Below are 71,097 nucleotides of genomic sequence, written 5' to 3' on the forward strand. Positions count from 1 at the left end.
ATGATCAGATTAGTTTACTTGTCTAGAAACCATGTATAAATTCAACTGTACCGTTTTACGGGTAAATAGTTTGGCGCCCACCGTGGGGCCTAGACAGCAATGCAATTAAATTGATCCTTGCCTTTTTTACTAACGCGATTTGATTATTTTGTCATAGAAAAAATCATAAAAATGGCATATAACACTGTTAACAACACGCACAAACCTGAAATTCGAAAGGATCAGCCTCATTTCGAGGATTCAATCAGTGACACCTACAATGAAGATAACGACGCCGGGCCGGTGCATGAGAGGCAGTACCCTCAATAGGTTCGGGATGCAACTCTCGATGATGCTGGTGAGGAGAATGTCGTGGATGCGATGAGGGTCCTGCGAGAGCAATAGGCAATCATTCTAGGCCATCTCACGCGGCATGATCAGGTTATGATATAACTGAAGCAGGCACTATCGGGGGCTTCAAATAATACAAACAGACGAGATCCAATTCCTCCCGGTGTTCCCACAAACCTAACAACGCACAAAGTCGACAACAACACTCCCAGGGGTGAAGTTGGCTCTAACGGGACCGGGGAGAGTAGATCCGGTCTCAACAACGAGAACGACCCATTAAAAATGAACTTTTATAGTTTATGAGGGAAGTAAACGCCTGCATGGACCAAATTCCGGGCGCGCCGCCAATTTTGAAATGCACAGACTCGAAGAAGTATACTCAATTGTTGTACAAGCCGAGCGCGGCACCAGAACTAATCCCGAAGCGGTTCAAAATGCCTGAAATGCCAAAGTATGATGGGACTTCAGACCCACAAGAGCATATTACCACCTACACAACGACGGTAAAAGGAAATGATCTAGCTCCCCACGAAATTAAATCTGTGATGCTAAAGAAATTTGGAGAAACTCTCACGAGGGGAGCCCTAACGTGGTATTCATTGTTACCCGAGCATTCCATAGATTCCTTTAAGATGCTCGCCGATTCAATCATCAAGGCTCATGCCGATGCCAGAAAAGTACAATCCCGGAAGGCCGGCATATTTAGGATCGTACATAGAGAATCTGAATTACTACGGGAGTTCGTTACCCGATTCCAGAAAGAAAGAATGTTGCTCTCGGCTTTCCCGGGTGAGTGGGCAGCTGAAGCATTCACCAAAGGATTGAATTCGAGAAGCTCAAACGCTTCCCGAAAGCTGAAGAAGAGCTTACTTGAGTTCTAAGTAACAACTTGGGTAGATGTCCAAAACCGGTACGAGTCAAAGATAAGGATCGAATACAACGAGGTCTGTTCAGCATCATCGGCCAAAGTACGGGAGAAGAGCAGAGAAAAATCAAAGGATTACTACGACGCGGACAGAAGGACTTCAAGGGGGCGATTTTGGCCCTACGAGTGGACTGAAGGCCGTGGCAGAAACTTTCGGGCAGCAAACAAGTTCATTGTTAACAAAGGGACCGATCGTGGTCGAAACAATAGATCACTCCATGATAAAAAGACGTCGAAGTTTTGGGATCCTTCTTACCCCAAGTTATCGGAATATAACTTCAACGTTAGTATAGTAGAGTTGGTGTCAACCATGAGACATATTAAAAAAGGCACGATTCCCGAGACCTATGAGATCTGATTCCAACTAGAGGGATCCCAACTTATGGTGTGAATACCATGGGACGAACGACCACCGAACAAAGGACTGCCGACACCTCCGGGAGGAGGTGGCAACACTATTAAAGAATGGTCACCTTAGAAAATTCTTGAGTGACCGAGCTAAGAACAATTATGGTCGTAACAGAGACAACGCGAAACCTTCAAAAACCGGAGAAGAACCCCCACGCCAAACGATCAATATGATCTCCGGAGGGAATGTCGGAGGGAATGATATTAACGGGGTCACCTTTTCGGCAGCGAAGAAGATGAAAGTATCACTAACTCATAGTAAAAGACTCCGGGAAGACGATATTACTTTCACGGAGTAGGACATAGACGGATTGTTGTTACCACACAATGACGTTATGGTAATTTCTTTAAATGTGTTATATTTTAAGATTAAACGTGTTCTAGTGGATCCAGGAAGTCCGGCTAATATCATACAATAGAGAGTATTTGATCAAGCTAAACTCACCGGAAGCATTATTCCGGAAAAACGCTCCTCGTTGGATTCAACCTTACGAGCGTGACGACCCGGGGAGAGATTTTGCTGCTCACGAATCCTGAAGGAGTAATGAAAACAATTGTCCTCGAAGTAGTAGATGGTGACATGGGATACAACATCATCCTGGGAATGCCATGGTTACACAAGATGAAAGTTGTACCCTAAACATACCACCAATTGCTGAAGTTTCCAACGCCTGAAGGAATCAAGCAGAGGTGATCAACCGGCAACAAGGAAGATGAATGCAATCTCAGTTTCCAGTAGCAAAGGGAAGGAACGCACATCATAGCAATTACAGGAACCGGCACCTACTCCCGATCTAGAAGGAGTTAGCCCGGAAGCAAAGTCGTCAGAACAATATTAGGTGCCAAGATATTTCCAAGTTCTAGAAGAGACGGACACAATGAAGTCCACAACGAAGGAACTGGAGCAAGTTTCATTGTTCGAGGAATTCCTGGAAAGAAATTCCACTTGGGGACATGACTGCACCCGGATCCCAAGTCTGAGTTTGGATCCCAACGTACCTCCGGTAAGGCAGAAGAAATGCCTTATTGCCGAGGCCATGAATAAATTCGTCAAAGAATAGGTAACTCGCTTGCTTAAAATCGGTTCGGTCCGAGAGGTAAGATATCCGGACTGACCAGCCAATGTAGTAGTTCCTAAGGAGAACAATAAATTTTGCATGTGTGGAGACTATAAAGACCTTAATAAGGCGTGCCCGAAAGACTCGTTCCCACTGCCAAATATCGATCAAATGATTGATGCCACATCGAGGCACGAGTTGATGAATTTCCTCGATGCTTATTCCGGGTACAACCAAATCAAGATGAACCCGGAAGATCAGGAAAAAACTTCGTTTATAACGAATTTTGGTACATATTGTTATAATGTAATGCATTTCGGGTTGAAAAATGCCGGAATCACTTATCAACGGCTCGTAAATAAGATGTTTGAAAAGCAAATAGGAAAGATTATGGAAGTTTATATATATGATATGCTCATTAAATCTTTGAATGAAGGTGATCATCTTAAGCATTTGCAAGAAACATTCGATATCGTGAGGAAGCATAACATGAAACTTAATCCTGAGAAGTGCGTGTTTGGGGTCAATTCTGGTAAGTTTCTGGGATTTCTGGTCTCACAAAGGGGAATTGAGGTAAACCCCGACAAAATCAAGGCCATATAGGATATACCGGATCAATTGTCGAACATAAAGGAAGTCCAAAGTCTTACAGGAAGATTAGCATATATGAGCAGGTTCATTTCTAGGTCATCGAAAAATGTCATCGCTTCTTCACACTGCTCAAAAAGAAAAATAATTTCGAATGGACACCGGAGTACCAGCAGGCTCTGAGGGATCTGAAGAAGTACTTATCGAGCCATCCATTGCTCTCAAAACCAAAAGAAGGTAAAATATTGTTAGTCTACCTCACGGTTTCATAAGTTGTGGTAAGTGCGGTTTTAGTCTAGGAGGACGAAGGTACGCAATTTTTCATTTATTATGTTAGCAAAATTTTAACGGGAGCACAAACTCACTACCCACATTTGAAAAAACTGGCCTTAGATCTCGTAGTCACCGCTTGGAAGCTGAGGCCCTACTTCCAATGCCACCCGATAGCTGTGGTGACTACTTTCTCTTTGCGGAATATCCTCTGTATACTCGAGCCCTTGAGAAGATTGGCCAAAAGAGCCGTCGAAATAAGTGAGTTCGACATAGAATATAAATCAAGGACTGCAATTAAGTCACAAGTCTTGGCTGACTTCGTGGTCGATTTCAATCCGGGACTACTGCCTCTGGCAACCAAGGAGGAAGTAATGGTATCAGAATTGATATCGGGGGTTTGGACCTTATTTATGGACGGATCTTCCAACATAAAGGGGTCTGGACTCGGAATAGTCTTAATCACGCCTTCGAGGAAAACCTTAAGGCAAGCCATTAGAACGATCCATTTAACTAACAATGAAGCAGAGTATGAAGCTTTGATTGCAAGGCTCAAATTGGCCTGGTGACTTGATTCCGAGGTTATTAAAATCAAATGTGACTCACAGCTGGTGGTAAATCAGGTCTACGGGATCTTTGATACCAAAGAAGAACGTATGCAACAATACATTGTAAAGGTCCAGGCTCTTTTGCCATGATTCCGGGAGTGGTCAATTACTCATATCCCGAGGGAGGATAACGCAGAAGCGGGTGCATTAGCAAACTTAGGATCATCGAAGAAAATAAAGGAATCAAAATCTGGGATGGTAGTGCAACTAATGAACTCAGTCCTGGATACGGATGGTTATTATGAGGTAAATTCGATTAATCTAGTTTGGGACTGGAGAAATGAAATAATCAACTATTTCGAGCATGGGAAATTGCCCAATTGTATAGAAAATCCTTCCAAGCCCCGATGTCCCGGTGCTTAGGAGCGTCGAAAGCTAACTATGTCATGAGAGAAGTCCACGAAGGGATATGCGCCAATCACTCGGGCACAGATTCTTTGGTGTTGAAGTTGGTATGGGCAGGATATTATTGGCCTCGCATGGAACAAGATGCCAAAGACTTCGTATGAAAATGTGATAAGTGTCAAGGCTACGCACCACTAGTACACCAACCGACATAACCCTTACATTCGGTTCTGTCCCCATGGCCATTCATGAAATGGGGGATGGACACCGTTAGATCACTGCCATCGGCTCCCGGAAAGGTAAGATTTCTTTTAATTTTGACTGACTATTTTTCTAAATGGGTGGAGGCAGGTCCTTATTAGAAGATCAGAGAACGCGAAGTAGTCGATATCCTGTGGGAAAATATAATTTGCAAGTTCGGAATACCAAAAGAGATAACATGCAACAATAGGCCGTAGTTTGTCGGTGCAAAGGTTACAAAATTCCTCGAATATTTGAAGATAAAGAGGATCACATCTTCTTCTTATCATCCAAGCGCAAATGGTCAGGCGGAGTCAACAAACAAAGTGATTATTCAAAACCTCAAGAAAAGGTTGGAAGCTGCAAAAGGCAAATGGTCCGAAGAATTGCTCGGAGTTCTATGGGCCTACCGAACAACCGCTAAATAAAGTACATGAGAGACTCCTTTTTCCCTTTGTGTACGATGTTGAAGCCCTAATCCCGGTGGAAGTAGGTGAACCCACTTTGAAATATTTTCTGGCAGATAAAGAATCGAACAACAAAGCGATGTTAATCAACTTAGAATTGCTCGAGGAACGCAGGGACTTGGCGCATGTAAGAATGGTAGCTCAAAAGAAGATAATTGAGCGATATTATAATCGAAGAGACAACTTCCGTTATTTCAAAGTATGAGACTTAGTTCTTAGAAAAGTAACACAAAATACCCGGGAGCTCAACGCGGACAAGCTAGGTCCAACATGGGAAGGTCCCTATTGGATTTCATCTATCACTGGGAAAGGTTCATACGAGTTGGAAAACCAGAATGGAGATAAGTTGCATAGCAACTGGAACGTGGCACACCTCAAAAGATATTATTGCTGATGAACATTATTCAAACGGAAAGTATGTGCTGCACTCTTTTTCCCTTCATTCAATTTTTGTCCCAATTGGGTTTTTTCTGGCAAGGTTTTTAATGAGCCAGCAACAGAAAGCATACTACGAAGACATCAGCAATAAGACCTTTGATAGCAAGGCAAACAAGCAAGCTTACACTCGGGGACGGTTAGATAATCTTTGGTTCGATAGCAAATTCTCACTGGAAAGTTAAGTTTGCTACCGAACAAAGGTTACCCAACCATTCACGAGCACAAACCACTAGAGGGTTGTTAGATATTCCTTCGCTCGATAGCATAAATTCATGAGGGGAAGTAAAGTTGTGTTACCAAGTTGAGGATTATCTAACAATTCATTAGTGGAATCTTCGAAGATACAAAACTTCCAGTGTTCCAATTCGCACTTTTCGCATTCGAATACTGGGGGGAATGATATAAGGATACGACAACAATGACTGCCACGTCAACCAAGAAATGAAAATCTGGAAACAAAATGCATCATCAGGACCAGGGACTGCGCAGCCAGCCCCGTAGAAATAAGTTGTACAAGATAGCCACAAGTAATGGCATTTTCTTTTCAGTATTGCAAATGCTTATGTATTTTTTGAAAATAGAAGAAATAAAATGAAATACTTTTGTTTTTATCTTGTTTCTTGTCTGAACGATGAATAAACTTTGTCATTTGAAAGTTAAACAAGTACTTCAAATGTTAGTGTCGTAATGAACATGAGACGTCCTCTTTATGAGCACCGTAAACATAAGAGGGCTCTCGCTTATAAAAACCCTCATGCTAAAGGGTTAGTTCCGGGAGAATCTATGCCCGGAATCAAAAATGCCTTCGGGGAAAAATACACCCGAAGCCACATATGAAAAGGACGCAAAACGTAAACTTGCGCAAATACTTATAAAAACACTCACGTATAAGGGATAATGCTCGGAACCAAAGTGCTTCGAGGAAAACACATTCGAGACTACACATAGTAAAGCACAAATAAGAAAACATATGCAAAATTCTTGAGCAAATGCAAAGATTAAAGACTTGCATGGATATTCAAATAAAAGTAAAACTCAAACGATACTTGAGCAAATATATGTCTTTATTTACAAGAACGTGCCAAAACAGTAAAAGTTCAAAATGGGAAAAAGAAAAGAAAAGCTAATTTGCAGTGCCTCCAGAACCAGGAAGAAGAGAAGTGTTCGCATTTATGGAAGAAGTAGGTGGGTCCACCGATGGCTCGACGTTTTTCCTAGTTTGGTCTTCAGTATCGTCACCTTTCGATCCCTCTTCAATTCCCGAAAACACAAAACTAGAACCGGAAGAACCAGGAGCATCAGACTGCGCCGGGAGTCGATTTTTAGCAGCTAACTCAAGCTCTCGGACCTTAGCAATTTCGGCATCAAAGTCGATGATACCAGCTTTGGACTCCTCCAAGGTTTTTCTCCTCATGTTGTACGTGGCATAAGTTTTTTCAACAACGAGGAAAGTCGCTCGACGCTTAAGTTCTTCTTTGAGTTGGGTAACCTCGACAGAAAGGTTTTTCCGGGCGGACCTAGCAGATTTGAGGCTGATGTCAATGTCGTGGACAGTTGAACTAAAGAGCATATTATGCTCGATAGTTTCTTGTACTTCTCTTCTAGATGTGCGTGTTTTCCCCCACAACAGCAAGCTCTTCGATTTTGGAGTTCAAGGCTGCTTCTAAGTTAGTTACTTTTTCGGTAGTAGTAGCCTCGCGCTCGGTTGCAGCAAGAACGACGTCCTAGACTTCAGCCCATTTGGCCTTAGCTTCATCGAATCTAACCCTCAGCGGGCCAATTTCTTGGCTAAGGGTTACCACTTCTTGATCGCTTTGTTGCAAATGAGCCTCCAAAATAACGGACCCAGTAGCTTTGGTTTCCAGTCCTGATAGGCGGAGAACAGTTTGGTCTCGTTCCACCAAAAGCTGATTTCGTCCAGAAGTAAGTTCTTCCTTCTCACGAACCAACCTCTAAGGGACCTCAGAAGCAAGAAAGTTGGCCTACAAAGTAAGAAGAATTGTCACTTAGAATACATTCATACAAAAGTAGAAGAGGTAATGAAGGAAGAAAAGAACATACCGTTGCGTCGTTATGCATGGCATTGTTTAATAAGCACTCTCACGAGAGTGCCTGAATCTTTTTTCCAGCCTTTTTCTGAAGCCAAAGGCTTCGGATAATTAGCAAGCTCCACCGGCTGGGGCAGCATAATTTTGCCACAAATTCCCATGAACTGGGGATTGTGGAAGAGGAACACCTTCTTTATGGTCAAATGCGGCTGATGGAGGTGATGTAGCAATTGTTGGTGGAAGAGTGGATGAAGATGGAAGTGATGTAGCAGTTGCTGGTGAAGGTGGAGATGAAGCTGATGGAGTTGAAGAGTGAGAAGCATCTGCATCAAATGTAGTGCTGGTTGTTGGATGCTCGCCAACCAAAGACGGCAAGGACCCGGTACTCAATCCCGCACCACCGGTTACATCAATTGGGGCCCAAAAATGGGAGTTGGCATTTTCTACCAAATCAGAGTCTCCCCAAAGTGTCGAGACTTCGTCTTCAGTTAGTGTAACTATCTCAACAGGTCGAGCATCCTGTTGAGATGATGAGGATTGTCGCCTTCTATGTACATAAGCTCCCTTATCACTAGCTTTTTCATCATCATCAATCATCACGGTGTTTATGACCTGCCCGGAAGGAGGATCGGTCGTCATCGCCACCGGAGATGACTTGGAGGTGTCAGTCTTTTCCCTCTTATTCTTTTCCCCGGCCGCGGAGGAACGTCTTTTCTTTGTTTGCTTATCCTCCGGGCGAGGACTCTGTAAAGAAGTGTTTGCGCCCGAAACAGGCCCGGAGATACATGTTCGAGTAAGTGCCTCCTAAAGCAGCCTCGCTGCATCAGCGGTATCAGCCAAAACGTTCTCCTCGGGGACAACAACAGAGCCCGCAGGTAGATCTAGTTTCGTGAACAAGTCAGATGGGTTCAACCAAGTTCTCCATATATAAAAAAAAAATGGAAGCAAGGTAAATTAAAATTACCATAATTTTTGGCCTTCCACCCGTATTTAAGGGCCAGTTCTTTACACAAACGAGTTTTGGGCGTCGTGACGTCCAAGATCTTCTGAACCCACCGGTTCAAACCTTCCACCACCGGTAGGATCCATCGAGTTGCTGAAACATGCGAAGGGTAAAGAGTTGATATAGCCATAAAAGAATCTAGTAAAAAGAAATACTAAACAAAGAGCTTACGAGTGCAGTTCCAAGCAACCGGAAAGGATGAAGCAGTTGTCCGAATGATGTCGCTGGTGGCGACTGCAATGAACCGTTCCATCCACCCACGGTCGATGTCATCATCCATGCTAGACAGCAAAGCATGGTGGCCATGCTTGCAGAGGTTTATCATTCCCCTGTGGAAGATTTTGAGAGAATATAGATTCATCATATGAGCTAAGGTTAGCTCCTCTCCAGTTTCCTGGCACAAGTGCCGAAGACATGCGACCGTCTTCTACACTGAAGGACTTACCTGTGCCAAACACACTTGGTAACGAAGGCAAAACTCCGCAATCATGGAATCAAGCTCTCCACTCAAAGAAAACTCACCCAAAGTAAAGGGATACGTGTAAAAGTATGTAAAGCCTTCCTTGGGAAGGGTCACTCGCTCCGATAGATCAGGAGCAATGATATCCAACTCATGGCAGCGACAGTCTTCCTTCACAGCAGGATTACTGGAAGGACGAATAGAAGAAAGGTACTTACTAACAACCCATGTACGAGGGTTAGCAGTAGGGGATTTCTCTTCAAGGTCCTTTGTGGTACTGAGTTTTCTTGGGATGATGGAACTTATCGTTGGAGGAGCAGAGTCCTCGGCTTTGTTCTTGTTCTTTGAAGAACCAACACGCTTGGAGGAAGAAGCCATTGAATAAGAAGAAGTAAAAGGTTTTGTGTTTGAAGAGAATTAGAGAAATGATGGAAAACAAAGATGCAAATCGGAAGCTCGAGAAATTATGAAGCGCAAAGAAAAAGAATGATGCATATAATTAAAATTTTGACGGCTAGACTCATGGCCATGATTACCTTGATTATCGGCAAAAGTTGTGCTGAATCATGGGATGACGCGTGTTCAGGGCATTAAATGCGAAAAGACGTGCGTCTAATCAACTGCCAGAAGCCTTCTGAGGAAATTATAGTAATTCCCGCCAAAGAGTGTTTCTACCAACTTTTCGGTAATACAAAATTATGTCACCGGAAAGCAGGGGAGCTATCCCTATATGGTGAAATATGATATGACACGTGGTCGTCTAAAGAAAAGATACGTGGAGCCCAAGACGGGATGGCCGAAAACCGAACGCAGTCATTCCACTTGTCACCGGAAGGGATAATGTTCATAAGGGTGTATTAAATGCTCTGCGCCCGGTAGCATTTAATAGGGAATATTCTGCAGCATTAAGAGCTACAGTCCGTTACGGAGAATTTGGCATTTATGTTCACCGTTACATCTTCATCAATGACCCTCGTAATTGGCATTAAAGGATGGCACGATCCTAGGTCCTCCTTCCCTAGACATAACTATAAATAGTGTGCTTAGTTATTATTGTAAGGGAGACGAATTTTCTGGCTAAACTTATACTACTTTCTATACAAAGTTTAATACAATCTCACTTTTTTATTTTTTGATCTTATCATTGTTGTGCCCGAAAACCCTGTTCCCGGAAATGTCATCTAATTCTAAAATGAGATGCTATAACTATACCAAGACACATTGATCAAGCATACTGTATTATGCAAATATAATTCTAAAATGATCGAGTCAAGCATGCTTTTCAAAGATAAATCAAGTACGTACTCATATCCATAGACCTTCCATTTACTCAACAGTTAGTTTTTTCTCAGTTCATCTTCTCCTCTATTAATTTAAGTTTTCTTGATGAATAATATTATATTAAGTTTTAAGTTTATATACATCACAATTGATGATCTCCCGAATATTTCGATAGAACATATTAATGAGGAATTTTTTTTGTTGAGAAAAAATATCAGATATTCATTAAATAAGTCTCTATCGTGAACGATAATGTATAATAATTTATTTGGGATAAAATGCTTTTAACTCCATTTTGCAGTTGTTCAGGTAAAAAAAAGTTAGGCGAAAAAAAAAGAGTAAAAGACACAACTCTTTGCTTATTGAATAATACTATTATATAATTTTTATGATTGATGTTATGAACTAATAAATTTGTATTGATTTATGAAGGGATCATTTATTTATCACCAATAATACTGAATATTAAGAAAAAAATTATAATATAGGGATAATGAATATTTAAACGTCTATGTTTTTTATTTTGGATTACGTAGAATAAGTGAGTGACAAGAAATGAATGAAATGGTTAATAAGCACTATCTGAGTCTTGTTTAATTATTTGTAAAAGACAGAGATACTTAAACTCAAATTCAGAAAATACTTATTCAAACTCTTAATTAGAAAATTGTGTCAATGGTAGTTTTTTCTGCTCCTTAGTATTTATATGAAAATATATCAATATATCAAAAGTGTCTTGATTGTTCTTTAATCAGTACTTAGCACGTAAGTGTGAAAGTGATGTCATTTTCAATAAATTTATTGGTGAATCCTAGACCGAGAGTACTTGTTGAAACAAGATAAAGCACAAACCCCATATTTAAGGCGACTTCATTTCATAAATTTTATATTCATATTAATTCTAAAGTAGGGCGGCTCAATAAATATGGAGGCCTAAAGCAAAATTTCAATGAGAGGCCTTTTTTATATAAAAGAAAAAATTTATATATAATTTCATTTAAATTCTGTATTTCTAGTTTTTCATATGCAAAGTTATTAATAATTTTATCTAATCCATTTAATTTCTCTTGAGATATACACGGTGTGAGACTGTATTAAGGTTTTAACCTTTATTGAGTTACGAATTAATAATCGAATCCTTTCTCAATTTATGGTCTAGAGAGTAATCCTACTTTTTTACTATGAAAATTAGTAATTTCTCATTTAAAACACTAAATATTATTCTAAAAATAAATTAATATATAAACTGTTAGAAAAATTTGGGGCCCCAAAAATTATGAGGCCCAAAGCAGGTGCTTTAGCAGCCTTACCCTTGGACCGGCACTGTTCTAAAGGTTCAAGCATAATTAGCTACCTTTAGTTTAGTTACATATTGTACATCCAATAATGTTCATTGTTGATTTTTGAGTCAATAATGTCTGATTTTTGAGTCAATATATTATTATTATTATTATTATTATTGTTATTATTATTATTATTATTATTATTATTATTATTATTATTATAAGAATGGGAAGGTTGTTATATGTAAAATAATATATAAGTATTATCTAGTAATATTAGATAACTTTTAATGAGAAAGTAAAATAAAAGAAGTTGGTTTGAAAGGTTGTGTTCCTTCAAATTTATTCAATTGTTGGAAGGGTTAAAAAAGAATCACTGATGATCCTAAATTTTCAAAATGCACGACGTGTTTCTTAGCCAGAAGCACTAGGAAAATTATGAGTTCAATCAAAGTGAAATATAAATTTGAGTCATTAACCTTTAACTATTGTCGGGCAAACAATCATGTACTATAATTATCTATGTTAAATAATTAAATTTATAGGATTTGTTTATACAATTAATATTTATATTCTGCGTATATCAACACATAGTATTGCTTGAAGAAGCAAAATCGACAAACTGTTATGACATTGAACAATATTATGCGAACTATGCTCACAGATTATGGCCAAGAAAGTAAAGTAAATATAACAACAACAACAACAAACTCGGTAGTATTCCACAAGTGGGGTCTGGGGAGGGTAAGATATACGCAGTCTTATCCCTACCCCTAGAAGGGCAGAGAGACTGTTTCCGATAGACCCTCGGCTAGAGAACGACTGAAAAAGAAAATATAATTTCAACAAATAGGAATAACAGTAAGATGAAATAAGATTAAATCCAAGAATGCAGTCAAACTCTAGGTAGTTATAGCCATCTATGGATAAAAGATATCATACTTAACACTAATGCTAGCGAATTGAGTAAGACAAAGAGAAACGCCCGACTACCCACGAACCTTCTACCCTAAACTTTGACCTCCACACCCTCCTGTCTAGGGCCATGTCCTCGGCCAGCTCCAGCTGCGCCATGTCCCACCTAATAACCTCTTCCCAAGATTTCTTAGGCCTACCTCTACCCCTCTTGCTACCCACCGAGGCTAACCGCTCGCACCTTCTAACTGGGGCTTCTATACTTCTCTTAACATGCCCGAACCATCTCAACCTCGCCTTCCTCGTCTTATCCTCCAAAGGGGCCACTCCTATCACGACCCAGAATCCGCTAAAGGTCGTGATGACGCCTAACACCGCCGTCAGGCAAGCCAACAGTGATTTATCAATTTAATTACTCATTTTAGTAATTTGAAATCATGATTTTCCTTAGTTGACGAGATAAAATAGGATTTACAGAGTAAATAAAAATATTTACACAATTACAACAACGAACAACCCGTAGAAAGACCCAAAAATCCGGTATCATATATGCATGAACATTTTCTAAGGAATATAGTAATAATACAACATTTGTCCCGAATTTAGTAAGACAAAATAAAATAAATAGTACAATGGGGACTCGATGGACTGCGATGCGTAGCCTGAAATGCAGCTCACCTAAAGTCTCCTCAACAGGTGTGCCTACGCGCCAAAGTGATCATCCATGAACCTGTCAGATCTTGCACATTTAGTGCAGAAGTGTAGCATGAGTACGTAAATCAAACGTGTACCCAGTAAGTATCTAGCCTAACCCCGGAGAAGTAGTGACGGGGGGTCGACATCGATACTTACTAAAGGTCCGATAAAATAATATAGTAAAACATGAGCAGATATGAAGCATACGATAATGATGGGGTAAATTTGTAAGATACATAACCTTCCGATTACTCTTTTAAAGCATGAATTTCTAAACCTCATATTCTACCTTAACAACTGAGAAAAATGTCAAGTGTCATTATCATAAAATAAGAAATACAATAAAATGCCAGGCATTAGTGGAAAGATTAGCTCGTAAATATTCGTGCTACTAGCGATATAACGCACGATACTGTTGAGGTCGTTCGGCCCGATCCAGAATAATGTGTACACTGCCGAGGGACGTGCAGCACGATCCATAAATGCATCTATATACTGCTGAGACATTCGGCCCGCTCCACAAGAAAATGAAGGAAGTTACCGAATTACGAAGCACGTATTTACAATACAGCACATGAGCACAAAATGAATTTAATCTTTACCATTTCTTAAATAATTCCCTCACAACTCAAAGTGTTAAGGCTAAGCCTCGTGTACATATATTTACTTCAAAATCAATTTCAATTATAACTTCAATTAATTAAGCGAGTAGAATGGGTTCAAATAATTCAAATATAAAATGATAAGATCCTAAGTCTACCCGGACATAACATGTTGTAGCTAGGTACAGACTCATAAATGATAAGATCCTAAGTCGATCCAAAACTATTCAACAAAAGTGCAAACTCATCAAAATATACTCTAATATCCATGATTAATCATTTTATACAAATTTCCAACTCCGCTCGAAAAGTCGATAGAATAAAACCCTCGGGTCCACGCGCCCGGATTTCGATTTTTTTTTTGAAGATAAACCTCACCCACACACCACGAACTCAACTATATAATTTATTCCTAATTCCATGTCCAATTTCGTGGTCAAATTTTAGAAATACCAAATTTATAGGTTTTCTACCAAAATCCCAAATTTTTATTAATTTCTATATTTAAATCCATATATACACCTTGTATTTAACTCACAATATGCGTGAATTACTTATCTTGACATATGTGATGAAAATCTTCCCTTGAAGCCCTCCAAAATCGCCCCAACCAAGTGAAAATGAGAGAAAATGGGCCAAATCCCGCTTTTTAAAAGAACCTTCTGCCTAGACGACCTCTCGTATCTGCGGAAAAACAGTCGTTCCTGCGGAAACTTCCTCGCTTCTGCGGAAGACCACTATCAGCAAACCATCGCACCTGTGGAAATTCTTCCGCTTCTGCGCAACCACAGGTGCGACACACCCTAATGCATCTGCGCAAATTCCCGCACCTGCGGCCCTGACCTCGCTTTTGCGCACACGCAGGTGCGCTACCCGCCTCCGCTTCTGTGACTTCATGCCCAGGCTTCCCAAAACGCTTCTGCGGACCTCACCTCATATCTGCGACCAAACATCCGTAGAAGCAGTCATGCCATATGCTGCCCAGCTTCAGCATCTACTAAGTCTAAAATAAATCCGTTAACCATCTGGAATCCACCCTAGGCCCTCGGGACCTTAACCAAATATACCAATACGTCCTAAAATACATTACAAACTTAGTCGAGCTTTCAAATCACACCAAACAACGCTAAAATTATGAATCGCACCCCAATTCAAGCTTAATGAACTTTAGAACTTCAAACTTCTACATTCGACACCGAAACCTATAAAATCAAGCCCGATTGACCCCATATTTTGCACACAAGTCATAATTAACATTACGGACCTATTCCAACTTCCGAAATCATAATCCGACCCCGATATCAAAAGGTCCACTCCCGGTCAAACTTCTCAACAATCGTCCAAATTTTCAACTTTCGCTAATTGACGTTGAAATGCTCTCGGGTGATCCGATATTCAACCCGAACATACGCCCAAGTCCGAAATCATCATACGAACCTATTAGAACCTTCAAATCCCGATTCCGAAGTTGTTTACTCAAAAGTCAAACCTTAGCCAATTTTCTCAACTTAAAGCTTCCGAAATTAAAATTTTATTTCCAAAGCAACTCCGAACTTCCTGAAATTCAATTCCGACCACACGTACAAGTCATAATACCTGAAGTGAAGCTACTAAAAGCCTCAAACCGCTGAACGACGCGCTAGAGCTCAAAACGATCGGTTAGATCATTACAACTCACACTTTTTCCCGAATAACTTCATTCCTAATCTTATCCAACCGGTATGCCCATACATCCTCCTCAACACACCCATCTCAACTAATTTAAGTTTTTGGGTATGAGAGTTCTTGACCGACCAACATTCTACTCCATACAACATAGTCAGTCTAACTACAGCCTTGCAGAACTTACCTTTAAGTCTCAACGGCACATTCTTATCATACAAGACACCGTAAGCAAGCCTCCACTTCATCCATCCTACTCCGATACGAAGCGTGGCATCTTCATCAATCTCCCTGTTACCTTGTATTATAGATCCAAGATACTTGAAACTACCTCTCTTGGGATGACTTGTGTATCAAGCCTCACCTCTATATCCCTTTCCTGGGTACTGTTGCTGAATTTGCACTCCAAGTATTCCGTCCTGGTCCTCCTCAACTTGAAACCCTTAGACTCTAGGGTCTGCCTCCAAACCTCCAGCCTCTCATTAACACTACCTCGCGTCTTGTTAATTAAAACTATGTCATCATCAAATAACATACACCATGGCACCTCACCTTGAATGTGTCTCGTCAATGCGTTAATCGCTAAGAAAAATAGGAATGGACTAAGAGTTGATCCCTGGTGCAACCCCATCATAACTGAAAAATGTTCCGAGTCTCCTCCCGCTGCCCTTACCCGAGTCTTAGCTTCATCATACATGTCCTTAATCACCATAATGTAGGCTACTGGGACCCCTTTAGCCTCCAAGCATCGCTATAGCACCTCTCTCGGGACTTTGTCATGTGCTTTCTCTAGGTCAATGAACACCATGTGGAAGTCCTTTTTCATCTCCCTATACCGTTCCACCAATCCCCTCACAATGTGAAATTTGTGAATGGCTTCCATAGTCGAATGCCCTGGCATGAAACCGAAATGGTTCCATGATTAAATCTAGGAGATAGCTACCGAAACAAGCTAAGCAAAAAATACAGGAGAATTTCTAAAACAAGAAGCATTGCAAAGGGAGCAATTGACATTATTACAATGAAATTATGATAGAAAAGCGTACGAAAGCATTTAATTAATTGGTTTGGATAATTTTTCCTCATCTTAAGGAAGTATTAGGTGTTTTATTACATGTTTGTATCTAATAAAATAAAATAAAATAATAAAAAAAAAACTCAAGTATCTAACTAAATGTTGATTGTGATATTCCTAGATTCAGATAATATCGAATAATCTTTATCTCGACAAAAAAGTTATCCTACAATAATTTAATATTGATCATTCATAATTTATACTTTATTCATTCATGTATATACTTATTTACTTAAATTTTTATTTAAATAATATTAATATTATTTTATAAAATTTGGTACTACGTGATTCAGTATACACATGTAGCGCACGCACCTTAAAAAAAAAAAAAAAAGAAAAAAAAAGTAGTAGTAAATAAATAAAAAGAGCGCCTCCCTTATGACGGTTTTGACCTATTTCTCCTCCAAAGGACCAAAAGTAAATAGTATAAAACCCAATTATTCCGCTCCTTCTTCATTCTCTTGCCTTTGCCCCGTTTCCCTCTTCTCCTCTCTTCCCCCTTTGGACTCATCCAAGTAAACCACTATCTGAACCAAATATAACTACTAACAACACTGAAAAAACAAAAATCAGGGCGCCAATTATCTTGGGCGTTTGAATCAATCTATTTGAACTGTTAAAAAAAAAAAAGAAACTCAAATTTAATTTTGTTGAATCAATATGGATACGGAAGAAGAATATGAGCAACAATACAATAATGATGATGATGAAGAGGAAATAACCCAAGAGGATGCTTGGGCTGTCATCAGTGCTTACTTTGAAGAAAAGGGGCTTGTCCGACAGCAACTGGATTCATTTGATGAGTTTATTCAGAACACTATGCAAGAAATTGTGGATGAATCTGCTGATATTGAGATCCGACCCGAATCCCAGCATAACCCCGGTCACCAATCTGACTTTGCTGAGGTCCGTTGGAACTTCGAATTAATTCTTCTTTGAAATTTGGACTTCAATTTGGCATTAGGGTTTTATTTAGGGTTTGCTTGGAGGAATAAGTACCTTGTGAACTAACTGAGCCCTAAATTGAAAAAAAAACATGAATTATGAGAGTATTGCAACTACTGCTATTTTAATGGATTATTATGAGAGTGTTGGTTCAGCTCAATCAGGCATTGGGGTTCGTAGGGGATTGATGTAACAAGTTGCAACTAGAACAGCACTTACTTTTGCAGGAAGTTTAAAGTCAGTCTTTATCAGGGTTGACCGTGGATATTAAATTTGAACTACTTGTGATTTTGTGTTAGTGAGGGCTAGTTGTAGCAAAGTGCAGTTTAACTTAATATTGAATTTGGAGCGTTTATGCTGTTGTTACTTGCATTGGGTAGTTTTATTTGAGACTGGGAGGGAGGCATGGTCACACATTGATGGTATTGGTAGGTGGGAATATCTTAATTATTGAGTTAATGTAGGGCACAGTTCCTTTGGATATGCTAGAAATCTTTACTTGGTCTCATTTATATGAGGTAATTTAGATTTGCACTAAGTTGGCACAGTGGAGGTGAATTTAATGACAACTGTTCGAGTTTCAAGTTGAGTTATGTGCTGGTTTGAGGGCAATGCAGCTCAGTGCTGTTGCATCATATTGAAATTGGGTGGTCGTTTTCTTTCCTCCATTCGGGATGTGGGGCGGGGTGGCAAGAAGTAAGGTTATACTGAAAACTTGAGGTTTAAAGGAAAATGTTTATAGCATCTTGTTCAATTTTCTGTGTGGTCAAAAATTGAAGGACAGCTAAATACTGTTAAGTTTTATGGTTATCAGTGTCCCAGGAGAAAGGACCATATTCAGGAGCTTTATGGTTATCACTGTCCCTGAATGAAGAATCATGTTCAGGAACTTTACGCATTCAAATTTTAATTGATTAATGAGAGTTAGCTGTTTTTCTGTATGACACTTGCTTGGTTTTAGAGAATCTGAGAGTAGCTATAACTTCTTGAAGTTATTCGGTTGTTGTTGGGCTTTGGGTTTTTAACATAAAATGTGTAGTTAGTGTACTTCATCAAAATAAAAAAAGAAAGTGTAGTTAGTGTTGGCATTTGGCAGGAGAAGTCATGTTAAACATTGTTTATGTTTGTGCTTTTTGCTGAAATCCATTGGAACGTTGCATAAGTAGCGAAAAGTTGACGCGCAAATTGCCCGAGATGGAATATCTGTTATGTATGTTTTAGGGGGATAAATAATCCATTTTACCCATGTTAATTCTATTCTACAAGCACTTCGTAGGGATGTTCCGAAATGCGATGTATCCTCTGTTAGTAAGCAAATAAGTATGTCCAATCATGCATAAAATTTTTCTATCTTCTATGCCAAAGGTTTTATACAAAGTCTAAAGTTTGACCTTATTCATCATTGTTTTGTGCAGACAATATACAAAATCAACTTTGGTCAGATTTATTTGAGTAAGCCAATGATGACAGAGTCAGATGGCGAAACTGCTACCTTGTTTCCAAAGGCTGCAAGGTTGAGGAATCTGACATACTCTGCACCACTGTATGTGGATGTTACAAAGAGAGTCATCAAGAAAGGGCATGATGGTGAAGAAGTTACTGAAACTCAGGACTTCACAAAAGTCTTCATTGGAAAGGTGAATATACTGTAGCCTTGGAGCATATTTGGTAAGTATGATAAGAGGTTTGTTATAATTGTTATTGATGATCAAACTTGTTTCATCTTCACTTACAGGTTCCTATAATGCTTCGGTCAAGTTACTGCACATTATATCAAAATTCAGAGAAAGATCTAACAGAGCTTGGAGAATGTCCATTAGATCAAGGTGGGTACTTCATTATCAATGGAAGTGAAAAGGTCCTAATTGCTCAGGAGAAGATGAGCACCAATCATGTGTATGTATTTAAGAAGAGGCAACCCAACAAGTATGCGTTCGTTGCGGAAGTCAGGTCAATGGCAGAATCTCAAAACCGCCCGCCGAGTACTATGTTTGTGCGGATGCTCTCAAGAACTAGCGCGAAAGGGGTAATGTCCACTGCCTGAGACGAGCAATTTCATTCTTCTTTAATTGTTGTTTGTTTCAATTCATGAAACTTATAATTGTTCTCCATTGCTTTTTATACTGCAGGGTTCCTCGGGCCAATACATTCGGGCGACACTTCCATATATCCGGACAGAGATTCCTATCATTATCGTGTTTCGAGCTCTAGGTTTTGTGGCTGATAAGGATATATTGGAACATATTTGTTATGATTTCAATGATACTCAAATGATGGAGTTGTTGCGTCCGTCTTTGGAAGAAGCTTTTGTTATACAAAACCAACAGGTACTTTTTGGTTCTTGTGGTTTTTTTTAATTAACCTCCCAAGCTCTTTCTTTTCTTTGATGATGTTGCTAAAATAGGAAGCTTATTTGACAAAGTGCTATCTCGATTCAGTGTATTGTTGTTCGCTGCTGCTATCGTCTTTGAGTTCATTCTTTAATTATGTGATTCTGTTAGGTTGCTCTTGACTACATCGGGAAGAGAGGGGCTACAGTTGGTGTTACAAGGGAAAAGAGGATAAAGTAAGTGTATTGAAGTTGCCTAAACATATTGTTCCTGTGACCTTTTGAAGCATGTGAATAAATGCTCTCAAATCAATGTTTTGCAGGTATGCCAAAGAGATTCTTCAGAAAGAAATGCTTCCTCATGTTGGGATTGGAGAGTATTGTGAAACAAAGAAAGCTTATTATTTTGGGTAGGGCATCCTCTTTTTGTTTTGAAGAAATGATGCGTTAGTTCCTTTTACTACCCCCCCCCCCCCCCCCCCCAATTTTAGTTAGTGGTGGATGTGTCTCAGGATTTTGAAACTACTCATCTCAGGTATATCATCCACCGGCTTCTGTTGTGTGCACTTGGCCGAAGGGCTGAGGATGATAGGGATCACTATGGAAATAAGAGACTGGATCTTGCTGGTCCTTTGCTTGGTGGCCTGTTTCGAATGGTAGGTTTGTTCTTATATTAGCATTTGTTTTACACTGTTGTACACATCATTTCTGATCTTTGTTTCTTGGGTTCCGGCTGTCAATGCAGCTTTTTAGAAAGTTGACAAGGGATGTTAGAGCCTATGTTCAGAAGGTAAATGCACAGACCTTCTCTTTGTGGCGTCATTGGCTGAATATTTTGTTTGTGCCAACTCTTCTTATTGTTTATGTGTCCTTCAGTGTGTTGACAATGGAAAAGATGTAAACCTACAATTTGCAATCAAAGCTAAAACCATTACCAGTGGGCTGAAATACTCTCTTGCTACTGGAAACTGGGGGCAAGCTAATGCAGCGGGTACAAGAGCTGGTGTTTCACAGGTCAGCTAGCTATTTAATCAGTTGACGACAGGATTGATTAATCTTCTTCCTCGGATTAATAATACTGTTTGTCGATATGTTCCAGGTGTTGAATCGTCTGACTTATGCTTCTACTTTGTCTCACTTGCGAAGGTTGAACTCCCCTATAGGACGAGAAGGTGATTGATTTTTCTTCTATATCGCCATTTTGTTTATGATATATGTGATTCTACTTTTTGATAGTATTTTGATGTAGTTCGTTTCCCACATAATCAATCATCTGCCCTAATCTCAAACTAGTTGGGGTTGGCTAAATCACGTCCCTGTTAATCTTTCAGAGAACACCAAAGCAAATGTCAAACTAGTTGGTAGTTGGTTATTACTAGTTCTGTTTCCTTTTTTTTTCCTTTGTTATTTAGGTTTTGCTGTTTTTGTTTACCAGGGAAACTGGCCAAACCAAGGCAATTGCATAATTCACAATGGGGAATGATGTGTCCTGCAGAAACACCAGAAGGTCAAGTAAGTGACTGCTCTCCTGTGGAGCTTCTGCTATACCAGGATGTGGCTGGATCAGCCCCTCCCTTTCTCCCATCCCTCTAATAAAACCCATAGAATGCAAACAGGAATGAGATTCTTCGGAGACTGATTCATCACTTCATGTTCTACTTGTCATCTGATTAGGCATGTGGGCTGGTGAAGAATCTAGCCTTAATGGTTTATATAACAGTTGGTTCAGCGGCATATCCAATTCTGGAGTTTTTGGAAGAGTGGGGTACTGAGAACTTTGAGGTGAGTAAATCTCAGTGTGTCGGGATGTTTGTGGGTCTGCTTAATTATTCTGTATTTTCTTTACTCTATTAAGTGTGATGATGATATGGTCTTCCTTGGCTCACCATTGCTTTTCTGTAAATCTAGGAAATTTCTCCTGCCGTTATTCCACAGGCTACAAAGATCTTTGTCAATGGTACCTGGGTGGGAATTCATCGCGATCCTGACATGTTGGTGAGAACACTCAGACGACTTAGGAGAAGGGTAAGAAACAAACTACACTAACTTTGAGTGGATGATATTACTTGTACCGTCTGAAGCATATATTGGAGGATGGTAAAAGCCATATAATTACATAGTAATCTGGAAAAACAGCTATGTGATGTCAGTTCTATATATCTTTGATTTGTTATATATTACAGCCATGCTCTTATCCAACCATTGTAAACATATGGATGTTGAGTTGGAAGTACAGTACTGCACCTTTATTCTGGCTTACAAACTGATATTGTCTAGTGGTTTCTACTAAGTTCTCTGGTCTCAACCTTTAGGCACCCTCTTAAACACTCTTGGCCTCCTATATATTATCACTTGAAACGGGAGCTTCTGCATTTACTTTGGTTATTTTGCATAAGTGCCTTTATTTCTGTTTTATGCAGGTTGATGTCAATACTGAGGTCGGGGTAGTTCGTGATATCCGTTTGAAAGAACTTCGAATTTATACCGACTATGGGAGGTGCAGTCGTCCATTATTTATTGTGGAAAAGCAAAGGCTGCTGATCAAGAAGAAGGATATTCAAACATTGCAACAACGGGTATGCTAACCCCCCCCCCCCCCCCCCCCAATCGCTTTGGTCAAACTCATGGTTGCTTGGAAGTTTGAACTTCCCTTTGCTTCAGTTACTTACATATTCAGTATTCTTTTTTCAGGAATCACCTGAAGAGGGTGGCTGGCATGATCTGGTGGCTAAGGGATACATCGAGTACATTGACACTGAAGAAGAAGAAACAACGATGATTAGCATGACTATAAATGTGAGTGGTCAGCAGAGGTCTTGCTATTTTAACCCTTTCTGATTTATACTGAGATGCTGAAATGCTGATGTTAATGTTTCTAGGATCTTGTGCAAGCACGCCTTAATCCTGAGGAAGCTTATTCTGATACCTATACCCATTGTGAGATTCACCCGTCACTAATATTGGGTGTCTGTGCATCAATTATTCCGTTTCCTGATCATAATCAGGTGAGTTATGTTTTGGTTGTGATTTCTCTTGTCAAGTTGTTTCTGATCTACTAATCTTCTGTGTTTATTTGTTTTCTTATCAGTCTCCCCGTAATACTTATCAGTCAGCTATGGGTAAGCAAGCCATGGGGATTTATGTTACCAACTACCAATTTCGGATGGTAGGGAGCCTACTTATTTCTCTCCATAACATTTGAGAGGCTTTTGTTTTCAATCCGTCAAGGTGACAATTTTTTTCTTCTGGCAGGACACATTGGCCTATGTGCTTTATTATCCTCAGAAGCCTCTTGTCACAACACGGGCCATGGAACACTTGCATTTCAGGCAACTGCCTGCGGGCATCAATGCAATTGTTGCCATTTCCTGCTACTCTGGATACAATCAGGAGGATTCTGTCATTATGAATCAGTCATCGATTGATCGTGGATTTTTCCGATCGCTATTTTTCCGCTCATACAGGGATGAGGAAAAGAAGATGGGGACATTGGTCAAGGAGGACTTTGGACGTCCTGATAGAGCTTCTACTATGGGTATGCGGCATGGTTCTTATGATAAGTTGGATGATGATGGTCTTGCCCCTCCGGGAACTAGAGTTTCTGGTGAGGATGTAATCATTGGGAAGACAACTCCCATTTCTCAAGATGATGCACAAGGGCAAGCCTCTCGCTATACAAGGAAAGATCACAGTACCAGTCTCCGCCATAGTGAAACTGGAATGGTAGATCAGGTTCTATTAACAACAAATGCTGACGGGCTCAGATTTGTTAAAGTAAGGGTTAGATCAGTCCGCATTCCTCAAATTGGGGACAAGTTTAGCAGTAGGCATGGTCAGAAGGGAACAGTTGGCATGACGTATACACAAGAAGATATGCCATGGACTGTGGAAGGCATTACTCCTGATATCATTGTGAATCCTCATGCTATTCCTTCTCGAATGACTATCGGTCAGCTGATTGAGTGTATTATGGGAAAGGTTGCCGCACACATGGGAAAAGAAGGTGATGCCACTCCCTTTACAGATGTTACTGTGGATAACATCAGCAAAGCTTTGCATAAATGTGGATACCAGATGCGTGGTTTTGAGACCATGTACAATGGTCACACTGGGCGGCGGCTTAGTGCAATGATATTCCTTGGTCCCACGTACTACCAGAGACTGAAGCACATGGTTGATGACAAGATTCATTCTAGAGGCAGAGGCCCTGTGCAAATCCTCACAAGGCAGCCTGCGGAAGGTCGGTCACGTGATGGTGGTCTTCGTTTCGGGGAAATGGAGCGAGATTGTATGATTGCTCACGGTGCTGCTCATTTTCTCAAAGAGCGGTTATTTGACCAAAGTGATGCATATAGAGTTCATGTTTGTGAGCGGTGTGGGCTGATTGCTATTGCAAACCTCAAGAAGAATTCTTTCGAATGCAGAGGCTGCAAGAACAAGACTGATATTGTCCAGGTAAATATTTTCTTTCCGTGCCTGCTTTTGCACCCTATACAATCACATACATGTTTCTGGTGGATGTTCATTATAGTTTACACGTCACATGTAAAATAGTAGTAAGTCTTTTCTTTGGTCTTAAAACTCAAGATTGGCTCTGTTGGTGCAGGTCCACATTCCATATGCATGCAAGTTGCTTTTCCAGGAGCTAATGGCTATGGCTATAGCTCCAAGAATGCTTACAAAGGATGTCAAACAAGCCAAAGATCAAAAGAAAAAAGGAGCTTGATTAATTTGGCCATACGGAGAAAAAATTGCCTGCTAGAAAAGTCCCCCCTGTTTTATAGATTTAAAATCCTACTTTATGAGCAGTCAGTTTTGCATCCACAATATGAGGATCAACTTCTTATGTGTTTTAGAATGTTTGTAGATTAACATGTCATCGTATATCTAATGAGAACAAGAGACACTTATGGACCTCAGTACAGAGATTACAAAGTTATGGTTTGGGAGTAATTCTCGCATGTAAAGTAGAACACTTATGTCTGAGGTTTCTATTCGGAAAATTCTTTTCTTTTTGTTATTTTCTTATTTTTCCTGTAAGAGGTTCTTCATTAGACCTGTGTCATATTTGATGAGTTGAAGCTTTTAACAGTGACTTCATCTTACAAAGAAATGACTACAATTCTTTTGCTTTTGATCCTTTTAGCTTATTTTAGTTGAACAACATTTTTTTGGTCTTTCTGGAGAAATGTGATATGAGATCTGAGGGTCTTGCTCAACATAGTAGAGTATCTTGAAATTCCTCCTTGCAGTGCTGCGGAATATAGTTTGAAGCCTCAAGCCCATAAACAGAAGCTCAAAACACCATTCTCTCTCTCTCTCAATAGTTTGCCTTTATTAAATTGTATTTAGAAGAAATGAAAATTATCTATTAGAGCATTAAGGATAGGACGTAAGAATTTTGAACTCGCTACTGTTGAGACTTCATTCAATTTATCCTTTTTTGTGCTGACACGGTGACACCAATATAGTTATAGGACCTGACCCTAAAAAATATTGGGATACTAAGCTAGCGTTTCGCCATAAATTTTCAAAAAATCTGTTTGGACATAATTTTTCTAAACTTATTTTATTTTTTTTATTTTTGAAAAACATAAAATGTGACTTATACCCATAAGTTCTAAAAACTATCAAAAGTACATAATAATACCAAACAAACGAATTTGCTAATATTGATGTCATTCATTATCATTCTCACAACTATAGTCGTGAACATAGATAAGTTTGGCACAAAATTATTATTTTTATAATGAAATACATAATACATTATCCTAAAATCATAACTTGATATTTTAATATCAACTGTTAATAACACAATTACTAGCCAGTTGCTACTATAATCCGTTAAATTGCAATAATATTACAAGATCTATCAGTCCAAAAGAAAATGGTAGTAATTAGGTAGTGGATTAGTTGGGTCATAATAGATGGTGGACTTTTTTTTATAAAATATAAAAAAATTGGGTAATTTTTGAAATTGTTAAAAAATTTAACAATAATATTCTGGGCCAAAAACAAGTCTAGAGTTAGTTTTGGGATTTGAAAATTTTGTTTTCAAAATCTGCCAAACATGGATAAAATCTATAAACAAACATGTTTTGCCAAAATTTTTTTGGGAGAAACTTGGCAAAATTTATGACCAAACGGGGGCTAAATATCTAGTAAGTAGCATTTAACTAGGATCTAATTCAATAAAAGAAATTCATACTGATATTCTAATTTCTCCGATTACTTAAAAAAAAAACTGATTTGTAATGGCAAATTACAGTGTTATGATTTCAAATCTGGTAGCCCGATTATGTGAAGGGGAAAATCTCACTTTTTAGAACAGATATATAAATCAACCTCCTAGAGCTCCACTTTTTTTTTGTTTATGCCAAATTTATTATTCCTAGAAAAGATGTTACTATTTTTTTTTTAAATAGTACATGACTTGTACAAAAATAAATGTGCGCCTAGTTGGAGAAGAAGTACATGAAGGAAGAACACAATTATTTAAATACTTTTTTTGGGTGAAAAAAAATACCTTGTGACAGTCTTTATTTCAAAACACTCGCAAAATGTCAAAAAAATCACAAATATTTTAAATAATTTATTTTTCAAAACGTTTTCCTAACAGCTTGTTTGGATGGTAAATGGTTGTTACCCATTTTATCGTATTATGATTGTATTGTATTGTATTGTTGAATCCATTGTTCCGGAACAATGAAAAGCCTCATTTTTTGAAACAATCGATTTGGTGTGGTGGGATTGTTTGCTATTTTTCTTTTCAATTATGCCATAACGTATTATTTTATAATTCTATTTTGCCATTTACCTTTTATTTATTTATTTTAACTTTAAATCTCCCACCTATAACCTACTTTGTCTTCGTCCTTTTTAAACTTGTGCCGCTTCTAACTCTAACGTAAAATTATTAATTTTGTTAGAATTTTCATGATTTTAATTGGTTAATCTATTTATAAGATATATTTGTTGATAAATTAGTAGAAAATGGGTTTTTTAAAATTATTTTTATGCGTAAGTCTTGATAAATTTAATATTTAAATAATTAAAGATATTTTAGTAAACTTATCAAAATATTATTTAACAATAGCAAATACAAACTTTGTATTACATACAATACAATACAATACAATAAATTCTAAAACAATGATTAACAACCACAAACAAGCTGTAAAAGAAAAAAAATTCCAAACCTGTTGTGCAGACGCCATTGAAAACCTATATATTCAGAGGTAAATTAGCGGCAAAATTCCTTAAACCCCACTTTGGTGTCTGATTCACTGAAGAGCAAACGAATGGAAGAAAACTTAAACAAAATCGAAGAAGAAGATGAGGGCCCACCACCTGGTTTTGACTCTTTAGCTCTACCCTCACAACATACCACCAATGATGAGACTGATGAAGATGAGGGCCCACCTCCTGGTTGGCCCTCAAATCCTCAGCAACAAAATCAGCAGCTTCTCCTGGTGAGTTTAATGATAAATTACTAAAAATGGGTATCTATTTAATTTTGATTTTTCCTTTGTTTTCTTGAGTTACCTGTATTTTGTTGATGAAAATCAGTTTCATGGCTGTCGATTTTAATTTTTTTCTTCTATGGTTGATGCATGTAGACAAGTTCACTTATCTCTCAGAGATGGGACATTAGTGAAAGATTGAATCTTGATACCATATATACTTGTCAATCATGCAAATGACATTGCAATTTCTAAAAGAGATATAGGTAAATTTTGGGGAGTTTTGCTTTTGATTTGTTTAAAGATTCTTGATATAGTTGAATTTGATCTTCACTGGCTTTCCATGAATTACTTGTATTGTGCTCAAGAATTCAGTTTAAAGGATGTCCCCATTATGCTTATGTATGAGAGAGGCATGTAGACAAGTACATTCATCTGTCAAAGATAAGAGCTAAAAGTTGAGGCTTGATACCATTAATAATGTAAAGAAAATGATGCATTTTCTAAATGTGGATCAACTATGCTGGAATACCAAACTAATTGGAGTCAGTTTATGTCATTTTAGAGGATTCATCAGTTTATGATACGTATAATTTTGAGGAAATTGGGGTTTTTGTTTTGTTTGAAGAGACTCCATATGATTGATCAGGCAGATCACTGTTACTCCTGCTGTGCACTTTCATGGTTGCAATTTCGCTTGTTCATGCATTATATGTATAAGTCTTTCCTTTTTTATTCTGTATTAATTCTTTCCTTTTGATTATTTGTTTCTGTCTTTGCCTTTTTATTTCTGTATTTCTTAATATTTCTCATGACCTATTTACCGTCCTATAGTCCTTATAAATTTCTACTTGATTATCATCCATTCACCCTCTCTGTTCTAAGACTGTCGTTGGGTTCTTCTAAGACGATCTTGGTTTCTAATACTTTGAGAGTTATCTTTCATAAGCTTAGCTTAATAACCAGGTAACACCGGGACCTTGATACTGGGGATATTATGTTCACAAGCTATTCTCAGTTTATAGAACAAATCAAGAAGGATTAAATGATACCTGAAAATTTTGAAAAGAAAAATTACTTTGTCAACTCTTTTGAAAATAAAGGGACATGTCATTAACAACCAGGGGCGGCTCTAAGGCTTTGGGCAGTGAGGCCATTGCCTTAGGCCCCCAAATTTTGAAGGCCCCCAAATTTATTTTAAATTCTTATTATTATTGTTACTATTATATATTATGTAATTTATATAAATAATTAGAATAAAAAAAAGTATTACAATATATTTTTTGTTACTTGATTGAGGTTATTTTATACAATAAATTTATAAATTATGATAATTTTCTTCCCTCATTAATTAGTATATTTGACAAGAGTGGGTTGCTCTGGTGGTGAGCATTCTCCACTTCCAACCAAGAGGTTGTGAGTTCGAGTCACCCCAAGAGCAAGTTGGAGAGTTCTTGGAGGGAGGGGAGCCGAGGGTCTATCGGAAACAGCCTCTCTACTCCAGGGTAGGGGTAAGGTGTGTGTACAAACTACCCTCCCAAGACCCCACTAGTGGGATTATACTGGGATTAAGGGCCTCCGAATATGGTTTCGCCTTAGGCCCCGAGATCTGTTGAGCCGCCCCTGTTAACAACATAAAGCTCTAAAGTTAGGCGCCTCTGAAGGTACATAATTTGAATACATGTCAACTTTTTCTTCTTCAATTGTACAATGACTTCTTTACTCTATGATGGAACCTCTTGTTGTCATTTGTTGCGTGCATGGAAATTAAAGTTGAAGGGAATCATTCGCTAGAGTCACATTTGCAAATTATCTGCACAAATAGGTAGCCAAAATGACTAATCTTCAAGAAATTACACTTCAACAAGATCATAATCACGTATAGATTGCTTGTCGTCCTCTTGAACATCGAGATACTGTATGCTACTCTTCATTAGCACCTAGCTCTCGTCAACTATCCTGGAACTTCTGCTCTCGAGGGTTGGAGTTCTTAGAAATCTAAAAGCTAGATCAGTATAATGACTATCATTGAAACATTAAAGCTGGAGAAAAAAGGAGGAATTAGTTAATGCAGAACTATGTTTGCTTGGTGAATGCAAAAAATAGTTGATGCTTCAGAACAAAGGTAACTTGTGAACAGACTACTGATGTAGGGATGGGGAGCAAAGAACACGAATCAGAAGACGATGAAGATGGTCCACCACCTGGGTGGAACACTGTGATCCCACAGAAAGATTTACCATCTACACTGCCACCAGCAGCAGTTACTTGTGGTAAGTCGTTAACTTTACTGTCTGATTTAAACCCCCCCCCCCCCCCCCTGCTGTCTCTCCCTCTCTTTCCCCTCACACGCAAACAAAACGCCCCATCTTCTTTGCTTGCTTTTCCAGGTAACATTTTCCTATTGTATCGGATACACAGTGAAAGGGATGTTTTCTGAGCCTGAAAAAGTTTTTGAAATAGAGTAGCAAAAACAATAGAAATGCTTTTGAAATAAAATTTTCAGCTCCACTGGATTAATGTCTTTATTATATTCTTGGTAAACAAATCAGCAAAACATAGTAGTCAGCCTTCTTCTGATATTAAGTATATAATTACAAAAAATCTTCAGATATCTTCATAATATGGACTGGATGTAATCTTTGGAAGGCAAAGAACATGAACCGTGTTTCAACATAAAAATTGTTGGTGGCACCTTCTCTTAACTTTCATGTTTCTTTTTTGTTACATCTTTTTATGTGGGACCATTATTTGTCTCTAGTAATTTTTTTGATAACCGTGGTGTCCGGGCCAGCTTGCACGCACCTCGACTAATTCCACGGGATACCTAGCACCTCCCACCAGCAACAGGTACCATGTAACTGTGTCCACCAAGGCTTGGACAGATGAGGTTTGAACCTGAGATCCATGGTTCTCCACTCACTTCATTGACCACTAGGCTGCACCGTGGTGCTTGTTTCTAGTAATTTCATAAGTACTTGCTGCCATTTCATGTAGCTTCTTTGTGTGCTTGTTGGTTGTCGTGTTTGTTAGGATGTTACTTAAATATATATCAATGCTGCTCCATCTCAAAAAATATATACCAGTGCTGCTTTCCTCGCTTATATGTCTCAGTGTGTATTAACATAGGACTACATTGGTGATTTCTTTTAGAAGTGGGTAACTAGTTGTCCACTAAGATTATGAGGAATTTGGGGATGAATGAGTTCTTCTAGATTTATGTTGTTCATAAGATATTAGCCTTCTGATTTTCAGATGTGGAAATGGAGAAGAAAGAAGAAGTCGTTGAAGATGAAAATAATAGTCCACCACCAGGATGGGAGTTGATCCCTCCACTACAGCCACTACAAACATCTACACCACCATCAGGGACACAACAAGCTCTTCTTGCCGGTGAGTCCTCCTTTTTCTACTCAGATTCTAAGTGTCCATATTTACAAGTTCAATTGCTATGTGCTCTTTTTGGTAATATCTCTTAAAGGTTTGCAATTCACTAGCTTATTCTTCCAAAGAATTTATTTAATCAATTGAAAGTAATAATATAAGGCTTATGATCAGCATTAGTATCTTCTGCATGGATGCTCTCATGTGAATGAGCTTAGATGTTGGCTTCATCTAGTTGTCCACTAAGTTTATGAGGAATTTGGGGATGAATGAGTCTTCTTGATTAATTTGGTTCATAAGAATTAGCCTTCTGACTTTCAGACATAGAAATGGAGCAGAAAGAAGTCAATGAAGATGATGGTCCACCACCAGGATGGGAGTTGGCCCCTCAACTACAGCCACTACAAACATCTACACCGCCATCAGGGATGCAACAAGCTCTACTTGCCGGTGAGTCCTCTCTTTTCTACTCAGATTCTAAGTGTCCAAGTTTACGTTTTTCAGTTGCGAACTTGCTATGGTTGCTTTTTGGTAATGTCTCTTAAAGGTATGCAAGTCACTAGCTTATTCTTTGGCGAACGATGAATTTAATCAATTGAAAGTATTAATATGCAAGGCTTATGATCAGCATTAGTATCTTCTGCATTATGGATGCTCTACGTAAATGAGCTTAGATGTTGGCTTCATCTAGTTGTCCACTAAGATTATGAGGAATTTGGGGATAAAGAGTCTTCTTGATTTATTTGGTTCATAAGAATTAACCTTCTGACTTTCATATATAGAAATGGAGAAGAAAGAAGAAGTCGATGAAGATAATGGTCCACCACCAGGATGGGAGTTGACCCCTCAATCACAGCCACTACAAACATCTACACCACCATCAGGGACACAACAAGCTCTTCTCGCCGGTGAGTCCTCCCTTTTCTACTCAGATTCTAAGTATCCATGTTTACATTTTCAATTGCTATGTGCTCTTTTTGGTAGTTTCTCGTAAAGGCTTGCAATTTCACTAGCTTATTCTTGTCAAACAATTAGTTTAATCAATTGAAAGTATTAATATGCAAGGCTTATGATCAGCATGGTATCTTCTGCATTATGGATGCTCTCACGTAAATGAGCTTAGATGTTGGCTTCATTTAGTTGTCCACTAAGATTATGAAGAATTTGGGATAAATGAGTCTTGTAGATTTAATTGGTTCATAAGAATTAACCTTCTGACTTTCATATATAGAAATGGAGAAGAAAGAAGAAGTTGTTAAAGATGAAGATAATGGTCCACCACCAGGATTGCAGTTGATTTCTCAATCACAGCCACTACAAACATCTACACCACCATCAGGGACACAACAAACTCTTCTTGCCGGTGAGTCCTCCTTTTCCTACTCAGATTCTTAAGTGTCCATAGTTACAAGTTCAAGTATTATGTGCTAAAATATCGTACGTCCAATTGCATGCCATATGTGTACATGCAATCCCCCCCCCCCCCCCCCCCCCCCGTGTTCTAGCTAGACAAAAGTTCATAGGTTCTTCCTGGCATTGTCCATCCGATACCCCTGAGGTTGATGAACAACTCCCACAGCTGTCTTGTCACTCTACAATGTGGAAAACATATGGCTAATTGTCTCTGCATCTTGTCCATACAAATAACATCTAGAACAGATTGGTAACCCTCTTTACATGAGGTTTTCTTGAGTGAGTAATGCTTCTCTAGCCACCAACCAAGTAAAGCATGCCACTTTATATGGTATTTTGACTTTCCAGATATGCTTCCAGGGCCATAGGCTGAGTTGAGATCCTACCTAATTCAGATCTTTATAAGCTGATCCTACTGTAAACCTTCCACTACTATGTTTCTGCGTTAGAGAGTGTCTTTCCCCTCTTGTAATCCTCTGCATTGTTTCAAAGTATGGTAAAAGTGATGAATTTTATTCAAGATAGGAAAATAATCAAGGGACAATCAAAACTACGCCTCAATCCCAACTAGTGGGGTCAGCTATATGAGTCCTCTATATTCATTCTGTTCTATTTGGGCCTAGTTTTCATTCCAATACTCAATTATTGTCTATTAAGACAAATTAGGGGTTAATATGTGGCAAAAATCCTAGCCGTTGGAGGTTTGACATTTAAGGTATTATTTCTTGGTAAAGCCAAATTTGTAAGCATAAAACATGAGAGGTTCTCATTAATTACAATTTTTTAAGATAAGTGTGCTAGGGTTCATACCTTAAAAAGCTTGTCTACTCAAACTCCAGGTTAGCACTACACATTTGGTTCCTTGGAGAGCTAATCTTCGACCATTTCTGCCTTTTTGATAACTTTAATCTTTGAGTTAGCATTTTGACTCAATCACCTAATGCTGTATAATATATATAAAAGTTGGGCATGTAGATAGCTAAGTGGCTAGCAGCTGCTGATATGACAAATCAATATAAGAGCCGTATACCTGGGTTTGGTGCTTATTTGGCAGTGGATAAATTCTATTTATTCAATATCCTTTTAAGTTTTAAAAACTAGCTAACATTAGCTTTTGTAGACGTTGAGATGGGGAGTAAACAGCACTCTGCAGTTGAAAAAGAAGGGCATCCACTGGGATCAGAATCCATTCCTATGACTGGACATTCATCACCACCTACACCACCACCTCAGTCATCATCATCAGTTGCTTCTTCTGGTAAACTCTGCTGCAATTCCTTAAAATAGCATATAACTATATATAACGGGTTACAGTAGAGCAGTGAGCCTCTGTGTCATGCCAAAGAATTGTGTCCAATCTGCCTTCAGTTATTTCAACTCCTTTCACATTTCTTGAATGGCTTGTATATAATTTTCGAAGTGTTTAAAGATAAGATTGACTTTATTATATTGCAGCATGTGGGTCTTGATCTACTAGTTCACTTGGTATTTCTTTTACCTTTTCCGTGGGCATTTTGGGGCAGATAATGACTAAACTGTTCAACTATCAGAAATGGAGATGGGTAGCAAACAAGAAGGCACAAAGAATGAGGAGGTAAGGCCCCCAATTGAAAAGCAACCTACATCACATTTACCACGGATTAAACCTACAGCGCCTCAATCCTCATCACATGCAACAACATTTTCTGCCGGTGAGTCCTTTTCACGGAGAGTAACAGGCTTTCAGTTCCTCAACTTTAGTCAGTTTTGTATATGAGTTCGATGATTATAATGTAGCTGTCTTCGCGATCATACATTATCTTTCTTCTTATTGTTAATTGAGAAGCAACGTCCATTGTTACTATTACTAGATTCTTGTTTCAGAAGTGTCCAGTGTAAAATAATCAGTAATATATTCACATTTTGGAGGTACGGTTTGGTGCAGAAATGGGTCAGATGGTTTGTGGTTCTTGCCGACAGTTACTTACTTATCCACAAGGGGCTAAATTAGTGAAGTGTTCGTGCTGCCAGACCGTCAATTTTGTCCTGGAAGGTTTTTGCTTCCTCCTTTACACTTTGATCCAACAGTCCTTGATTTCATTTTACCCTTTTGGTCATGAAATCAGATGTATTCTAGTGAAGTTGTTGATAGTTGTTTCAAGTTATCATTGGTAGGTTGCCCCCTATATAAGTTCTGTTGAATCATGACATGTGCCAACATTGTTGAAAAGATCACATACAAAGCTGTTTCAAAATTGAGAGTATGAGCAGTTAGTTTTCTCCATGCTTTTTAATCAGAAATCAGCACTTTATACAACCTTGTGGTGCACTTCTGATTTTTCCCTTTGTTAATGTAAATCTTTTGTATCTACTTTCAAATGGCATACCAAACCTCTCATAATTGAATAAAGGGAAAACAGGACATAGACAAGTTCATCAGTTTCTTGTTCTCATTGATCTGTACAACTGTTGAATAATTCAATGGTTGAAATTAGAACTGTTCGACTCATTTTGATGGAACTTGTCAACTTACTCATATGGTTCTGATTGTTACTGCTGCAGCTCATGAGGTTGGACAAGTTAAATGTGGGGGTTGTGCAGTGCTGCTCATGTACCCTTATGGGGCGCCATCTGTTAGATGTTCCTCTTGTCGTCACATGACAAAAATTGGGGTATGGACTTCATTTCTTCAGAGATGCTTGTGCAATCATGTCAATTAGCATATACCATTTTTTGCTATCTTTCTTTTCCCTTTCAAAAATTTGTTCCTGCAAGCCTGGAGTCTAGGATATGCCAATCTAATCCTATGTTACTTGGTGGCATGCCAAATGTTTAGGCCAAGGAATATATGCGAGATGTCCGACGAATTATGGGCCTTCAACTTGTTGCCAGACAGCACTAATAGTTTCAGATTCATAACAACAACAACAACAACAACAAACCCAGTGTAGTCCCACAAGTGGGGTCTGGGGAGGGTAGAGTGTACGCAGACCTTACCCCTGCCTTTAAAAAGGCAGAGAGGCTGTTTTCGGAAGACCCTCGGCTCAGGGAGGAAAAAGGGACGGGGCAATAACAAGCAAACCAATATGACAACCAAAGCGAAAATAGAAAACTAACACTAAGTAATGCAAACAGAAAATCGAAACACGGCAGCAATAAGTAATATCAGCAATCTAGGGATAAAAAAAGTACCCGAAGGACACTAAGAGATGTAACAAAGCTACTGTGACAAACAAGGACAACACTCGGCTACCTAACCCTCTACCTTTATTCTCAACCTCCACACCTTCCTATCGTCATAACCTCAGTCAGCTGGAGTAACGCCATATCTTGCCTAATCACCTCATCCCAATACTTCTACCTTTCCGTTGGTCCTCCAATGCCAGCCTCTCACACCTCCTCACCGGAGCATCAGAGCCTCTCCTCTTTACATGTCCGAACCATCTAAGTCTTGCCTCCCGCATCTTATCCTTCACAGGGGCCACACCAACCTTGTCCCGGATAACTTCGTTTTTAATTCTATCCAACCTGGTATGCCTGCTTATCCATCTCAACATCCTCATTTCATCCACCTTCATCTTCTGTACATGTGAGTTCTTGACTGGCCAACACTCCGCCCCATACAGTTTCAGATTCATATGTAGCAGAAATCTTAACTGATTTATATGTATATTTTTGTGTAATTTTGGTAATTGAATGTGTCCTGAACTGCCCTCCTGTATCATCCCGAACTTTTAACTTTTGAGACCTCTGACTCTTTCTCCTGCATGTCCAGGCACACAACAGACGACCTCCTCTCTCAGTGCAACAGGCTCGAAGAAGACATCCTGCTTACCAAGTTCATTAACTTGCTCATCTCGATCTGGTTTTTGGGGAGTACACCATGTAGGTGTAATTGTTTATATGAACTGCTTGGCTAGAGGGCTATTTAGCTGACATCAGGGGTACTGCTTGCTTCATTGGCATTTTCCTTGGCTTTGTAAAATCTGTATCACTCCTTTTTCCGTATCAAAAATTTGTGTCACACCTTTTCTATTTAAATACTCTAACTTTGAATAGAGTCAAATTTCTCAACGTTAGTGAGACAGGATTGGAAGTTTAGTTTAGCCTCATCGAGTTTCTTGTGTTATCAGATGAAATTTATGAACATAGTAATGATAACTATTCAGAGACTTGGTTAACCATTGTGCAATTTATTATTCAAGTGTTTCTTTAGTCCATTCTTATCTACCTTTCCTTTATACACTATTTTAGCTCTATAAACCAAGAATTACATACAGAAAAGCTAGAGGGAGTGGCAACAGAGCAAGCGTCCCATAGAAATGAGTCAACAAATGTTATTTCAACCTAGTGTCAAAATGGTTAGAAAAAAACAGTTAAGCACCCATATTATCCACTAAAAAATGGGTTGGATAATGAACTTTTTAAAAACGGGTCAAATATGGATAAGAACCATATTATCAATGGGTTTAACTTTTACATTTGTAAAACCTCAAATTGGGGGTTTCTCAAGTTTGGGAGATTAGGAATTCTCCCAAAAGTGATCCATATTCAAGAAGTCATGGATAATATGGTTACCCATATTATTCGTCGGTTAACCCGTTTTTTGTTCGTATTAAATATGGGTCGGGTCGGATAATATATCCGTTTTTTCATGAGGAATTTTCAGAAACCACTATTGTTTAGTGGCTATTAACTTCCTATAGCTACCATATACATAATTACTTCCTATAGTTACTATTCAGTTGTTACGGTAGTGTATTTGCGCTGCTGTATTCATGAATACAATAGCAGAAAGCGCCTAAAAATCAAGGTAGTCCAGCTGTACGCGCATGTATTCACATGTATTCGCGCCATGTATTCATGAATACAGCAGCAAAAAGCGCCTAAAATCAGGGCAGTCCAGCTGTACACGCATGTATTCACACGTATCACATATATTCGCGCTGCTGTATTCATGAATACAATAGTAAAAAAGCCTAAAATCAGGACAGTCCAGCTGTACGCGCATGTATTCACGCCATGTATTCATGAATACAGCAGCAAAAAGCGCCTAAAATCAGGGCAGTCCAGCTGTACGCGCATGTATTCACATGTATTCGCGCTGCTGTATTCATGAATACAACAGTAAAAAGCGCCTAAAATCAGGCAGTCCAGGTGTATGCGTATGTATTCACATGTATTCGCGCCATGTATTCATGAATACATTAACGACAACCACCTTAAAAATAGGTATGTCCAGCTATTTAAGAGAGAAAAAATATAAATAGCGTATTTCATGCCTCAATAGTAGTATATACCATAGATACTTATTTTGCTATAAAATATAAAAGGTAGCTATAGAAAATAATATTTTAAAATAATTTTGATTTATAATAAATAGAGTGTATACTTTTGCTATAAGAGGTAAAATCATTACCCGTTTCGACCCGAACTATATCCGATCCGACCCGTCCGTTTGCCGCTCCTATTTCAACCTTTAAGTAAGGCCACAACTTGTATTTTCCACTAGAGGAACAACCTAAAACTAGATTCCCGGGATATTTAAAGAGAAGACGATTAATCAAAATGCGTAACATAAATTCAATTTTCAGGTGCAATCCAACCGTGAAATTAAAATCTTTCGGATCCTAAATTCAGTCTGGTGTTGTAATAGCTTCTTTCTTTTTTCAGAAAAAGGTAAACTCAATAGTAATAGAGTTGCAGGTGATAGGCCTAATATTAGCGGGTTCTTCTTCTTTGGTGCTTCATTTTTAAAACTGGGAAGGCTTTATTTGAATAGATAATAAATAGAAATATGCTAACCAACTGATTATCTAATGGGTTCTTTTTTATTGAAAATTTCTAAGCATGAATACTATAACATAGAAGCTTACTAAAGCAAGAAGCTCTTGTAAGTAGAACATAGGAAAAAATAACTCAGTAAACTCTTGCACCTTATTATATTGAGTTGGCAAAACTTGAAATAAATACTCGAGCAAACGGACATCAATATTTATTATTTTCAGAAAATTGCAGTTTTTTTAAATTGCTATTTTATAATTGGGACATATTGATTTATATCATTTTTTATATAAAAAAAAAATTCTCATGAATACGAGATACATTGCTTACCAAGTGACTAGTAGTCTAGTATATATGAATATTTTATAGATTTGATTGGATAATTTAATTTCTTTTGTTTAAAATCATTTTTTTTTAAATTTAATGTCAAACCAAATCAAACTAAAGGATAAATTAGTGTTTTCGGGTTTTCCCCTCCAGTCAAATAAACTATTTTAAAAACAGAAAACCCCAAAGTCGGGCAATCATTTGTTTGTTATATATACAAATCAATCATCTTTTTTTAATGATAAGAACAGATTGCTTGAATTTATAAACCATTTTGGCATCCTCTTCTATCCAATTCCAGCCAGCGGCACAGAGAGGGTTGTCACCCATCTTTAGAGAAGGTAAAGTTAAGATCTTTGCTTATCCAATTTGAGCTCACACATATTTGATTCTTCAGTTTTCAACAAAATTTGAGTTTCAATTTGATAATGAATTAGTCCTACGTTGTTGAGAAAGCTATTTTGATATCAGTGTAGATGTTTCTGAACTTTAAACTTTGATTCTTTTTTACTTTAAATTCTGTATTATTATCTGTTTGTTTCTCAAATGTTTTAGCTTAGGGCTTTATCTAGTTTCCAAATATAAAGTGCAAAAGCAAATTGCAAGAAATGGTTTTGGGCTCATCTTTTTCTGGAATACAGCATCAGTATCACTTTCTACTTGGGTTCCATTTCTCAATACATCTTATATCTGTTACAAACAAAACTCTCTCTTGTTTCTTCTAAATTATAACCACCTTCTGTATTTATTCCTGTGTGTTGACCCTTGCTGTTACATGTTGAAACCATAGAAAAAGCTTAGTATGCTCTGCAACTTGTACTTATTTGTCTTTGCTGTCTTTTTTTCTTCTGGTGGCCGCCTACATGAGACCCAATGTAGTCCAGCCCTTAACCGGACACCGCGCATAGCGGGAACTTTTCATGTGTTTTGCTTTTGCACAACAAGAACCAATTCATACTCTTCCAGGACCTGGGTAGTCTTTTATTACATTATGAAACAAAATCTACCACAGCAATATAAACGAAGTGAGCATGAGGAGAAGGGGATGGGGGAAGGGTGTCATATAATTATATTTCATTTACTCTAAAACTTCAGGTTTGGAGAAGCAATAACCTAATGCACTTCTCTTTTGATCCTTCTACTTATTTTATTTTCCATCTCACTGCATATCATTGTTTCGGTCTTTTGTTGCTTTGTTTTAATGTTGACTATTCTTAATGTATTGATCAACTCTATTGGTGAATAGAGCTTATAGTAGGATGTCATGGAAAGAACAGCCTAGACTTCCCTATTTTCCTCAGGAAAAAACCTTCTCTATAAATTTCGATGTGAATCATGGTTTCATGTTTTGTTCATCTTGCAAGACATATTTCTGTGCCTTCAGTTCTTTGACATCCGTATCCAATCTGAACCTATAACTGTCTTCTTCTTGCGCATGAATCATTATTAATAGCTACACAAAGTTTGACAACCAACCGTGCAATTGTCTAAAAGGTGTTGTGTGATTAAACTCTGAAGATTGCTGGATCTGCTGTAAAAATTGCTTTTAGCATCTCAATGCAAATGATTTTTCTCATCTTCTGCTCTAGAAAATTTTGAGTTGGTGGTTTCCATCTAATCCTATATTTGCTGAACTTGGAAATTGAAATTGCCATTTACTTGAATGTCACTGATGCATATTGTCAAAAGGAATTTTATATGTGCGCTCTAGTTTTTTTTTGGTGTTGTCTGGGCCAATTTGTGCGCGCCTCGACGATTCGACCGTGTACTTGCTACCTACCACTAGTACAAGTATCAACCCATCAAGGTTTAGGAAGATACGAAGAAATCACTTTAACTTTCCTTATAAAAAAGAAATCACTTAGTGTTTTTTGTCTCTATAAGGATTTTAGCCCTGGTATCTCATTGTTTTCACCTACTTCATCGACCGCTACGCCACAACATTGGGTGCATATTATCGAACACACTTGTATATTTGAGTTCCCTTTGTTTCTCTTGTCTCATGTTTTAAAATTCTCAGGGATATCATGTCATAAAGATTTTATTTAAACTTATATATTTAGTTCTTTGCTAAAACGCAAGGTGTATAATAGGAACACCATTGTGTCAAGGAGATCATGTCAAACTAGGGTAGCATTCTAAGAGTAAATAATATTGACTTCTGGGGGTAAGGGTAGCTTCATGTAAACGATCACAAGAAGATGGCTATTCTGTTTATTTATTTATGTATTTATTTATAACTGAGAATTCTTCTATTCCCATCTTCTAGATGGCTTAGTAGTTTTTATTATTCATAAAAGAAGCTTAATTTCTAGTTCCGTTGCTCCTGTCCTGAGAAAAGCTATATGTTATTTCTGTTGTCAATTTTGATTTCTCAAAGATCACGACTTTGGAAGTGGAGCATAACTGATAGATGTTACCCCTGCTGTTGAATATGTTGGACAGGTTATTTGCAATGGACATGATTGATAAACAAATTGACAGTAAAGATGTGGAAACTTTGCAGAATGGAGATGAGAGTAGATCTCTTCAGATAAAGTTTCTGTTTTTCGCCCGTGCTAGAGATCTGACCGGCATGACTGAAATGCCATTGGAAGTTTCTTATGGTAGTACTGCCGGTGATTGCTTGAAGAAGGTCATTTCTCACTTCCCCCGCTTGGAAGAGATTCGTGGGTGCATGCTTCTGGCCCGGAATGAGGAATACACACCTGAGTCCACCACGGTCAAAGATGGAGATGAATTGGCCATTATACCACCTATTAGTGGAGGCTAATTCAGTTTCTGAACTGCAAATATAGGGAAGTCAAACTCTGTTATACTAATGTAATCATTTTACAAATAAGAACAAAATTCTTTCACTTTATGTTGTGTTAGAACCATTGAACTTTCAATCTATTGGATCGACCCCCTTGATCTTCTGTTATGGAACCATCTCCACTTGGTATTATTGTGTGGTAATTTCATACCCATAACGCAGTGAATGTGGACCAGTGTATATGGGACTGGAAGAAGTCTGAAACCTCAACAAGTTACTGATCAGAAAAGAGAGACTGACTTTAAGTTCCCAAACTATGTCAATATAATTCCAATTGAGGTCTTGATACATCAGTTGCAAAAAACTACCCACAAGTTCTAACATTGTACAATGATTTTTCTTATAGAAGTGAATCAGGTGGTTTTATACAGTATTATTTACTTACATGTGGGATTATTGTGTTAACCATAGCTGAAAGATTTCTCTTAAGGGTACTAGTGGATATGTGCAACACAAACATTTGGAAAACGTAAAACGACAATCATTGCCTATTACAAGATCAAGTGACGAAAAAAAGAAATAAAAACATGACTTGGTTGAGCAGCGGAAGAATTAGAACACCTATACCATTTAATACATCTCAATCCGGGCTTTGGACTCAACATTAGTCTGTCCTGCTAGGATTAAACAGCAATATTGAATGTGCAGCAAATGATAGTTATCCAATGCAACTACTAAGAAAAACTATTGATCAATGGAACAGTTTAACCATATAAGCTTGACTATAGAAGAGCTTCTGGTCTTTTTAATATCAACTATAAGATGTTCCAATTAATTGCTAGTGGTGGTATTCCATGGACCGTATGTGGGACTCTCAATCATCAGGACTCAGGAGATAGAAGCAATGTCAGCTGCAGATGCATCTGCGCGACTTTCAATCATCAGGTGGGAAGTCCTCATCTGAGGCATTATCCAGAAATGAACCTAAAGTTTTTCTCAGAAAGCTGAATGCTTTATCATCCTGTAAAGCATCAAAATGTACACATTAGTGACTGTTTTGAGGATACATGTGAGTCTGACAGAGAAGTGGCGCATCAAAGAAGTTAACCTGCTTCTTTTTCTTCAGCGACTCCTCTAGTTCAGTAATTCGTTTCTTAGAGTCTTGCTCAAGTTCAGATATCATGCACTTCTCTTTCTTTCCTGAATTAATGTCATAAAAATCTGTCACAGGAATCCTTATTAATCAATGAGAATATAATACAGATAGTTTCTGTAACTCACTTAGCTGCTCATATCGCATGAATAGTCTTTCTTTTTCTTCCTCATATTTGGATATAGTATCTGTCGAGATACCATCAAGATGGTTAGCCTTTACAATACTTCTTCAAACAGGGTTTGTAAGAGTGACTCTTCAAAACATATCAAACATATTCCAAGTATAAACGTCCTAATCTAGTTGAAATTCTGAAACAGTGTTCAATTTTACCCAGTAAAAGATTGCAAAATTTGCTTTAATGATATCATAAAATGAATAAGAGGTGGTTAAACTAGAAACACAACGTCCAGATGCTGTACAGACTACAAAAAGGCCTCTTTGTTGGGGAAAACTCAAACTAGAAAAAGTACCTTTGAGAGACTGCAGATGTGTAGCTTTCTCCTTGTTGAACTTCTCATAAATTGATTGAAACTTAGCAGTCTCAGTCTTCAGTAAGTTCTCACACTGCAAAGAAGCAAGATATGTTAAAAAAAGCAGTATTTCATCTTCATTAAGTTCTCACACAGCAAAGAAGCAAGATATGTTAAAAAACAGTAGTACTAGCAAAGTTCTATTCAAATGTCCTATCACGGCTAACTCATCTAATTGAGGCTGACCTCTTTGGAGCTCTTGGACAGTGCCTTGGCAAAACTTTGCCTGATGATCAAACAATTTGGAGGATCAACAACAAGCTACCACTTCCAACAATTAAATCTTACATTTAGCATGTATTTTGCAAAAGATATTTCTAACCTGTCTTTCTCAAGTTTTAGTTTCAGCTCATCAATCTTTGACTTGACTTCTGAAGTCACGCTAACCACAGATCAAGAGCAGTAATGTTAGTTGTCATTTCTATAATTAAAGTGACACACACCAAATACTAAGTGCTGGACTTGATATCGCAGGAACAAATGAGGACAATGCCCTTAATACAAGGAAACTCATAAGGCTTACATTTGGCAAACATTTTCGTGCAGTTACTTGATGCCCAATTGCTTATAGTGTCCCAATTAGTTTCAATTTCACTCAAGAACAATCAGTAAAACTCTTTTATCCATTTCTTAGTCAATGTTACAAAATACATCAGATTGGTCAAAAGAGCTACTGAGTACTGATATAAGTGTCAGAACTTAAATATTAGCTGCTTGAGTGCCTTACCAAGCTGGCAGTCAAACTAGAATCACTTTTGGATTATGAAATTAAGCAACAGTTGAACAATGCTACAAACTTGTTATTGCACAAAACTCATCACTCATGTAAAAAATATGCAAATCATTGGCATAATCAGAAATCTCCACAAAAATCAACTCCCCACATACATTGCCGAAGATGATTTTCAAAAACCAAATTTCTGCTAGAAGTAGTGTGCACAAAGGCAACATTTAGCTCAGATTGCATTAATTATATCAAAAGCAATATCCTGATTAAAACAGACAGTACTAAAATAAAAAAAAATGCCAATTCGGCTCATAAGAAATTAGTACTAATAAATATCTAGTTCCTCCTAGCTGACGAAATTGATGACACTTAAATATATTAGAAATAAGCAATGCACAGGCGAAGTCTAATAAAATACTACATGAAACGAACACGTGATATTGCGTCTGCGAATATTTTTACTTCAACAAATACATGGGAACGGAGAAAACAGAGCTTGATTCGAGGTTTGAGATTCAGCACTCTAATGATCAAACCGCGCGTACACAAATTTATAAAGCGTCGTATATACGTATACACGGCAAAATCATGATCGACGAGAACAGGAATGCAGAAAATGCACCTAGAGATAGTTTCTTCTTTCTTCTTCAGACCGTCCTGTTGTGCTTTCTCTCTTATCTGCTTTAACGCCGTCATAATTCCTTTAATATCACTGTCAAATTTCACACGTGTATACTATTTCATCAAATTCCAGAAAACAGTTCAGAAAATTAACAGTGATGAATGAAAATGAATGCGTACTCTGAGATCTCAGCATCGAATTCGTCTTCCACGGCGCCGACTCGCCTTTTGCTCTCCGATTTCGGAATTTCCGTCTCCGAAACTCTCTTCCTTGCGCTCGATTTTGACGCTGACATTTCCTTATCGCTCTGGAAAGTTGAATTGTGAGAATGTGTGTGTGTGCTTTGTGTATGAGTGAGAGAGAGTGAGGTTTGAGAATTCAAAATGGGTTCTAACAGATATTTATAGTTCTGTTGGCGCTATTTTGGTAAAACTCATCGAGTTACTCTTTTTGCTAAAATAATGCCTCACGTAAGATATGCTTGTTTGTACCAATTTGAAATTACCATTTGCGAAAGCAGGAAAGATGTACTAAATGCTTTATATGTTTTTCATTTTCAAGATTTACTGACCCACCATATAAATTGGGATGAAGTTGTTTAACAATGTATTGAGTTTACGATGTCAATTTGATTTATATGTTATAGTATAAGAACCGTGCAATTTGACAGAATATTAATCTTGTAAAATTACGATCTAATATATCATATTAACTTAATAAATATTAATTGTATTTTATTATTTAATATAGTGTGCAGAAATATAACACAATCTATACAAAAATTAAAGGATACACATCATATAGTAATCAAATAAATTATTTGATCCCTTTTATTTTTATTATTGAATTAGTAAGTACTTAGTACTATTGATAATTTTCTTGAGTTTTATTTATTTATCTTTTATTTTTTAATTAATTTAAAATATAAATATCATAAAATTATCTCTATCCCCCTCTCTTCGTACATTCCTTTCTATTGTAATACTTATTTGATTAGTTTTCAAATTTTGTAGTTTATTAAAAATTTAATATATATATATATATATATATATATATCCTAATAGTATCTTTATATTATTGTATGGTGGGCTAAAATCAAAATATATTAAAAAGACCATGAAACTTGTTTTATAAAATTCATATAATATTGAGACACAAAAAAACCTACATGACTTTGATCTAGTGGTGAGAGCGCAACTCATAGATGTGTGAGTTAAGCGCACGTCATATGATATTGAATTCTTCCCTTAAGTGAAAATGGTAAAGAGTGAGCCCATTATCCTTTGTATTTTGAACCTTGCGACATTTGTATCGGGGATTTCTTAGTTAAAAAAGATGTGACATAAAAGAAATTACTTTCTGGTGTATGGATCAATCAAATGTGACAAAAAGAAATAGTTAATTTAGAGAATTTGAGTTGAAATTAGAAAGTAAAATGGTGAGAATCATGAAAAAAAGACTATACATAAAGGAAGAAAAATAAAATTGATGAGAAGATAAATATATTATTTAATTTAATGAGAAAAATTTATCCAATAAACTCACTCATTCTTACATCTACGAAATGTTAAAAGTTATTAAAATTTGAAATCTTTTATTAATAATGCCGCCCTTGTCAACCAGACAGCCACTAAGGCCACCACCTCCTTCACGTTTCCATTTTTTCCTCTCACCCACGTTAAGTATGTGCACGTCTATTTTACTGATATATATACGTAATAACTGCTTACCTGTGTTACTAAACACAAAGATTTGTTAATTCCGATCCTTGGAAATTTCTCATTATCATATCACACTCTGAAAAAGCTTTTCCGTCTAGGCATTTTTCTCTTCATCTCTGAGCTCTTAATTAATTAATTAATTACCGCCTGTGATAATTAACTTGTGATTATGGCTTTCTTATGCTCTCGTAACATGCTCATCTCAATTTTAGTGATGATTTCTCTTCAAGTCGTGTATGTCTCCTCCTTGGAATTCCAAGTTGGTGACACCACTGGTTGGGCAGTTCCTCCCTCAAATAACACCAATTTTTACAACAATTGGGCTTCCGCTATGAGGTTCAAAGTCGGCGACACCATTCGTAAGCGCTGTTTAACTTACAACTTTCATGTAAATAGCAGCCTACTAGCACAAAGGATTTAAGTTATTAATTAGGTTTAAGTTTTGTACTCTGAACAATGAATAAATTTCAGGTTAAATTAACTTATAATAATATGTCGCTCTTCATATATATCACGATGTTGTACATTTTTATTTTTGTTTCATCTGGTTACTAACATTCATAGCAAGTCCAACATAAAACAACAACAACGATCCAGTAAAATCTCACAAGTGAGATCTGGGAAGGGTAGTGTGTATGCAGAACTTACCGCTACCTCGATGGAGTAGAGATGCTGTTTCTGAAAAACCCCCGGCTCACGAAGATGGAAAAGATCAGAAGAGATAGTAACTTTGAAATTTCTTTATGTGTCTATAAAATTCTTTACATGCTTATAAAAACTTAATTTTTTTGTTTTTATATTTTAATTGCTTTTAACATGTTATTTGCCTTCTTTTCTACGCTGCCAATTAGACAGTTATTTGTAGTTGAACTTTACTTAACCTATGATAGTACAATTTCTTACACCAAAATTGTTGGGATTCAGGTTTCAAGTACAAGAAGGACTCAGTAATGGAGGTGACAGAGAATGAATACAAGAAATGCAACTCAACACGCCCCCATTTCTTTTCCAACACAGGAAACACGATGTTCAAGTTGGATCGTTCTGGCTATTTTTATTTCGTGAGCGGAGCAGCAGGACACTGTGAGAGAGGAGAGCGTATGATCGTCAGGGTTCTGGTACAGGATGTGATCAATGATTATTCTGCAGCGTCAGCTCCCGCATTGCATTTGGCACTCTTTCAACAACTTTATGCTCTTCCTCTTGTGTTCTTTCTTTTCGTTTCACATCTCTACTAGATAGCTACATCTTTAGTTTTATCAATTTGTTGCTGATTTCTAGCACTAGTTTATGTTGGATTGCTGTTTTACGCCTTTTAGGTTTTGTGTCTGTTCATTCTTATTACTGATCTGTTCCATTTTATATGATATTATTCCATTTTTTATCAATTAAAAAAGAATGACACGTCTTCAAAAAAAAGTGTGTGTGGTGGGGGGAGGGATCTTTTAGTTGCTAGAACTGAATCAAGAATTAAAGACCAAGGTAACAAATCAAGAATTAAATGACAATCGAAAGTTGTACCAGCTTTGACGATAGGAAGTCATGAGAGGGAAAAATGAGAAAGAACAGGGCATTCAAATTTGAATAATCAACTCAAGTATATACTATTGACTGCATTACTTACCCCATTTACCCATTTTTTGGCCTTTTAATCTATTTATATACTTTGTTTTTTATTGTTTAACTTCACTAGAAAAGAAAATTTTAGGAGAGTATGAATGTTAAGCTTTGGAATCCAAGTATGGAAAAGCTTCTTAGCTGTAATGGAGGAAGCAATCAGAAGCTTCTGGAAGATCGACTGAAGAGAAGAAGTAGAGAAACAGAGATGGAGTCTCTAATTGAGGAAAGTGAAACTCAAAAACTCAATTATGCTGCAGAGTAATTGTTATATACAGTGAGCACTAACTAACTAACTAATCCGGAAAATGACAGCTAACTGACAACTAAGCACTAACAGCTAAGGCTAAGCTACAGTGAATAACTAACTAATACAGCAGTAATAACTAACATATGAATAAATACAATTGCAATCTCAATACACAACAAGAAAACTAGTGAGGGGAAATTTGATGGGTAATGTGGTCGCTATACGTAAATTAAGATCGACAGCATGTATTGACGACTAGATTCCAGTTTGGTCCTTAAATCACTTTGGTGACAGCAAAAAAAACTAGTCATAACTTCTTTTAGCAACCCATTTTAATTTCTCATTGCTAATTGTATGTTAACTTTCAATGATAGCCAAGAAATTAAATAATCACAAAGAAAACAAGGAACGGCGATCAGGTCTCTTGAGGTTAAACAGTTACCATTTTAGGTCTAAAGTCATCTATCTACAACTGAAATTCAAAAAGTTGTAATTAGTTAGAAACCTGTTTACACATTCCTCCCCTCTTTTTTCATTTTCCTTTAATTTTTGGGGGATGGTTTTCCGTATTCAAAATTGCAATAAGCTATCAAGAAAAGCTAGAAATAGCATACATAATTAATTTTCGTATCAAAGCTTTCTGGAGAAATATATTACAATACTCTTGTGACTTAGAACTTAGAACACAAAAAGCTTAGCAGTAAAAAAAAAAAGGGCAGCTCGGTTCACTAAAATCCCCTATGCCCCGCGTCGCGGGAAGGGGCAGGCCACAAGGATCTATTGTACGCAGTCTTACCCTTCATTTCTGCAACAGATTATTTTCACACAACTTGAACTTGTAACCTCCTGGCCACATGGCAGCAACTTGACTAGTTACGTATCGTTTTGATATATACAATATTTGGATAGATTGTATTGTTTGACGCCGTTTTATGATGTCATGCACCAACAATATGAAAAATAAACTTGTAATATTATAAAAAAATAAGGTATGAGGTAATATTATAATTATATAAAAAGGTAGGTAAATGATAAAATAAGATTATTTAATTATAAAAAATGGCAAGATGAGAGAAAAATAAGGTAACGACGCGACCACAAGAATGACCATAAAGTGACACTTTTCGTCGTTACGTAACGACGGATTTAATGATAAAATACAATAAAATTTAAATAACAATCAAAACAAACATTGTATTTAAAGTAACAATACGATACAATACAATAGGTAACAACTATCCAAACAAGCTGTAAGTGGAATTGCATCACTTTCTTGTTCACTTTGTTCATTTCGTTAAACAGTCATGAAATTAACTAGTTATGGTTCTGGTTTAAAGAATAGGGAGTTAATCAAGACTAAGGAAATTGAACATAATATTGAAAACAGGAGTAATTAACATACTTGGAGTCTTTGGTTTGCAGAAAACCAGTACTTGAATTTTCAGCGTTATCTTGAAAGTTATCGTAGATTTCATTCTTTTCCAATAGATGATCAAGAAGCCCTGAATTGTCTTTCCTTTTGTATACGGTCAAAACCTATTAAGTCAGTCGTACGGATTGGTCGAGATGATAATACTTCGATCAAAGGGTATCCGCGTGACGACGGTCGAGGTCCGAAATAAGGGCATCGAGCTTCAAGCTCTAAGACCGATCAACGACAAGCTCGGAATTATTATCGAGCTCATATCCAAATTGAACTACGAGGCAAACCGGAGATTATCGAAGATGCATAGACCGACCAACACTCACCCCGAATATCGAGACTCCAAGTCAGAGTCGAGCTTGAACCAAGGCCGAGGGCTCGATCGAATACCGAGCTCGAGCCGATATCGAGCTCACAGACAAGAATCATTGCAACCGCACTAGGGGAGAGAATCTTGGCAGGAATCGAGGAAAAAAAATTTATCATGGGTTCTCTACTATATATTTTTTATAGATAAAGTAGGATCCATCTACTATAAAGAGGGGAATCCTTGTAAGCATAAGGGATAGATTGCAAAAAAGACAACTTCAGAGAGATTAACACTTTTGGGCTCATTTACTTTGCCTTGTTCATCAACATTTCATTTTTCTCTCCCTTATATTTCATTCCATCTGTCAAAGAATATATATATATTTCTATTTCACAATGCAATTCGTACCAAGTTATATCACATATCCTTAGAATCATATACAAATTTAACTCTATCCAATTTTTCGGGTAAACAGTTTGGCTCCTACCGTGGGGCTAAGGATAACAGTGGTTATTTGATACGAATCTGCAAAAACACACCATTGTGTTTTGCGCTTGTTTTCGAAAATATCTTGGATTTCGGATTAGCAACGACTAACTACCAGTCAAATGGCCACGCCGATCGACAACGAAGCCGGTCTTCAAGATGAGAACAATAACTTGACACCCAGTACCGAAAGACCACTTGTCAATGCCGTTGGAGCTCGAATCGGAGCACCGATAGATATCAATTCACATGTGGCCATTGAAGCGAACCTACATTCTGAACCCGAAGATAGCATTCATGGAGGCACTCGATCTGCAGCTCGAGATACCCATAACGTCGAGAAAAACGGCGTCAGCTTGCGTATGATTTTCAAAATGTTGCAAGCTCAACAGGCAGCAATAACTCAGTTGCAGAGCCAAACCTAACTACAAAGCAGGATGAAGCCCAATCCATCTCGAGAAATCACCCATAGAACGGAGCCAGCCATAGTGAAGTCAAATGAGCAAGAATCGGGGACTGCTCCCGAAATTGCTAAATTGCTCGAAGAACTCACAAAGTGAGTCGAAACCAACGATAAAAAAGTAGAAACATATAACTCCAAGGTCGATCAGATCCCGGGAGCTCCACCAATGATAAAAGGGTTGGATTCAAAAAAAATCGTCCAAAAGCCTTTCACCCCCACGAGCGGCTCCTAAACCGATCCCAAAGAAGTTTCGCATGCCCGATATTCCAAAATATAATGGAACGACCGATCCCAACTAACATGTCACCTCTTACACATATTCCATCATAGGGAACGATCTAGAGAACGATCCGATCGAATCTGTATTATTGAAAAAATTCGATGAAACCGTGACAAAGGGATCAATGATATGGTATCATAATTTACCGTCTAACTCTATCGATTCTTTTGCTTTGCTTGCAGATGCTTTCGTAAAAGCACATGCTGAGGCCATAAAGGTCGAGACCAGAAAGTCAGACCTATTCAAGATAAGACAAAAGGATAACGAGACGCTAAGAGAATTCGTATCTCGTTTCCAAATGGAACGAATGGATCTACCTCCAGTCACAGATGATTGGGTTGTTCAAGCTTTCACTCAAGGACTAAACGAATGAAGCTCGACGGCTTCACCACGGCTGAAGCATAACCTGATCGAGTACCTAGCTATTACTTGGGCCGATACACATAATCGGTATCAATCCAAAATAAGAATCGAAGACGATCAGTTGGGTTCTGGGTCCGTTATTAAAAGGGTTGCCAACCGAGAACAGAGATCGATCAAAAATCGATACCGGCCCTATAACGGAAATCCTACGAGCTCGATGTGATAAACTGTCATGCCCCAAACCTGAATGGGCGTGGCCGGCACTTGGTACCATACTCAGCCCGAGCGTACCACTCTGTAACTGTGAACTCTGGAGGGGTAAACCTCAACCTAGGCCGATGAGACCATATGCTGAATCATCTGAAAATATCGTCTCTCTCGTCTGAGGGTAAACATACCCAAAAACTCATATATATATATATATATATATATATATATATATTCAGCATCTGAAAATATCGTCTCTCTCATCTGAGGGTAAACATACCCAAAAACTCATATATATATATATATATGTGCAGGTTGACGAGGCCGCCATGAAAATCTACTGATATACAAACTATACAGGACTTGTCTACAAGCCTCTAGAGATAGTTGAATTGTATCATGGTCGGGACAGGGCCTCGACCTACCCATCAAACCTGTATATATATAAAATGGACTCCAAGGTCTAGACCTGGTAACTCCGGGGAAGTAACCAAGCTGATATTTGGCTCTGTCTACTGGGAAGGTCTATCCAGCTGTCTATCAGGACCTGCAGGCATGAAATCCAGCATCCCCAGCAAAGGGACGTCACTACAAATAATATAATGAGTATGTAAGGCAACAAAATAACTGAAAGCTAAAACTTAACTGATGATATAATAACTGAATGTAACTGGGAGTCAAAAATAATCTGAAGATATGCTTACCTGCTGATACTGACTCAACTCTCTCCATATAATATGTAAAATAGTTGTCCGGCCCTATAAGGTTCGGTATGTGTAACTGCCCTGCCGTAGTAGGCTCGCTCATAGGCGCTCGGCCATACTAGGCTCTGTATCTAGGCCATTCTGGGCTCGCTCGTAGGCGCTCGGCCACAGTAGGCTCGGTATATAACTTACCATTTGATTAGAGGTTGCCCAATAGGGGACTGCCCACCGATTATAGCTCGATGGTGGTGAAAATACTGTAATATTTTATATATCGATGGTGGTAAAAATACTGTAATATTGTATATATATATACACACACACACACTTTCTGCTCTCTTGGCTGAAAGAAGACAATACTAAACTGAATATGAAGTCCCGATAAGGGAGAATACTGTAACTTTTGAGACTAGGATAATGTGAATAAATTCAGGAATACGAACTTTTTTTTATGTCTCGTTATCAAACTCATGTAGTTACGGGATCATGCCAAAATGAAGGAAGGACTTAGCCTTGACATACCTTATCACAATCTTTCCAATCACAAACTTGAACTCGCCTCTTCTCACCTTAATCTACAACAACGATAATAATACTATCATTAAGTTACGAAAGGTACAACTAACGCACAACGAACGACAAGCTTATTTTATATTAAAATAGACAGCATCTCCCCTATAATCCTTACTTCCTCCAAATTCAAGATAACACCAACAACACCAAAAACAACAATAACAACATATATACATTATTTTCCAACCTTATGCACACCACACAATACTACAAAACAGCCCAACATACCCCAATCTCTTCATACACAAAACGACCACCGTAGTAGTGTCAATAACCCGAAAATATTACGATGAACGACCAGCCCAACATCCTGCATTTATGTGGTGTTTCTCCACACCCTTACTCCTCCAAAACTCCACAAAACTGTAGTAAAAATGTGGCCTAACAGCACCATAAAATAGTCTACAAAACAGTCCGCTACAAGTGAATAACTCAAATTCACGGCTTCCTATCACCGTCCCGTGAGTTCTTACAAATATAAAACGACTTACTATGCATCTACAGTAGACAAAAATGGATGAAAGAGAGCAGTAAACTTACATTATTTGTTGGATAACTCAGCTCCTATCTTGGTTCTTCAAACTCTAGGCTTTACCTCCAATTAGAACTTGAAAGCGAGAGAAAATCAATTGGGGTTTGGGGGAAATTATTGGGAGGAGTTTTGCAGAGATTAAGTCTGGTTATTTTACCCTATTATCATCCTAATATATGAAGGTGATAGGCCTTTAAAAAGGCCTCTTTGAACGACCCAAACAGGCCCATTTTTGGACGACCCGAACAGGCCCAGTTTTGGATTCTCGTTTAAGCAAGTAGGTGACAGTCTGCGCATTGTGGGAAAAACGCCCATATCTCTCTACTCCGATATCGTATTGACATACGGTTTAATGTGTTGGAAAATAGACTCATAGATATTTAATTTGATGGGTGGAACACCCCATAACTCTATGTATATTGGGAGAAATGGCAGTTACATTTGACCCAAAGTTTCAGTAAAACTTATGAACGTAACTTGTGATGACTTTCATCGACTTTTGTTCCACCACTCGCTTGACTTCAAAACATAACACACGACTATCATACGACTAACATAATCTCCTTATCAATTTAAACACCCTGGTATCACTACAAAAGTACATGTTATAACATTCCCAATTTATCGACTTTCGACGAAACATTATTTTTTTTCAATTTCTTTAGTTTCTGAACCTTCCAACCATCTTTGTACTTGTTGTTCATGATCTTCAATATTTGTAAACTCCGAGGTAATATGATTAACTTACTTTGTAAACTTTTCAAATATGATTTCATTTCTGAGCTTACATCAATTGACTTACGACGTACTCGTACGTACGAAAACATGGGTTATAATATAAACGGCTAAAATGATACTACTGCTAAGGTACGACTCCCCCCCCCCCCCCCGTTAAATTATATTTCAAAACTAACCAATGCAGGTGTTCGACCAAAGATGAGGATTAATGAACTCGATCAGGAACAAAGATGGATTATTCAACACGAAGCCTTAGGTCTGAAAACATGTGTTGCACTCTTTTTTTCCTTAGACCGGTTTTGTCCCAAATGGGTTTTTCGGCAAGGTTTTTTTTTTAATGAGGCAACCATTGATCGTGCTAAATCAGAACAATTCAACAGTATTCGAGGCCTCCTTACAATCAACCTCGAATACTGGGGGGCATACCATCGTTATCAAACATATCAACGACAATTATCAAGTACGATGCAAAGGAAGTTACTTCGTTATTTCAAGACAAACAGTGTCTCGACAGGAAACATTGTAAGAGCCAAATGGTCAAAACGAATCATGCTCATGTAATTGGCCCGAGCCCTGACGCAAAACATGAACACATGTATAATGACTTGCAAAGAAAGCTCTCTTCTTTACCGAAATCTTATATCCAAGATTTATTATGCAAACAGGATCGAGTTCGAGCAAGCACTCACTCGACCATTATGCCTACGGGCTACATTACTTCGAGTTCGAATCATTCACTCTACTACTAAGCCTACAGGATACTTTTATTTTGAGTTCGAGCAAGCACTCACTCGACCATTACGCCTACGGGCTACATTACTTTGAGTTCGAATCATTCACTCGACTACTAAGCCTACGGGCTACTTTTATTTCGAGTTCGAGCAAGCACTCACTCGACCATTACGCCTACGGGCTATATTACTTCGAGTTCGAATTATTCACTCGACTACTAAGCCTACGGGCTACTTTTATTTCGAGTTCGAGCAAGCACTCACTCGACCATTACGCCTACGGGCTACACTACTTCGAGTTTGAATCATTCACTCAACTACTAAGCCTACGGGCTACTTTTATTTCGAGTTTGAGCAAGCACTCACTCGACCATTACGCCTACAGGCTACATTACTTCGAGTTCGAATCATTCACTCGACTACTAAGCCTACAGGCTACTTTTATTTCGAGCTCGAACAAGCACTCACTCAACTATTACGCCTACGGGCTACATTACTTTGAGTTTGAATCATTCACTCGACTACTAAGCATACAGGCTACTTTTATTTTGAGTTCGAGCAAGCACTCACTCGACCATTATGCCTACGGGCTACATTACTTCGAGTTCGAATCATTCACTCGACTACTAAGCCTACGGGCTACTTTTATTTCGAGCTCGAGCAAGCACTCACTCGACCATTATGCCTACGGGCTACATTACCTCAAGTTCGAATCATTCACTCGACTACTAAGCCTATGGGCTACTTTTATTTCGAGTTCGAGCAAGCACTCACTCGACCATTACGCCTACAGGCTACATTACTTCGAGTAACATTACTCATTACTTCAAGTTCAAATGAACACTTGACTATTTAAAGGCTGAAGGCTGTTCGAGCCCGATAAAGCAAAAGGGACTACCCACAAGGCTCGAAGGCAACAAAGATTAAAATTCAAACTATCTATTTAGCTTAAAAGGCTATTTTGCTTCAAAAGGAAGAAAGATTTATATTTACAAATTTTTGTACAAAGGCGGCAACTCAGCCAAAAGGAAGTTCTTTATACAAAAACCGAAAGCGGTATCAAAAGAATGCAGCAAATGACCTAAGGCCCTAAATGATTCAATCTTCATCAGAGGCCGTGTTCTCGGCATCTTCCTCATCTTCAGACTCCCCCGAGTCATCGGAGTCCTCCTCAGGAAAGGCCAACCTTCGAGCTTTGTTCTCATCTGCCCTGGCGACTTCAATCTCGGCCCCAATATTGAAGATCTGAGCTCTGACCTCCTCGAGAGCTTCTCTCCGAGCTTGCCATTTTGCATGTTCGACCATGCTTTTATCTTTGGCTTGGTTAACCTCAACATCGATCCTGAACTAAGCCACTTTTGCATCGGCTCTTTTATTGGCCCCGATCACCTCAGATCTGGCCACTTCAAGTTCTTTAGCCAAATCTGCTTTTATCTAAAGTGGCCAAATCTAACTGATGCTGAAGCTCTTTCATCTTTTCGATCACCCCCGAAGTATTTTCTTTCGTAGATCGAAGTTGGGCATCAGACAGCTCCAACTGAGCTTGAACGGCTTCCTTTTTCGAGGCAAGGATATCCATACACTTTTTAAATTCTTCTGCCTCGGCCAGTAGCGCATCTACCTGTGAGTTAAGCCGTCTAATCTGCTCGATCCTCTGTCGAACCTGCAAAATCGGATCGTTAGTGGTAATCTCTTTTTCATCTTCACTATCATGGAACATTCGGAATACTAGCTCAGCCATCTCTTCAAGCTCCTCCCTAGCTGCTATCAAATCTGCTCGAAGTTTTTCACTACGGAACTTGTACGAGTCACTCTTCTCAGTGAGGCTCCGAACCTCGGCATCATGCTCCTCCCGGATTCGAAGAAAGGCCTCGTGATGCAACACCGAAACCTATAAACAGAAGGAGAAACGTTAGAATTACCTACAATTATAAGTATAAAAGAACTGGCAAAAACGCCATTAAAGTTACCCGATTCAAAGTATGTTGGGCTTCGTTGAAGAGACAGGCGGGCCCCGCCGCATTCATCACTGATTGATCTTCTTCGGTCACCAAGGACCGAAGGTAACTGGCAATCCCCACAGGGGGAGAAAAAAATCGGGTATCCTCAGGTACGGAGAGCACTATCTTCTGCCTTCGGTCGGGATCGATACTCGGGGCTGGGAATCGGTCCACCGATTTATGAATCGATGAAGGCTCGGTAGAACCCGACCACGATGCTTTTTTGGGTACCGGCATTCCACCAAAACCGATAACCTCTTCCGAGGCACCTGACTCAAACCCCTCTAGAAAACCGTGGATATCGGCTGACTCCTAAATACCCTCATAGGACCGATCCTCCAACATGTTGGCTTCTCGAATCATGGCATCCAAAATCTAAGGGGATCCGCTAATGTCAACTATCCCGAACTCATCCCTTGAAATATATTCTACTGTCCTAGAAGACCCACCCTCGGTATCCCTTTCAATCATCTTAGCTCGAGAAGGGATAATCTCGGCTTCTTCTTATTCTGGGATTATGGCCAGCGTTCCCTGATTTGCTTCTACCAAATTGAAAGACTGTTGAATCACAACATTAGCCCGTACGCATGCTAAATTCTCCTCTCCTTCTTCGGGGCCACTTCCGAAGATATAACACCATAGGCCCCTTCGACTTTCGAGATCTCTTAGTCGGTTTCTTCTTTTCCGAGCTCGGGGAGCCCGATACGTCTTTTCTCTTCCTTTCTTTTACCTGCTTCAGGGCAGGAACTTCTTCACCACCAGATGGAAGCCTTATGACTACATCTTTCCCGAGTCGTACAAAGGGGAAAAAGGGAGATTTACCATACAAACCGATAAAGAGACAAATCGATAAAAAAATTTACCATGAATGCGGGCCTCCCATCGACTCTTTGATAATTCGACCCAAGCACGCTCAGAGTACGGTCTCTGCAACACCAGACCTTTGACCCATTGTTTAATATCCGGGATCGGTTCCGGCATCCGAGCTACGGCTGTGATAAGAAAAAAAAATGGATCAACAAAATGAAATGCAATCACAAAATCAAAACGGGCAAAAATAAACGTTTACTCACGACTCATATTCCATTTCTCGAAATATGGTAAGTCATCGGCAGGGATCAGGTCCGAGGTTTTGATTCGAACAAAATGGCCCATCCAACCTGGATCCCGAGTCTCGTCTATGCTCGAGAATGGCGCTTTGGTTGCTCGGCGAGCAAGCTTGATCAACCCTCCTCGATAAAGTCGGGGACTGTAGAGGCGCATAAGATGATCGAGGGTGAAGATACGCCCCTTGACTTTGCTCGAGAAAAATCAAAGAAGAATCACTATCCTCCAAAAGGAAGGGTAGATCTGGCCGAGGGTCACATCGTATCTCTTACAGAAGGCAACGGTGACAGGGTCTAGAGGGTCCAACGTGAAAGGATAAGTGTAAACACTTAACAACCCTTCGACGTGGGTAGTAATTGATTCATCATGCGATGGATTACTACGAGTTTATTATCCCAGTTGCATTCTTGTATGACTTTATCGAGAACTTTCTTGGTAATTGAACATTGGTACCTCGACATCGGCTCATACCGACTCGGTATCGGAGAAGGCTTTTTAATTTTAAAATTACCTACAGCCGAGCACCCTACCGGAATGAATTCCTCAGGGCGGGGCTCTTCCACATCCTCGCCACTAGCAGGTCGAGATGAAGAAGCGGTCTCTTTTTGCGGAACAGTTTTAGACGTTTTTGCCATTTAAAATTCTGTGAACAAAGAACGGGAGTATTTGGTATTTTAAGAAAGAATTTGCAGTAAAACTCACAGATTTGCAGACAAAAAACTCAGAAAAGACGAAAGGGAACTTAGAAAATTTGGAAGATTGAAGACGCAAAAGTGATGAATGGTGGAAGGAAGGGTTATTTAAAAAATTGAAGCAATGACGATTCAATATCAGCGGTGGCCGACCACTTTCTGACACACATTAAATGCCTTGGTAAAACTGAATCGATGGGATAGCTATCACGTACGTCATGGTTGGGATCGACGCAGACGTCAGCATATATCTGATCGAGCTGTTGGAAAATCATATCGTTTCTCGCCACATCCTTTTTCGAGAAACGAGGGGACTATCTGTGTACGGTTAAAACCGATTAAGTCAGTCGTACGGACTGGTCGAGGTGATAATACTTCGATCAAAGGGTATCCGCGTGACGATAGGTCGAGGTCCGAAGTAAGGGCGTCGAGCTTCAAGCTCTAAGACCGATCAACGACAAGCTCGGTATCATTATCGAGCTCATATCCAAATCGAACTACGAGGCAAAGCGGAGATTATCGAAGATGCATAGACCGACCAACACTCAACCCGAATATCTCGAGACTCCAAGTCAGAGTTGAGCTCGAACCAAGGTCGAGGGCTCGATCCAATACCGAGCTTGAGCTGGTATCAAGTTCACAGACAAGAGCCGTTGCAACCGCACTAGGGGAGAGAATCTTGGCAGGAATCGAGGAAAAGATAATTTATCATGGGTTCTCTACTATATATTTTTCATAGATAAAGTAGGATCCCTCTACTATAAAGGGGAATCCTTGTAAGCATAAGGGATAGATTGCAAAAAAGACAACTTCAGAGAGATTAACACTTTGGGGCTCATTTACTTTGCCTTGTTCATCAACATTTCTTTTTTCTCTGCATTATATATCATTCCATCTGTCAAAGAATATATATATTTCTATTTCACTCTGCAATTCGTACCAAGTTATATCATGTATCCTTACAACCATATACAAATTTAACTCTATCCAATTTTTCGGGTAAACACCTTTCAGACATTTTCAATTTCTTTATTTTTTCCTTCAAATTCTTTGATAATATGATTTAAATCTCTTTAGACGCAGAAGAATACATAAGAGCTAATGGAAATTTGGTTGTCAACTTCCTATCGTAATTTATAGCTCAAGTCTGAGGTGTGTAGTGCACCCTCACTTATTCAAACCACATTTTCTTTATTTCGCAAATTTTGTTAGTGTTTGAATTTTAGCTATATATGACATTGACAATTCACCCTTTTGAAATATTAACCTAAATAATTAGTATACTCCAATTAGTTATTTTTTCCAAGTCAATTGACAGGAAAAGGTTCATGCATTATATAACTTCATATTGTTTCTCATTTTCTGAAATATATTACAAAATCGTATTGAGCTGTACACGTCCATATTAATAGTGGGAAGTTTCTTAAACACTTCAAAAGTCTTCAAAAAAATCTGGTCGGTTAAATTATTTGAATTTTTCTTTTGAGATTTTTAGGAACTTTAAAATTCTGAAAGTGCCTGTTCTTATTAAAAAAGCAAAAATATTAGGAGACACACACAATATTGCACAAGCATTTCTTCACAACATTTATCCAAAAACTTCTCCAAACGCAACTTATTGTCACCCAACAGGACCGAGAGAGGACATGACTTTTTGAATTTATGATATACTATATTCTGATAGGAATATAAGATGGGAATGTCATGCGCGCAATTTTTCTATATGTGAGAAATTTTCTTAAACACTTTGAAAAGTCTAAAAAAATAAATTGGTCAGATAATTTTTCCATTTTTTTTCTTTGAGATTTTTAGAAAATACTAAGTTGGAAAGTGCCTCTTCTTTATAAAAAGATAACATAAATAAAAGAAGAAGAGGAAACTCACAAGATTGAAAAGGAAAAGAAAAAAAAAAAAAAAGCTATCCCAATAAGTTTTTGTTTTGCACAAACATTCAGATTATTCATCCAAAAGCTTTTCCTAAACATTCAGACTCGTTCTGATCATTCTCTTTCTCTCTGTTTTTTTTTTCTTTTATTCCTTTCATCCGTTCAATTACAGGACCTAAAATCTCATATTCATGACTTCTGTAAGTTTCTCTCTCTTCCAATCTTTTCAGTTCTTATTTTTTTCTTTTGCATGAATTTTGCTTTGCTAGGAATATGAACGTTCTTGAATTTTGTCATTGGCTATTAAATAGTCATCCCAATAAGATGAAATTATAACGAGATTCAAGAATTTGAAACCTTATAAAATTCCAAAACCCCGACCCACATTTCTCCTTGAATGAATTAAACGTTAGGAAAAGTTGTTTGATTCCGAGACCAATCCTAGTTATAATTTTTGTAATATGTATATGGCTGTTTTTGTTAATGCTGAATTAAAGATGGCATGGTTTTGACCAACCTTATTCACTTTTATTTTCAATTCAACTTTTCAGTTTGCTCTCATTTTTGCTGAATTTGATTCACCGACGATTTGTATGTATTTTTTTTTTTCTTGATTAGTGGCCAGACGGAGCATCTTTAGTTGGTAATTGTTTCCTATCGGTTTAATTAAAGATGTTTGATTGTTACTTTGCCTATGTGACTAGTTCAGGCTGACGGCCAGTGTTAAATTAGTTAAATTTATGATGAATTCTAACAATACAAGAATGAGTAGCTTATATGGACCAGTATAGTTAGTGATGATGCATATAACCGACCCAAATTTAATTGGGATTGAGGCGTAATTGTTGTAGTTGAAAGATGTTTGTTCTTCTTAAAAAATACTAGAGAATTTGAGAGAAATTCATGTGTTCTTAGAGTTGAGATACTAAACACCCCAATGCATATAAGTTAAGAGTACATGACTACATAATACATATACAGAACAGAACATCAAGAAAAAAACTTTATTTACTTATGGCTAACTTACATGTCTTCATTTCTCTGTTTTGACACCATTTTCTAGCAAGAGAAAGGTCGGCCATTGCCGAAATTCGGGGAGTGGGATGTAAACAATCCAGCCTCGGCAGATGGATTCACTGTCATATTTGCAAAGGCTAGGGATGACAAAAAAGCCGATGGCACCGCGGCACCAACACAAGCGCCCAGGAATGACTATACTTACGGACAATCTAATCCTTATCAGCAAGAACCCAAGGTATTGATCACTGACTACTAAATCTTAATATTTCTTCTTTTGTGCTACAAGCATTCAAGAATGTTACTTTCCCATTTATCTGCAAATAATCACTATGCAATATTAACTACTTGGAGTTAAGGTCTAGCTAATTGTTGTTGTTGACTTACATTAGGTTCTGTGTTTGAGCTCCTTTTTAGTTTGGTTAGAGACTTATCTGTTTATGTAGAAACAATTGCGAGATTTAGAGAGCATCTATTCTAGAAAATAAATACCAGTGCTTAGACATGTCGGAGAGTTTATATCACGTTCAGTGTTTGATAGGAGTTTTTGTAATCTTGTTAAATATTCGTATGTCAGTAAAAAATATAAAGAACTTCTGATGTTAGATAAGCAAATTATTGAGCATTCTAACGAAATGTGTTCATATAGCCAGACTCCAACTGCAGTGTAGAATTACTGCAGGCTGATTAAGTGATTGATTCTTATACATCTATTATGTGCAGAAAAAATGGTTTTGCTGTTTCTGAAACCAGAATGCTTCTGTGGCTGTGAGTGAAGAGACTTAAGATCATATTGAAGTTCAAGTCTGCCAGTCTAGTTACAGAGGTGGGAAACTGTGTGCTGCTGCTGCTGCTTCTGTTTCTATATTCGTCTATAAGGTTTCTTAAAAGTCTCTCTACTGTCCCGAATATGTATTTAGGGGAAGCGCTGACCAACTATCACAAACACGCTAATGTATTGTGCTCAACGACAACCTTAGTCACTCTGTCGATTTATATCACCTCTCTAATTGAACATGGCCTCTAGATTGAATGATATATCTTCTTTTGTGCTGTGCTCAGAGCATATAGCTGCTGTTTTCACTATGTGCTTCTACAATTAGGATATTTAAACTTGCTCCAGCTATACGGATTATGTATGTTGTACATTTTGAGGTATTTGCCTTTTTAGTCCATCAGGGTTGGCTGCTAGTAGAGAAAGAAAGCACTCATCTTTCATGCTTTAATTGCCTTGTCCTCACAAGGGAAGATCATAATTCATCTCCCATTCCTTGCACATATAGTCCAATTAATTGAATCTATGCCTGTTTTTCTTCATTCTTCTAATCTGTAGGCATATTTTGATCAAAGAGAATCATGGAATAAGACTGAAAGCATTTTTCACAACCAGTTGTGTTAAATTATAGCAAACACAAGCATCCAGTATAGCAAAACAAAGAAGGGGGGATGATTTACAAAATTCCATAATACTTTGATATGCTCTCTTTCTTTTTTCTTTTTTTTTTCTTTTTTTTTTTTTGTGGGGGGAGCAATCAAAGGATGAACCAAATTAAATGATTGTTGTAGAATGGCTATTCCTCACAATTGATCTCTTTTGTCTTTAAAAGGGTAGTGTTAAAGACAATGATCATTTAAAGATATAACGTTGTTATAGTTCAAAATTCCACGATTTTAAAAGGCTAGTGTTAAAGACAAAAATCATTTAAGATACAGTGTTGTTAGAGTTCAAAGTCACCCGACGTAAAAAGAAAGAAAGTGAAGTTTTCTAATTATCCCATAGTCCTCGAAGATAAGTATAGACGTTTTCATATCGCAAGACTCTATTAGACATGCTCATGACTCGTGACACCTATGCAACATAGGCTCTAATATCAAGTTGTCACGATCCAAAACACACCAATGACCGTGATGGCACCTAATGCGCAGGCTAAGCGAACCAACAATTTTGATTTTAAAATAAGTGCAAACCATCAAATGTTCAGGTGATTTCTGAGTTTTCTCATTTTTTCCTAGCATAATAACCTATTTTTGTTACCATATAGTAGGGGTGTCAATGGTCCGGTTCGGCTGGTTATTTTATAAAATTTGTACAATACCAATTTTTCGATTATTCTATTATGTGTAACCAAAATTAGACTTATAGAAACCGTACCAATCATGTCGATTTCTCTTCGGTATCGGTATGCTTCGGTTAATTTTCGGTATTTTTTAAAAATATCATTTATAAGTCACTAGTAGAAACAAAATGCAATAGCATACGTACTTTTATATGACTTAGCAAAACTCCCTAGACATTTTTATTATTTAAAGGGTGATGAATTAAGAAAACATGAAAATGGCCAAAGTATAGATCCATCAAGCGTAAAAGAAATTAAGCAAAGACAAAAAAAATATAAATCACACGAGTGAAAATATATTAAGCAAATTGGGACTCAAGAATAAAGTCTATAAAAGATTAAATATTCAAAAATATAAATTTAAATCATACGAAATGAAACATATTCAATACATTATAGTTTGCTACTCATAGAATACCTTGTGTCTTGCTAGTGAATATGTTGGAAATAGTTTAGTTCCAATAGGAGTAGTATAATATAGGTTTGAGAATTAGAATTTTGAGTTTAATTACTTGTTGTCTTGTAACTGTTTTCATAATTCCAAGGCTCAAGAAAAAATTCAATGTTTTATTATATATATTTTCCATGTAAATTTATTCGGTACAGTTCGGTATTTTTTTCGATTTACTTTTATAAAATAAAAAACATACCCTAATTATCAGTCAGACCCCACTTGTGAAATTTTACTGAATTGTTTTTGTTGTTGTTGTACCCTAATTATCAGTACGGTTATAGATTTATATAAAAATTCGTAATTTTATTAAAAAAAAACCTAAAAATCAGTTCGGTACGGTATCGATTTAGTCAATTTTGAATATCCATTGACATCCATAATATATGGTCCTCAAATATCTCTCATTTGATCAAAACGATATCGTTGCCCCTACTGAAAAGTGAAAAGTAAATGATCCACGACACGAGCCAACCACGTCACTAGGAAATTATCTAGCGATTGTGAATTCGCCACGTCATCCAAGTCCTACTCAGACCCCAATTCATCCACGGCAAACCTTATTCGTCGACGACAGAAAAGTACAACCTCAAACTACATTTTTCGCAATACCCAAACTACCCTTACCACATCCACCTATTTCCAGCCTCGGAACCCTCTCAATGGCGGTTAAAGCACCCATAAAATTACATGCCCAGTTCCGTCATTTTATTTTCCATTCAAGTAACCCGAGAAACACCCGAACCCTCCAATCATATACTCTTCTGAATAAAATTTCCCTTTTGCTTTCTCTGTAACAAAAATCTATCCAATCTCCGCGTCTTTGGTTTCCCAAGGTAACTCATCAATGGCGACCGGTTTAATCCGACGAGCGATATCTAGGGTCCACTCATCGCCGGCGGCGAAGCTAGTTCCAATCATATACTCTTCTGAATAAAAACTCCTTTTTGCTTTCTCTGTAACAAAAATCTATCCAATCTCCGCGTCTTTGGTTTCCCAAGGTAACTCATCAATGGCGACTGGTTTAATCCGACGAGCGATTTCAAGGGTCCACTCATCGCCGGCGGCGAAGCTAGTCGTCGCCCGAGCCCACGCATCGGAGGCCAAAGCCCATCAATCAGAATCCAAGCAGCAGCCAAACATTAAGTCATTTCAAATTTACCGATGGAGTCCAGACAACCCAGGTAAACCCGAGCTCAAGGAATATAAAATCGATCTCAAAGAATGTGGCCCAATGGTCTTAGATGCTTTAATCAAAATCAAAAACGAAATCGACCCATCACTTACGTTTCGTAGATCCTGTAGAGAAGGGATATGTGGGTCCTGTGCTATGAATATTGGTGGTTGAAATGGACTTGCTTGTTTCACTAAGATCGATTCGGGTGCTGAATCGACGATTACGCCGTTGCCACATATGTTTGTGATTAAGGATCTGGTTGTGGATATGACTAATTTCTATAATCAGTATAAGTCTATTGAGCCGTGGTTGAAGAGGAAGACGGAGCCGCCGACGCCTGGGAAGGAGATACCGCAGAGTAAGAATGATAGGGCTAAGTTGGATGGGATGTACGAGTGTATTCTGTGTTTTTGCTGTAGCACATCATGCTCTAGTTACTGGTGGAATCCTGAGTCTTATCTTGGTCCCGCTGCACTGCTCCACGCTAACAGGTAATATTTCTTTGATTCTTTGTTCCTTTGAACTTTTTTGTCTTCATGTCTAGGCTCTTTCTTGTTTGCCTTTACTTTCTGTTGACGTGCTGTATTTGGCTCAAATATGAAGTTAAAGATAGCTATAGTTAATAAAGATTGTAACTTGGTGTGTTCCTATCTGCCTAAGCCTTAGCGGTTAGAGTTACTCGGAATTTGTGCTGATGGGAGGTAACTTAACTTGTTTCCTTTTCTTGTTGGAATATTTGAGTTGTGCACAAGCTGGCCCGGACACCACCATTATTAAAAACGAACTATAGATTGTAACTAGGTGATTTCTTCTCCTGTGCCCAAACCTTGATGGGTGGAGTTATGGAATAGTCGAGGTGTGCTCAAGTTGGCTTGGACAACACTGTCATAAAAAACCAGGCTGACTACTGGTTTTTACTCCCTCCGTTTCAATTTATGTGTATTACTTTTTTTAGACTATTACAAAAACAATATTCCTATATTTAATAAGTTAATTCCAATAATTCCATTTCACACGCAATGACACTCTTATAGGAGTGACATGACATGTTTAAGACCAAAACTTTCAAAGAGTATTTTTGGTATTGTTCTACACGCCCTTAGTTTAGATCACAAGATTCAAAAACTTTCTTTACATTCTTATGTTTCGTGCACAGTTAAACTAAAGGCATAAAACAAAATAGAGTGAGTATTTGATTAAGAAAGTCGTGTTCCTTTTATGTATGAGATGAATGAATCTCTTTTCTACAAGGCGTATTTGGTAAAACACTATGCAACTTTTGGAAGAAGTTTGATAAATCATATGCTGAAGGATCTTATTGTATGGTAAAACCATGCAACTTTCATGGATGTTCAGTCATTGGATCTTATTCTGAAGTATCTCATCATTAGACAATTTTGAAACATATTGATTTTCTGAACTTCTAATACTTTTTATTTTATTTTATAAAGTAATTGATTTCATTGCTGGCATCCAGGGGATGCAAAGCAAATTAGTTACAAAAGATGTATAGCAAAAAGGATATTGCTAGCTCCATTACAGTTGTTTAGAGTAGTACTAGGGAGCTAACAAAATTCAGAAGAGTATCAGGGGGATCTCATTGGGGATAAATAAACCCAACTATACAAATACATTAGACAACTAGATTTTAGACTTTGGAAAGTAGTTGATTCTCCATCAAAACATCTTATGTTTCTTTCATTCCAGATACTCCAAGAAATAGCAGCAGGTATCATCTTCCAGATTTGTATGTGCATAATATTGGCATGAGATTAGTTTAAATGGAGTAATGTGGTCAGTGAGGATTTAAATGAGTATCTCGGCTCTCATATTAGCTAGTAAGGTTCTAAGAAACTAGTAAGCTTTTAGAAGTCCTTTACTATTCTTTCTTAGTGTGGACATCTCAGTTGAGAATGGGAGAAGTTGAAAGCATGTGCTGGGCTGTCGCCATTCAAAAATGACGTAAAACTGAAATGGCTTTCTTCTATTCAGTTCTACAAAATTGAGGGATGTATTATGTTGAGTGTTATTATAGGGATGTTATTAAACCTCAGGCCAAGCTCAAGCAATGCAGTTTTAGATTTACGTGTCCTGAGATGTACCATTGTTTATTTAGGCATTTGCATGATGGGGGAATAACAGTTTTGGATGTCTAAAATGTTGGTACTAGCCTTGATTCTGTTACTTTCTATAAGAAGTTCTACAACATTAACCCCACTGTCATTGGTATGCCATATGCTGCCTATTATTATCTTTACTGAAAAGTATTTTTTCCTGCCCATGCTTGCAATATACTTAATAGAGGTTATGTCTTATTTTTGAAATGCAGATGGATTATGGATAGCCGTGATGAAAATACTCAGGAGCGCCTTGACGCAGTTAATGATGAATTCAAGCTTTATCGCTGCCATACTATTCTGAACTGTTCTCGTGCTTGCCCAAAGGGATTGAATCCTGGGAAGCATATTCAGAATATCAAGCGTCTGGAGCTTGCATCTTGAGCCATCAGTGATGTCGTTCCAAGCTCTTTTGCTAAGATTTGATTTTGAAGGACCAGTAGGGGGTTGTTTCTCAAAATAATGTATGCACAGATTGTACTTTTCTCTGTGAGATCTTTTTTATACTTGAATTTGAGATGAAAGGTGCATCTCTCTTAAATATAATACAGTATCATTTTCAAGTATATTGCTCCATAATGCATGAAATGTGTGTGTGTGTGTGTGTGTTCCCTTTTATAAGTTATGTATAGATATGGCTATGTTTTTTCAAGGATGGTTGTTTGGGATGTCCATTGGTGCTTCCCTTTGTTTTTCCTTGACGATGTTCAAAGTCAAGAGATGAGCTTTATCTCCTCTGCCGATGTGGTATTAGGTAGTTGTCTAATTTGGATCTGTATGATGTTGATGCAATTCAACTTCTATTGAGGATCTTTCTTGTTGATTAGGCATTATTTGCTACAATGCCATCATTTGTGTGCTCGTAACTTGGGATGCAGGAATTGTGAGTGTCTTGCAAGTTTCTTTTCTTCTTTGGGTTTGCGCTTTGCAGAAGGAAGAAGGAAAGAGATGTAGGAAACTAACTCTCTTAACCTACTTATTGGCAGGGAAATTTTGCAGTCGATTATGTTTATTTCTGAAGCCAAATTGAACAAAATATTTTCCATAGGAAGTTCTCCCTGGAAAAGGTTTTACCTTGAGATTTAAAGATTGCAGTAATGTTTAAATTTTGATACAAGCAAGTGATATGGAGTAAGAGTTAGGACTATTTGTAAATGACTTCCGCCCATAGCTGAGATAAGTCATTTTCCCACCTTCAAAATATTATTCTTTGGACAAATTTTCTATTAATGGAAAATCTGATTTTTTTTTTATAGTGAAAATGTAATTATTGATGGAACAACTGGAAATGATTTCATCGTGAAATATTTTTCAATAAAAGCTTACCACACTCCAAAAGTTACAGTTCCTCATGTGTGAAGTGTGACGATTTGATTATAAATTCGAGTGAATACTCAAAACTAGTACAAGGTAATTCATATATTTGCACAATATTCAGATGATCTCCTAGATAACCATTAACCATATAACTAGTTTTTATCTTCACGAGGTTTGCTCAACTCCTAAACTAGAATATTAATATAGAGATCCTATTCCTATATAATCCCCACCTAGCTGTAACTAGAACCAATATCAGATGCTATGTTGTGTTGAAAGAAGAAGAAAAAGAATGAAGTTATTAGTAGTAGCTAGCTTTCTGGTGTATATGGTGATTATTCAGAATATGAGTAAAGTTGGAACAAGCACTCGCCTTCCCTTTCTAATAAATCTTAAAACTGTGGAACCATATCAATACATCACAGTAACAGGTTACTCAAAACAACCCATTTCTGCATTACGAGGAGATTAATCCTTTCATATTTTACCATTAGGTGGATAATAAACTAACAATCTTGCCACATTTTTCTTCTACTAATAGGTTGTAACAACAACTGCGACATAGCCTGTTGCTATTGTGATATCACAAAACAGCCACCTCTCTGCGTCCAGTGCTGCTGAGAAGAGCGTTGAGACCCTGAATTTGCAGGTAATTCATTGATGCATCTATCAAATTCAAGAAGAAAACAAAAATGGTGATTTTGGACTACAAGTTGTATCAAAAGATTGGAGCCTTAGATCTCAAAGCATGCTAAGTTACAGCTTCTCTTTTAGCTGCATTACGAAATTATGATTCATTATGTTCTTCATCAATTTGTTCTATTTCATGCGATGAATCTGAGGTCATATTTCTTAGCCTTTATATTTGCAAACAGGGCTATTCTCAAGTTTCTCAACTGCAGCAAAAACAGGCAAGAAATATATTGGTCAACGAGTGTAACCGACGCTTTCTTTTATGCTTTTTAAATATGTTATAAAACAACCCAGTATAATCCCACTAGTGGGGTCTGGGGAGGGTAGTGTGTACACATACCTTACCCCTGCCATGGGGTAGAGAGGCTGTTTCCGATAGACCCTCGGCTCCCTCCCTCCAAGAAACTCCCCACCTTGCTCTTGGAGTGACTCGAACTCACAACCTCTTGTTATAAAAAAGATGTAAAAAACCATTGTATAGAATTCGTTGAATTTTGCTCTCGTTACTTACAGCATACATTATATGCTAGTATCAAATTTCATGAATTCCACAAAATTGTAACTTCCTAAATGGCATGGCTTCACTTCAATATGAAGATCAAGGCATTCGTCTGTCGTACCAATTCATTGGTAATTGGGATTCGTTTGGTAGAGAGCATGAAGCAGTTGAAGCTGGGCCTTGATTGGGCAGCATAGTCTAGACAAGAGCAATCTGGCAAGACGTCCTATTGTTAACCTCTGGTATCTAACAAGTTACAGTTACTATATGGATTCAAATCTATATCTCAAATATAAGAAAGAAAGAAAGAAAGAAAGAAAGTCATAAAATCGATTAATATCCATACAAGGACCAGCTACTCCAATCTTCATGACAATATAATAGGCATTTGGCTATCTCATCCCCTCGAAAAACAGTTAAAAAGGGTGTGGGGTTGGGGGTTTTGTGGGGGGTGGGGAGAGAGACTGGGACTTTCTGAGCTAAATCCTGCTTCTCAAAATTGAAGGGCAGTCCAAGTTAAAAGAAGAGTACTTGATTTCAGAGTAGGCTCATTATTCATTAAAATCTGGTAATTTCCAGCAGGCCACATATTGACTTGTAAAAGCAGCAAGTTTGATACAACTCACTCACATATTGACTTCACCTCCTTCCAACTTTTTGAGTTTATAGGTAATGGCTATTAGTACTGAGCTAATGTACTAAAGAGACACAATAAGGTAAAACTCACAAAATGAGTACCATATCTATAGCCTCCTCGTAAGTTCAAGAAACACGACAGCTGAAGCAATCTGAACTTTCAAATCTGCAATATCAACATCATGGCCGCCTTCAACGAGACCCCAACTGTCAACCTAGAAGAAGCCAAAGAAAAGTCAGCACTTAAACTTGAGGAACAACTCTGGGTAAATGATGGACCACAGCCCTGGCGGTTAATGTATTTTAGGATACACGAGTCCTAGAAAAGATAATGAAGGAAAATTGACTGTAGTACAAACCTGCAAATCTTCCTCGAGCCTAATTAACTCAATAGCCTCTTCAATCCCCAATCTACCACGGAAAAGTCCAAGTGCAATGACTAGCGAATGTGCAGCTGAAGCGATTGCATCAATTGTTGCTAATTCGCAATCATCCATTTTCTTGAGAAGGCTTTCAATGGCGCTAACAAGACCATCATCTTGCTTGCCACCAAAAAAACAGGTATATACAGCTGGCTTGAAGCCAAATTCTGACTCTACCCACTTAAGAAGAGGATCGATTTTCTCCACTTGACGCTCTGTGAATTTCAAATTGTCAGATTAATATGTGAAAAGTACTATTATTATGAAACCCAAATGAATTGCCAAAACAATCCGAGAACTGCGGGCCTGCTGGTAAGCATACTACAAGAGTGGATCATATTTATGCTCAGAATCTGGAGTCAACTCTTCTAGATCTCATGATAATACACAGTGCAAAAAATAATTAATTGTAGGTGCTTTACAGCTAGCCAAATAGATGAAACTTTTGAGCG

At 38.0% G+C, this 71,097-nt stretch overlaps 7 protein-coding genes across 12 annotated transcripts in view; 5 read left to right on the plus strand and 2 right to left on the minus strand.

The window, feature by feature from the left end:
* The first annotated feature begins 17,149 nt into the window (after nt 1-17,149).
* Nucleotides 17,150-25,111, plus strand: LOC104099860 (DNA-directed RNA polymerase II subunit RPB2). Its single transcript, XM_009606985.4, has 19 exons — nt 17,150-17,608; nt 19,063-19,284; nt 19,383-19,673; nt 19,777-19,974; nt 20,149-20,213; nt 20,300-20,386; nt 20,512-20,632; nt 20,722-20,766; nt 20,853-20,990; nt 21,076-21,148; nt 21,412-21,488; nt 21,651-21,758; nt 21,885-22,001; nt 22,397-22,552; nt 22,668-22,772; nt 22,856-22,981; nt 23,065-23,142; nt 23,229-24,431; nt 24,583-25,111. Exons 1-19 carry the CDS (start codon nt 17,363-17,365, stop codon nt 24,700-24,702), a joined length of 3,576 nt encoding a protein of 1,191 aa, XP_009605280.1. The 5' UTR covers nt 17,150-17,362; the 3' UTR covers nt 24,703-25,111.
* A 2,036-nt stretch (nt 25,112-27,147) lies between these two features.
* On the plus strand, nt 27,148-36,396 carry LOC104099859 (uncharacterized). 3 transcript variants are annotated; one of them, XM_070195578.1, is made up of 11 exons: nt 27,148-27,448; nt 29,580-29,712; nt 30,695-30,832; nt 31,145-31,273; nt 31,606-31,731; nt 32,055-32,186; nt 33,348-33,494; nt 33,787-33,927; nt 34,161-34,268; nt 34,778-34,887; nt 35,991-36,396. In XM_070195578.1, exons 1-11 carry the CDS (start codon nt 27,278-27,280, stop codon nt 36,060-36,062), a joined length of 1,407 nt encoding a protein of 468 aa, XP_070051679.1. In that variant the 5' UTR covers nt 27,148-27,277; the 3' UTR covers nt 36,063-36,396. The 3 variants fall into 3 exon arrangements, with proteins under 3 accessions (XP_070051679.1, XP_070051681.1, XP_070051680.1); XM_070195579.1 differs by having other exon boundaries at nt 27,149-27,448; nt 33,357-33,494; XM_070195580.1 differs by lacking the exon at nt 31,145-31,273.
* Nucleotides 36,397-38,510: 2,114 nt separating this feature from the next.
* On the plus strand, nt 38,511-41,249 carry LOC104099858 (molybdopterin synthase sulfur carrier subunit). The gene is made up of 2 exons (XM_018772014.3): nt 38,511-38,667; nt 40,772-41,249. The coding sequence occupies exon 2, from the start codon at nt 40,782-40,784 to the stop codon at nt 41,097-41,099; it is 318 nt and encodes a 105-aa protein (XP_018627530.1). The 5' UTR covers nt 38,511-38,667; nt 40,772-40,781; the 3' UTR covers nt 41,100-41,249.
* Nucleotides 41,250-41,600: 351 nt separating this feature from the next.
* Nucleotides 41,601-44,494, minus strand: LOC104099857 (uncharacterized). The gene is made up of 8 exons (XM_009606981.4): nt 44,296-44,494; nt 44,117-44,206; nt 43,090-43,149; nt 42,954-42,993; nt 42,708-42,801; nt 42,363-42,422; nt 42,190-42,281; nt 41,601-42,102 (listed from the first exon to the last, which is right to left on the minus strand). Exons 1-8 carry the CDS (start codon nt 44,409-44,411, stop codon nt 42,016-42,018), a joined length of 639 nt encoding a protein of 212 aa, XP_009605276.1. The 5' UTR covers nt 44,412-44,494; the 3' UTR covers nt 41,601-42,015.
* Nucleotides 44,495-45,872: 1,378 nt separating this feature from the next.
* LOC104099856 (early nodulin-like protein 21) lies at nt 45,873-47,194 on the plus strand. Its single transcript, XM_009606980.4, has 2 exons — nt 45,873-46,196; nt 46,762-47,194. The coding sequence occupies exons 1-2, from the start codon at nt 46,007-46,009 to the stop codon at nt 47,073-47,075; spliced, it is 504 nt and encodes a 167-aa protein (XP_009605275.1). The 5' UTR covers nt 45,873-46,006; the 3' UTR covers nt 47,076-47,194.
* Nucleotides 47,195-64,491: 17,297 nt separating this feature from the next.
* Nucleotides 64,492-67,644, plus strand: LOC104100164 (succinate dehydrogenase [ubiquinone] iron-sulfur subunit 1, mitochondrial-like). Its single transcript, XM_070195583.1, has 2 exons — nt 64,492-65,452; nt 67,291-67,644. Exons 1-2 carry the CDS (start codon nt 65,199-65,201, stop codon nt 67,460-67,462), a joined length of 426 nt encoding a protein of 141 aa, XP_070051684.1. The 5' UTR covers nt 64,492-65,198; the 3' UTR covers nt 67,463-67,644.
* Nucleotides 67,645-68,740: 1,096 nt separating this feature from the next.
* Nucleotides 68,741-71,097, minus strand: part of LOC104100165 (uncharacterized) — a 5,989-nt gene continuing 3,632 nt past the window's right edge. The window contains exons 3-5 of one of the 4 annotated variants that reach the window (XM_009607339.4): nt 70,583-70,860; nt 70,326-70,438; nt 68,741-69,032 (exon numbers count right to left, since the gene is read on the minus strand). In XM_009607339.4, coding sequence (XP_009605634.2) covers nt 70,331-70,438; nt 70,583-70,860 — 386 coding nt within the window. In that variant the 3' untranslated portion in view covers nt 68,741-69,032; nt 70,326-70,330. Of the gene's footprint in view, nt 69,062-69,549; nt 69,801-70,103; nt 70,439-70,582; nt 70,861-71,097 lie in introns of those variants that run through there. The other 3 variants (XM_009607336.4, XM_009607338.4, XM_070195582.1) reach the window with 3 other exon arrangements.

This window comes from Nicotiana tomentosiformis, chromosome 2 (assembly GCF_000390325.3).
Source record: "Nicotiana tomentosiformis chromosome 2, ASM39032v3, whole genome shotgun sequence".
Lineage (NCBI taxonomy): Eukaryota > Viridiplantae > Streptophyta > Magnoliopsida > Solanales > Solanaceae > Nicotiana > Nicotiana tomentosiformis.

Bases quoted from the DNA above. Each gene is read 5' to 3' on its own strand.
- LOC104099860 (XM_009606985.4), top strand. From the start codon at position 17,363: ATGGATACGGAAGAAGAATATGAGCAACAATACAATAATGATGATGAT. The intron at 21,149-21,411 runs GTGATTGATTTT...TTTGTTTACCAG, and splicing joins CTCCCCTATAGGACGAGAAG to GGAAACTGGCCAAACCAAGG. The intron at 24,432-24,582 runs GTAAATATTTTC...CTGTTGGTGCAG, and splicing joins ACAAGACTGATATTGTCCAG to GTCCACATTCCATATGCATG.
- LOC104099859 (XM_070195578.1), top strand. From the start codon at position 27,278: ATGGAAGAAAACTTAAACAAAATCGAAGAAGAAGATGAGGGCCCACCA. The intron at 31,274-31,605 runs GTGAGTCCTCTC...TTTCATATATAG, and splicing joins GCAACAAGCTCTACTTGCCG to AAATGGAGAAGAAAGAAGAA. The intron at 34,888-35,990 runs GTATGGACTTCA...CTGCATGTCCAG, and splicing joins GTCACATGACAAAAATTGGG to GCACACAACAGACGACCTCC.
- LOC104099858 (XM_018772014.3), top strand. From the start codon at position 40,782: ATGGACATGATTGATAAACAAATTGACAGTAAAGATGTGGAAACTTTG.
- LOC104099857 (XM_009606981.4), bottom strand. From the start codon at position 44,411: ATGTCAGCGTCAAAATCGAGCGCAAGGAAGAGAGTTTCGGAGACGGAA. The intron at 42,994-43,089 runs GTTAGAAATATC...TTTGATCATCAG, and splicing joins CTAAAACTTGAGAAAGACAG to GCAAAGTTTTGCCAAGGCAC. The intron at 42,103-42,189 runs GTTAACTTCTTT...GATGCTTTACAG, and splicing joins CGCTGAAGAAAAAGAAGCAG to GATGATAAAGCATTCAGCTT.
- LOC104099856 (XM_009606980.4), top strand. From the start codon at position 46,007: ATGGCTTTCTTATGCTCTCGTAACATGCTCATCTCAATTTTAGTGATG. The intron at 46,197-46,761 runs GTAAGCGCTGTT...GTTGGGATTCAG, and splicing joins CAAAGTCGGCGACACCATTC to GTTTCAAGTACAAGAAGGAC.
- LOC104100164 (XM_070195583.1), top strand. From the start codon at position 65,199: ATGTTTGTGATTAAGGATCTGGTTGTGGATATGACTAATTTCTATAAT. The intron at 65,453-67,290 runs GTAATATTTCTT...TTTGAAATGCAG, and splicing joins GCACTGCTCCACGCTAACAG to ATGGATTATGGATAGCCGTG.